General features: G+C 37.6%; 3 protein-coding genes across 4 annotated transcripts in view; 1 reads left to right on the top strand and 2 right to left on the bottom strand.

Moving 5' to 3' along the window:
* LOC118803496 overlaps positions 1–9,632 on the bottom strand; it is a 12,802-nt gene extending 3,170 nt beyond the window's left edge. Inside the window, exons 1-7 of the mRNA XM_036563989.1 lie at positions 9,584–9,632; positions 8,308–8,622; positions 5,273–5,587; positions 2,744–2,827; positions 2,369–2,458; positions 2,225–2,289; positions 1,229–1,332 (exon numbers count right to left, since the gene is read on the bottom strand). Of these exons, the coding sequence (XP_036419882.1) occupies positions 1,229–1,332; positions 2,225–2,289; positions 2,369–2,458; positions 2,744–2,827; positions 5,273–5,587; positions 8,308–8,622; positions 9,584–9,632 (1,022 nt within the window). The remainder of the gene's footprint in view (positions 1–1,228; positions 1,333–2,224; positions 2,290–2,368; positions 2,459–2,743; positions 2,828–5,272; positions 5,588–8,307; positions 8,623–9,583) is intronic.
* Positions 9,633–18,699: 9,067 nt separating this feature from the next.
* Positions 18,700–30,156, top strand: LOC118803491 (G2/M phase-specific E3 ubiquitin-protein ligase-like). 2 transcript variants are annotated; one of them, XM_036563984.1, is made up of 11 exons: positions 18,700–19,129; positions 21,141–21,356; positions 21,484–21,617; positions 21,856–21,931; positions 22,308–22,452; positions 22,820–22,924; positions 26,082–26,395; positions 26,503–26,684; positions 28,261–28,430; positions 28,744–28,958; positions 29,042–30,156. In XM_036563984.1, exons 2-11 carry the CDS (start codon positions 21,347–21,349, stop codon positions 29,275–29,277), a joined length of 1,587 nt encoding a protein of 528 aa, XP_036419877.1. In that variant the 5' UTR covers positions 18,700–19,129; positions 21,141–21,346; the 3' UTR covers positions 29,278–30,156. The 2 variants fall into 2 exon arrangements, with proteins under 2 accessions (XP_036419877.1, XP_036419876.1); XM_036563983.1 differs by having other exon boundaries at positions 22,305–22,452.
* A 24,265-nt stretch (positions 30,157–54,421) lies between these two features.
* LOC118803495 (embigin-like) lies at positions 54,422–62,804 on the bottom strand. The gene is made up of 5 exons (XM_036563988.1): positions 62,756–62,804; positions 61,224–61,538; positions 59,970–60,251; positions 54,570–54,668; positions 54,422–54,480 (listed from the first exon to the last, which is right to left on the bottom strand). Exons 1-5 carry the CDS (start codon positions 62,802–62,804, stop codon positions 54,422–54,424), a joined length of 804 nt encoding a protein of 267 aa, XP_036419881.1.
* Between the last annotated feature and the right edge of the window lie 9,285 nt (positions 62,805–72,089).

The following is a 72,089-nucleotide window of genomic DNA, read 5'->3' as shown; positions in this document are numbered from 1 at the left end:
TAATAAAGGATCAGAGCAGAGACATTATAAAGGAGCAGTGGAGAGTTAAAAGCTGAAAAAATGAACAGAAAAGCTTGTAATGCTCAACATGGCATTTCTTGATGGAGAAAGTCCCATCATTTAGTAAAAAGAGCCACTCAGCTTGCTGGTAAAGCTGCAAGCAGGAAAAGCCCTCACTGTGGAATTTCTGCTTGATATCACAAGGTCTTATAGACGTGCAGAAGAGGTGAGGGGGCTGTAAAGAGTGGCACAGTGGGTAACACAATTACCCTCCATGTAAAAGATTAGAAAGATTTGATTCTCATTCTTGGAACACTGACATGCAGTAATAAAAGTCTGGGTCACACTGCATTCATGTACAACTGAAAGTTCACCACTCAATAAGTTGCTTAACCAGTACAGAGAATAACTTCCTTAGTTCACCAACCAGTTTTACTCTAGTTTCAGAGAACTAAGCTATAAAACTTAATAAGTCTATGTTTTGCTTTTACATCACCAGGTTTAACTGAACGATGTACTGAACCAGGCCAGGCTAGAGATGGACATTAGGAAACAAGTTCTGAGACAGATTACAGGAGGGCAACAGAGGCTAGGCTAGGATATGCTGTGCTAAGATATGGCTATAATAAGTACTTACAATAAGTAGGGCTACTGGTTGATGCTAAAGACTGGGCTCAAAATTCCTTAAGATACAACGACCAATCAGAACAGAGGATTTCGTTTATAGCTGTGTGACCAACTTGGCTGAAAAAAAAAGGTGTGAGATAAAAAGCATTTGTTTAATAATTTATTAAGCTGCATTTTGCATGTAATCATATTATGCCACAGTAGATAAGCACATTAGATCAATAAAAATAAAATTAATTAAAGGCTTTATTTGAAAAGTTCATTTACCACAAACAATAAACGGCATCCTTAAAAAAATGAGCTGATAGTTATGAGTTATTCTTAACACACAGCACACTCTGAAACCTAATACTGCATTCATATACATATAAATTATTTTTAATAAAACAAAACAACCCAACTGCAAATATTACCTGAAATGCACAAATTAAAAGAACATTATTTAGGATTTCATTTAAAAATATATATTTGTTTTTGCAAATGAACTCTTCATTTATTGACAAACATATGCAGTTACAAATATGAAAAAGAAAAGATAGCAAAGTAAAACGCATAAAATAAAACAGAATACATTTATAATAGAGGGGAGAGGTGTTAATACTTCACTCTGATGGTGGCGTATTCTGCATTTTCTTCAATATCAGTAACTGTGGTTGTTGTTCTGGGTGTTTTACTGTGGACTACAGTAGAGTACGTCACTTCATCCTGTAGAGGATCACAAATGATAATTAACACACAGCACTGACCCTTTAAAACCACTTCAGAGTTTAACTTCTTCAGTAGGAATAGGATATACAGATATGCACTGAGTGCCAGTTTATCAGGTGAACTCACTCACATTCACTCACACTGTACATTCCAGTTAAAAATGGACAACATGAGTCACTTTTGTGACTATTTTAAGAGATTTCTAGATTTCTGTCTAATGAAACAAATCCAGTATTCCTTTTGTGTCATGCCATGCAGCGTAGCAATGCATTTTGTCCAAAGACGTTTTGTCATGAAAGCATTCCAGAAACATGTCAGTGATTTTTCCAGCATCTTTTAGAATCCATCCCCACAATGCAAAACACAACACTAGACCTAATTTATTAGTGCCTAATAAATTGGCAGCACAATAGTACAATACAAGTAAAATATCTGCTTTTGAGTATGTATCATCCTACCTGATAGTAATGATCATCTGCTGAAAGGGATATGTATTCAGATCATGTAAATATAATATTGTAGATGTAGTATGAAGACAGAGTGTGTCAGTGAGATATGATAGGATGTGAGGGACATGATGGCATATGATGGGATGAGATGGAATATGATGGGTTATATAATGTGATGTGCTAGAATATGATGAGATGATGATGGCATAAGAAAGGCTACCTTAGGATAATATGGGATGTGATAGGCTGTGTATGTAGGATATAATAGGAATATGTGACATTTAGATTGAATAAAATAGGAAACAATGGAAAAATGTGAAAAATATGATGAGTTATGAGTCATGTGATATATGATGTTATGAGATGTGATGGATTATGATGATGGAATGTGATGGGATAGGAAGAGACATGATGAGATATGTTTTGATGTATGAACTCACCTGTGTTTTCTGTTCTCTCTTCATCCTTCTTTTCTCTCGGCTCTCTGTCTGTCCTCGTCTCTGTCCTGCAGAATGAAATGATACAAAGTGATGCACAGATACTGCACATACCTCAACAGTGTGTGTGTGTGTGTGTGTGTGTACCTCTGCATCTCCAGTACATGACTCCTCCGAGTCCCAGCAGGAGAAGAAGAACAGGAATAATGATGAAGAAATAAATTGAATAATCTGTGTCTGGAAAGAAATGAGAGAGTTTGCATATTCTACGTACGTTTATGTGAGAGAGAAAGAAATTTAAAGAAGAAAACATGCTTGAATACAGCAATATAATAAATCACACTTTTTTTAACTTTACAGTGTTTCTCCTGTTCGTCTGTGTGCAACAGAACCGCATATTTGGAAAGCGTGATGAAATGTGATTATTTTGATTACTTGTGATTATTTGTAATTATTCTTACAGAGATCATACACAAAACTGTGACATTCTGCTTTCAGCAGGAATCAGCATGCTTTATTTACCATCCAGCGTTTGAGGGGATTGTGTGGTTAGTCTGGTGTGTACATTGACCACTGCAGTAGATGTTGTAGTTGTAGGTGGACCCTCTGTGGAGAGAGAAGAGTTTGACAGTCAGTGCAGAAACAGAACAGATAATGTAAATGTAACCTCAAATATACAACAATAGTTTTAAGGTCGAACTACGTATACAAGGAAATTCACTCGAAAGAGGCCCTAAATATTCTGTAAACTCTTGCTAGGACAAAACAATCTGAAGGAAACGACGTGCAATGTGGTCCTTGGTATATGGAGCTTCAAACAAGCCGGGATGCCCCTGCGTCGGAGCGATGAGGTTGGTGTCAGACAGCCATCATAATGTTTAACCTCCTCTTGCAACTTCGGGGTGCATATCCCCGCACCCTTTCATGTGTCTGGCAGAAAATGGAGATCACTTCCAGCATCGCATGTAATGCAATTGATTACGCATACGTCAACAGCACCTAGGCATGCAGAGTGCTTCTACAAACATTAGTGAAAGAATGGGTCACTCTCAGGAGCTCAGTGAATTCCAGCATGGTACCATGATAGGATGCCACCTGTGCAACAAGTCCAGTCGTGAAATTTCCTCACTACTAAATATTCCACAGTCAACTGTCAGTGGTATTATAACAAAGTGGAAGCAATTGGGAACGACAGCAACTCAGCCATGAAGTGGTCGGCCACGTAAAATGACAGAGTGGGGTCAGCGGATGCTGAGGCACATAGTGCGCAACTTTCTGCAGAGTCAATCGCTACAGACCTCCAAACTTCATGTGGCCTTCAGATTAGCTCAAGAACAGCGTAGAGAGCTTCATGGAATGGGTTTCCATGGCTGAGCAGCTGCATCCAAGCCTTACATCACCAAGCACACTGCAAAGTATCGAATGCAGTGATGTGACACTGAGGAAGCCTGTGTTTGCCTCCACCCCCTCATCGCTGGTGGTATCATGTGATTGGGAGAGACCTAACTAGTAGGTGGAACTGTACAGGACAAAATTTAGGAGAAAATTTGAAAATGTATCATTTGTTTTGCAGGGACCATTTTTTTAAACATTGATTTTTGTGATGTGTTTACCTCAGTAAAGTTATATAAGCCCAGAGGAGTTAAAAAAGGAAGCGTGTTTATTTCATTTCCCTTTCATGATTTTTTTTCCACTACCAACATGCACCATAAAGAGCATATGAAAAAACACTTTAATGTTACACCAGCTTTTTATCCTTCGGGGACCAGGTGAAAAAAACATATTGTGGAGCTAACTGGCTAAAAATTAGCATGCTAATGCTAAGTATTTTTTGTGTTGTCCCCAAAGGGTAAGGGGGAAAAAACAGCCACTCTTTCTGGCCAAAGCGGGTGAAACAGTATTTATTTATTTATTTATTGAAATCATTTTGAATACAGTAATTGAAAAAGTGAGAGAAAACATGTCTTTGAGGTTCATCTATCAGCTGAAATTTTATATGTAATGTTAGAAATATTTCTGATGTTGGAAGGCTGTTTTTGGTGTGACATATAGGCAGAGAAAATAAATAAAGTGGAACACAGAGTAAGGAAGGCTCTATCAATGTTTTTTTTCTCATATAACTCTGAGGCTTTGGTAGTAAATAAACAGTGTTGTGTGTTTATTATTGATTCAAATATGCAGAAACATGTTCTCTGTACAAGATGTGTTAATTTAACATAGAAAATCAACAAAACGTCATTTGACTAGGATGCCCAAACTTTTGCTTGCACTGTAGATGACCATTAATGAAATGCACTGACAGAGTATATCTGTGTGATTGTCTGTGTTTTGTCTGTGAAATTTGAAACAAGTACAATGTAGGCTTAAATACAGCAACATCACACAATGAATCACATTTTCACCCTTAGAAGTGTTTCATCAGTCCCCCTGTGTGTAGTGTTGTAAATGTAAAAAGGAAAAAAAAAATATAGACTGTAGTCCATCTGTTTCTCTGCATACTTTCTTAGCCCCCTTTTACCCTGTTCTTCAGTGGTCAGGACCCCCATGGACCCTCACAGAGCAGGTACTATTTGAGTGGTGGACCATGCTCAGCACTGCAGTAACACTGATCTGGTGGTGGTGTGTTAGTGTGTGTTGCGCTGGTCTGAGTGGACTGTGACCACTGATGAAGGACTAGAGGATGACCAACACAAACTGTGCAGCAGCAGATGATCTATCATCTCTTACTTTACATCTACAAAGTGGACTGACTAGGTAGGAGTGTCTAATAGAGTGGACAGTGAGTGGACACAGTGTTTAAAAACTCTAGAAGCACTGCTGTGTCTGATCCATTCATACCAGCAATGACCTCTGAAGAACAGGGTGAAAGGGGGCTAAGAAAGTCTTAACTGTAGAACTACAAAGTATATATATATATATATATATATATATATATATATATTTAAATATATATAACAAAGCAGTTCAGCTGAATGTTTAAAAAGTCATGCAGATACATTTAATTATAAGATTTAAAATTCTTTATGAATGAAAACTGAAACAGTGTTTTACCTTTTACAGTCAGTCTGATGGCTTTATATAAATCTTTAACAACACACCAGTAAACTCCTCCATCCTCCTCAGTCAGGTGTGATATGAGTAGAGAGAGATTTCCTGGAGAGTGACCATTAACCAGCTGAACTCTGTTTCTGTACTGACCACTCTCACTGGATATCTCTTCCCATGTTTGTGTCTCTGTGTTCTCTTTCTTCCAGCTGAATCTCTCAGGTGTGGTGTGTAGGTCAGTGCAGTAGCAGGGCAGCAGTACTGACCCTCCTCTATAAGCTGTGATACTCATTACTTGTTCTATGTTCTCCAGAGTGCAGCCTGTAAAAACACACATCAGATTAATTATATACTCTTTGTATGACATCATAATTATCACCCACAGCTTAGGATGATTATCGCAAAAATGTCTTTATAAAAAAGGGAGAAAACCCTAAACAGAATATTTATATCAGACGCACATTGTTGCTGTCCAAAAAACCCTCCATGTATCATGATTTCCTTTCTCAGTTTCATTATTTGCTCACAGTAGCTGTTCTTTATATTTACTCATAATTTCATAACAAGTGAACCAATAGAAAACTGTCCAAAATGTCATTAAGGAAAAAAAATAAATAATTACTTACATTAGAAGTAAAAGTAAAGAATGTTTTTATTTCTCTTGTAAAGTTTCCATTTTGGAGATGCTGTTTTTGACATTAAAGATATGAATATTTAAAGCTGTGTTTGAGTATTTTACATGTTCAGTGTCAAAACTTGAACTCGTACTAATTGCCATTTTTTTTGACTGGCATGTAAATTTAGATTTGTATGATTTGTATGACATCAGTAACAGAATTGAATACATTTGTATTTTTGTAGCATTTTTCCAGAGAAAAGCTACAAAGTTATTTATACAATTAAAGAAAATAAACAAAATAAAAGAAAAAAATATTTATAATAAAGAACAATAATGCAAGTAATAAGAGCAAAAAAATCAAACATAAATTCACACATATACACATAAAAAAAATTAAAAATAGAAAAAAAAGATGATTCATAAGTGAAAACCAAAGAAGGTAAGAGAATAAAAATCCGTGTTTAGTTGAGTCTTAATAACATGCAGTGAACAGACAGTCTAATGTCCAGAAGAGAGAGTTCAGAGTTTAGACAGTAAAAGTCTGGTCTCTTCTTTATTTGAACTTTGTTTTGGAGGCCAGATGATCTAGATAAGTAGATGATCAGGACTCTGTAGTGCATCCTGTTCATCAATGTATTTTCCTGTATTTATTAATATTAATGACACGATTGATGATGTTGATAGTCACTGCAAATCAAGCACTTGTGAATACTGTAAGTGTATTATCAGTATCTATAACAGGAAGTTTTCTTGATGTTCATTTTCTTCCCTGTTGTTTCTGATTTTCACCAACAGTTGAGCTACATACACTCTGACTAACACTCAGGGCTGTTTGCTGGACATGTAAAGATCCAGGACTCAGTTCTTTACAGAACAGTTTTGGATTTCATCCTCCTGCAGTATTTTTAAATGAACCTGTAAAATGTGCAGCTGCTACTTTATTTAATATGAGGATTCACACATCAACAACATGGACATGGACTCAGAAATGTTGACTGACGTGTCTCAGAAACAAAATCATAAAATAACCCAGAGTGACAAAAAATAAATAAATAAATATTCAAGAGTGACAAAACTGTTTGTAACAGAAAAACAAATGTAGCAAAAAAGAGATGCTGTTCTTATAAACCTCCATACGTTTCCTCTCTCTGTCCACATCAGTCTGTTCTACACGCTCCTCTCTGCTAACAGAGGAACGTTTATCTACAGTTTTATATATTTAAAAAGATAAACAGTCATTCAGTAAAACTCATCTTGCCCAATCTATAAAACAATGTGTTAAATATGAAAGATTGCGCTAAAACCCAGCATCCCATCAGGGTGATGTTGTGTCCTGATAAACACTGTTAGAGACCTGCAGTCCAAACTGAGCCTGACTTTTTTAAGTAAACTGTAAAACCTGGACTGGACTTGCGTAAATACGTCAGTAACCTGGCTGCCTTGAAATTTTAATGTTGTGCTTCAAACACTGAGTTAACAGCATTTCACACTCATGATCTCTGTTCTGTTAACTCAGTGTTTGATGTCAAATTAAAATGAAATTTCAAAATAGCCAGTTGACTAACTGTAGTAGAGAATTCCCTTAGTATTCCCATATTTTTCTCTTGCATTATTATCACACGCTGACACTATTTCTCCCTGTGGAACGTTATAAGGTTCAGGGCTGGTTTAAAAATATTTGGGACTAAAGCCCTAGAAGCCCAGATCAGGTGACACCCCTGCTGATATGAATGCATTGTTCAGAAAAGAATGTGTTTATTATGTATTTACTGTGGTTATTCACAGTGTTATATTGCACTTATAGAACTGGGGGGTCACACCTATATTTTTTGAAAAGCGCATCACCACAGCAGTAAGTTAGTAAGTAAGAAAGTAAGTAAATAAATGTTTAACACTAAGTGAAGATTAAACATTTTGATCAGAGGTGTTGAAACTTTTCCCTATGACTGTTTTATTAGCTCTGTTTATCATCTTGTGTCTCTGATTTAGTTTCACAGTAAACAGAGTGAAGCTCATGCAGAGAAACAAGATAATAAATAGAGCTAATAAGACAAACAGACATATGAAAATGTTTCAACATCTCTGGTCAAATGACATCATTTGTTGATTTTCATAATGAAAATGAGTGAACACACCTTTAACACAGAACAAACCTAGATATCTTTTTTTTATTTATTTCTCCGAAAAAAGTGACTTTAAATTTAGTCTCTGTTTTCTCCACAGAGAAGTTCAACCTCATTTTCACTAAGAAAATCTACAAAACATGTTATTAAAATGAAGGTACACATTTTGTACATGACTGTAGGTGAAGAGTGATGAGGGGTGGAATGTTTAAAAAGTCATAGAGTCGATTTTCTATACAGATACATTTAATTATAAGACTTAAAATTCTTTATGAATGAAAACTGAAACAGTGTTTTACCTTTTACAGTCAGTTTGATGGCTTTATATAAATCTTTAACAGCACACCAGTAATTTCCTCCATCCTCTTCAGTCAGGTGTGATATGAGTAGAGAGAGATTTCCTGGAGAGTGACCATTAAACAGCTGAACACTGTTTCTGTACTGACCATTCTCACTGGATATCTCTTCCCATGTTCGTGTTTTTGTGTTCTCTTTCTTCCAGCTGAATCTCTCAGGTGTGGTGTGTAGGTCAGTGCAGTAGCAGGGCAGCAGTACTGACCCTCCTGTATAAGCTGTCATTCTCATTACTGGTTCTATGTTCTCCAGAGTGCAGCCTGTAAAAACACATATCAGTAAAATCAGATTAATTATCTACTCTTTGTATGACATCATAATTACAGTTTTTTACATTTAAAATATTTAATGTCAACCTACAGCTTAGGATGATTATCACTTTTTGATATGAATCATATATATATATACTGTATTTGAGTGTGTTATGTGTCGTGTTTCGGGTTTTCGCTCTATTCTCCACTCAACTTGTGCTCTCTCTCTCTCTCTCTCTCTCTCTCTCTCTCTCTCTCTCTCTCTGTCTCTCTGTCTCTCTATAGGTGGAGTGAGCTGCCAATCATCAGCAACAGCGTTGCCAATCGGCCAATTACACACGGACTTGCTGCCAAAAGGGGCGGAGCCTCCCATTTAAAAACTACGCGGACTACCTGCGTGTCGGCCTACCAGCTCACTCGGTTTCCACGCGGTCACGTGTTTGTTTGATGATTGGCTCAAACCGAAGGTGCTGATCTGTCTAATTTGGTTTTATTTGGAGTGTTGTGTGTTAGTTCTCTCTCTTTTCTCCCCTCCGCTTGTGTGTTTGGTAGTTAGGCTAGACTTCAAATACAGTTCAGAGTAGTTTTTATTTATTAATATATATTTTTTGTACTGTCCATGTTCTTTCTCTGAGTTAGGATTAGCTCAGTCTAAATACTGGGCTGTTGTGCTGCTTGTTTGTCTGTTTGTTCTTGTAAGTATTACACCCTCGTCAGAAATAGACTCTGGAATAAATTCTGTTTTGCCCAAATCCTTTTTCTCCTGCCGGTCACTCCACACTCACCAGTAGTCCCACCCTTCCTCCAATTACATCAGTCTATCAATTTAATCTGGACTATTGCCATTTAGTCAGTATGCAATGGAGTACATGACATGTTTAACATCAAAAATTGAGCTTGTGCTGATTGTAATTTTTGACTGGCATATAAATTTCAGTAACTCAGTAACAAGAGAAAAAAGGTCACTCACCTTCAACGACATGAAGTCCAATGAAGAGAAGATAGAAAGTCAGCAACATTCTCACTAGTAAAACGACACTGAGTTCACAGCACACTGACAGCTCCACACCCAGCACTACACTAGCCCTGTATACCACACTGAGTACACAGCTCTCTCAGCAGCTCTTCACTGGAGTCTAACCCACTCTAATGTCCGTGCAGCTCAGCTAGACTGCAACTCTTCTGTCTTTTAGAGATTTTATCAGCAGCTTCTTCAGAATCACAAACCACACACAGTGACGTGGTGGACTCTGAGAACACCTACTGTTTCCTTTTTTGTAGTACATCATTTCGCAGAACACACAAGTGGACACAAAAAACAGCCAAATAAAGAATCATATACATGTAGTCTTTCTCACATCCTTGCAGGAAAAAAGAGGTCTAAGCTGATCTAAATTGGGAACACTTACTGTTTCCTCTTTTGCAGTGCATCATTTCACAGTACACACAAATATTTTATGTCTTAGCTTACTTGCTTTCATTTTTTATTTCTTTTTTCTTTAAATTCTCCAGTCCTGCAGGTATTCCAGGATAGCCACTCTGGGTATGTTTCACTGGTTGTTCTTCTGCTTTCTTGTAGTCCTTCATACTGCCTGGAACTCAATGATGCAGTTTATATACTCAAATTTACATCCTATCTGGTTTCAATTTTAAGTGTGAGTGTGTTTGTTTGTGCATGTGTGTGTATGGGGGGGTGGGGGTGGTTGTACATAATTTATTTTGAAGTGCATTAGGGATTGTATTCTGGGAAACCCTTTATATATGACCATGTAGCCCTTTCTCTGCAGTGTTATGCTTATTTAATGTTGTAGTCCACAATCTTGTCTTTCAAAACCATGTTAAGGCAACACTCACACTTGAGGACTAATCTAATAATCAACTAATCTCCTGTAGCTCTGACCACATGTACTCTTCTGTATCTTGTGTTCTTTTCTGTTCTTTATTTAACTATGGGCTCACCTTTCTGTGGTTTCACTTGTTGTTGTCTCTGGTGTTGCTATGGTAAAGAGATGTGATCTCATGGTTGTGAAACATCTATGTGGTCTACGCCTCTATTTTCAGGTAGCTATAATAGTTTCAAGTGTGGCCGTGGTCCAGGGAGAGGGGTCAAGACACGCTGACTTTAAACCTGACGAGGTGTCAGAGACACAAACACCAGCATGAATAACCCCAGCATGAGTGGTGTATTTACACATCTGTGACATACTAAACAAATGTGTATTTAAAGTCTTACATATTTCAGTCCTTATGGAGTCTTTCTTGCTCTTTCATCCTCCTCCTCTGTTACCATGCTAGAATGATTTAGTCTAATGCTGCCTGTGCTCTTCCCTAAAACAAGCACCACCTGTCCATGATTAGGGAAGAGCCCTAACCAAACACAAGCAGGAAATACTGCTACTCTGCCTCTCCTCCACCACACAAGATTATCAAATCTGCAATAAGCCACCTGCACTGAATTAAATAAATGTGGATTTTATAAAGATACATGTGTGGTATCTGGAGCAGTAAACAACATGCTTATTTTACCCCGACACACAGTGAGGAGGCCGAGTAAAGACACATCAGTTTCTCCAAGGATCACAGCTGCAGTAGAACTTTGGAGTCTCCAAATCTACACGATGCTGCCTCCATATCAACACACTATTTGGAAGGCATGCAAGAAGAAGTCCTTTTCTTTTGTCTTACCATAAAGGGATGTGCCTGGTTTGCTTCGATTACTGTGATTTTCAGTGGAACTGGGTTCAAGACTTAGACAAGATAAAAACATGCACGGGATGTAAAAAGAAGCATGAATTTGAAAATGCCTGCTGTTAATTATGGTGGAGAATCTGTGATGTTTTGGGTCTGATTTTCCTCAGAAGGCCATGGGAACCAAAAAATATATGAATATGTTTGCTGACTTTTGTTGTTTCAAATGTGTAAATGGGTTCAAAGTGAATAAAATGTCAAATATAAGTAAATTGATGTTTTTTTGTTTGTTTGTTTGTTTTTTTATAGTTTATACATGTGGAAAGGTTCTCAAATAAAGTTTGGATTCTAGGATTATTTTCAGTATACTAAATACTAAATAGCCTTTTTGGTTCATTTTTTTCTTCTTTTTGTTAGATTGAATTTAGCTAAATTTTGATTTCCTTTGTACACTATATTGCCAAAAGAATTCACTTACACATCCAAATCAGGTGTTCCAACCACTTCCAAAGCCACAGGTGTATAAAACCAAGCACCTAGGCATGCAGACTGCTTCTACAAACATTTGTGAAAGAATGGGTCGCTCTCAGGAGCTCAGTGAATTCCAGCGTGGTACCGTGATTGGATGCCACTTGTGCAACAAGTCCAGTCGTGAAATTTCCTCGTTACTAAACATTCCACAGTCAACTGTCAGTAGTATTATAACAAAGTGGAAGTGATTGGGAACGACAGCAACTCAGCCACGAAGTGGTCGGCCACATAAAGTGACAGAGCGGGGTCAGCGGATGCTGAGGCGCATAGTGCGCAGAGGTCACCAACTTTCTGCAGAGTCAATCGCTACAGACCTCCAAACTTCATGTGGCCTTCAGATTAGCTCAAGAACAGCATAGAGAGCTGGACTCTAGAGCAGTGGAGACGTGTTCTCTGGAGTGACGAATCACGCTTCTTCGTCTGGCAATCCGATGGACGAGTCTGGGTTTGGCGGTTGCCATGAGAACGGTAATTGTCTGACTGCATTGTGCCAAGCGTACAGTTTGGTGGAGGGAGGATTATGGTGAGGGGTTGTTTTTCGGGAGTTGGGCTCGGCCCCTTGGTTCCAGTGAAAGGAACTTTGTGGGAACAGTTTGGGGACGGCCCCTTCCTGTTCCAACATGACCGCGCACCAGTGCACAAAGCAAGGTCCATAAAGACATGGATGAGCGAGTTTGGTGTGGAGGAACTTGACTGAGTCCTGACCTCAACCCGATAGAACAGTTTTGGGATGAATTAGAGCGGAGTCTGTGAGCCAGGCCTTCTCGTCCAACATCAGTGTCTGACCTCACAAATGCGCTTCTGGAAGAACGGTCAAAAATTCCCATAAACACACTCCTAAGCCTTGTGGAAAGCTTTCCCAGAAGAGTTGAAGCTGTTATAGCTGTAAAGGGTGGGCCAACATCATATTAAACCCTATGGATTAAGAATGGGATGTCACTCAAGTTCATATGCATGTGAAGGCAGACGAGCGAATATCTTTGGCAATATGATGTATTTTTAGTGTAACTATGAACAGATTAAGCACAAAAACACTTTTATAAACTTTGTCCAGGCTTTACTAAGAGTTTCCATAATTATAGAGACCACTGCTTACAAAATAACACAGATCAACTTATATGAAGAAATTTTAAATGAGAAATTAATTAAGTTTTTCTGAATTAGATACTAACAGTGTAGAAGTGCAAAGATGAGCCACTGATTTATGGCACACTGGGACACTTTTTTTTTAAAGAGGAAGTTATGATGAACATAACAGATGAGGCACAACAAGCGAACTTCAGTAGACTGATTTCATCTTTCTAAACATTGTGGCTTCATTCTTCTGTCACCTAAATGTACTTTTCTTCATATTCCACAGTGTGTGCAGCTTGTATCGGGCAGTGTGAGACTCTCAGGTCACTGAAGAGAATAAAAACACATGGACTCAGAACACCAGCTGAAAAGTCTGTCTGTTTAATCTCTCAGGTGTTAGTCGGCTGGTGAGTGGCTTCACGTGCTGATCATTTTCAACTACTAAGCATCTGTAAACTCTGAATGATCTGCATGTTGGACGTTGAGGGTGTAGGACAGGTTTTCAGCACCATAGTCAGTGACCTACAGCTCTGCCTCTAACTCCTGTAGCCCAGTGTCATGCCATGACCTGTCTGAACTGTTTATCTTACAAGTGTTTTGGAATGTCGTGAAGGATGAACCACAAAAGCATGAGACAAATCACAAGATTCCCAAATACATACATACATACATACATCATCTAAACCGCTTATCCTTCTGGGTCGCGGTGGGGTGCTGGAGCCTATCCCAGCTGTCATTGGGCGGAAGGCAGGATACACCCTGGACAGGTCGCCAGTCCATCGCAGGGCAGACAGACAGACATACACAGTCACTCACACTAAGGGGCAATTTTAGCATGTCCAACTGGCCTGACTGCATGTCTTTGGACTGTGGGAGGAAACCCATGCAGAACATGCAAACTCCACACAGAAATGACCCTGGTCACCCGGCCGGGAATCGAACCCAGGCCATTCTTGCTGTGAGGCAACAGCGCTACCCACTGCGCCACCGTGCCGCCCTGATTCCCAAATAATGTCCTTTAATTTATTAGTCATTAAAATGTTGAGTGATTAGTATTTTTTGTGTTTTTTACATGACATTTACAAAAAAAGCAGAAAAGCAGTGAAAGTGCAACAGATCGTTTTCAAAATGTAAATGTATGTTTGCCTGTTTATGAGCAGCATCTGAGGAGGAATTCTTAAACATTTCCACTCATGAGTTTAGGATAGTTTAGCTGCCAAATGGTGACTTCATGTCAGTGTTGCAGGACTGCACTACTACTGACTGACCACTCCATCTCCACCAGCAGTGCTGTGGTGAACTCTGGCTGGATCTGACAGTGATACAAAATACTTGATAAATGAACAAAAACAATAACATTTCTTTGATAATAACAGTTTGATTGTGCAGATTGAACCTTTAGTTCTCTTGGTCTGATAAACCACAGCAACACTAATGTGGAGAACGATCACTTTGATCATGGCGAAGGGAACGAAGGGCAGAGACTTCGGACATTCTGCAATGACAAGTGGATCATCTTATTCATTTTATTATTAAGTCTTTAATTAACCACTGTGTGAACATTTTATATGCTGTTAAAAAAATTGATTTATGATTTCTCTTCAGAACAAAGTTTAGATGTCAGTCATTATCTTCATCACTACAGACATCCTAAATGAAATGATTGTGTGTTATTGACCGTTTTATTGCATGATCTGTGTTTACCATTAATCTCTTGAGAAGCTGCTGTGGTTGGTGTGGTAAGACTGTTTAAGGTGTTGACCACTGCAATAGATGTTATAGTTTTAGGTGAGGCATCAGTAGAAACAGAAAGGAAGTCAGTGCAGGAATAGAACAGCAATAATCACCTGACTGTAGATACGTAGTTACATTAAAGCAAATCATTAAAATATATATATATATATATATATATATATATATAAAGGAAGTGAATTCCTGAGTCAAAGTTCCACTTCCCCCTCACGATGTTTTTCCCCTACTGAAATGCGCCATTAAAATTAAATAAATAAATAAATAAATTACACCATCTCATTCTACACATTCTCCACTCAGTTGACAATAAACTCTCGGCAATAGATGCTAGAATCTCACTGGCAGAAGTACTGAGTGCTGCACAAAGAATTCCAGACTATAAGTGAAAGCTTGGAGTTCAGCCAAGAGCAAATTGTGTCACTGACCAAAGAAACACTAATATGATCAGTCAGCGAACTCACTACACAACTCTCATCTGTTGTTAAAGAAAATGAGGAAATGAAAGAAACTATTCTGGATTCATTAAAACACAGCATGAGGAACAATATGGTTTTCTCTGGTATTCACCTATTCACTCACCCTTACACCTCCACAACAGAACCACTTTACTGAAATCTTCAGCAAAATCTAACTTACTGATATGTTATCACTGAACTTTATTATTTGGAATGTCCATGGAATTGGCATATATAAGATTCTGCATAGATCTTAAATTAAAAGCAGATTTCAGTTTAATACAAGTTACTGTGTATTACCAAAGAGGTCCAGAAGGATGATTTATTATAATAAACATTAACATCAACAACACTCCTATAACCAAATAGTTATAGCCTGAACACTGATGATCCATGATTCTTTCACACATTTTTAAACACCTCTCCAGCCTTCCTGACTACCCAATCATTGTTGTTTGTGACGTTCATACCGTCCTTCACCCACATTTAGACAGAACATCTTACTCACGCAACACAAGGTGTGGTCAATGTGCTGTACTTACCTTGAGTTTGAGATGAATGTGTGGTTGAAGTGGCTGGACTGGTGTGTACATTGAGTAGATGTTGTAGTTTTGTTGTAGTTTTAGGTGGACCCTCTGTAGAGAGAGAAGAGTTTGATAGTCAGTGCAGGAACAGAACAGCAGTAAACAGCTCACTGTAGATACACAACAACATGAAAACATTTTCTTGTAAATGACCAGAACAGCTTATATCAAAATGTACAAATGTTCAAATCAGTTCAGTGTGAGTAAAGATGGAGAATAAAGCTAAACAGCAGATACATGCTGAATCAGGTTAAATACAGGTTTCTTTAATTTAGAGATGACAGTATAAATACATATTTAAATAATGTTTAACCTTCAACAGTGAGTCTGATGTCTGTGTGGTCACTTTTCTGTAAGATCATTCTCACCACAATTTACCCTCATAAACACATCATTTACATTATTCATGGAATGGAACAGAATGACTTCTTTTTATTTTAGATGGTAGAATGATGTGATTATGTAGTTTGACTAATTTTCATAAATCACTGACCGCTTGGGCAAAAGTATTGCAGTGTGAATGAAAACACCGTTTTACCTTGTAAAGTGAGTCTGATAATTAAATGTAAATCTTTAACAGCACAGATATAATCTCCTCCATCCTCTTCAGTCAGGTGTGATATGAGTAGAGAGAGATTTCCAGAAAAGTGACCATTAACCAGCTGAGCTCTGTTTCTGTACTGACCACTTTCACTGCATATCTCTTCCCATGTTTCTCTGTTTGTGTTGTCTTTCTTCCAGCTGAATCCTTCAGGTATGGTGTGTAGGTCAGTGCAGTAGCAGGGCAGCAGTACTGACCCTCCTGTATGTACAGTGATAGGAACTGGTGTTCTTCTGTTTCCCACCAGAGTGCAGCCTGCAGACAAACACATCAGTAAGATCAGATTAATTATATAGTCTTTTTATGACTTTGTGATTATAGTCTTGTATGTAATGTCAACCCACAGCTTTGGATGATTGACACTCTTTAATGGAAAACAAACAAATGAAGAGAAAAAGATACAGGAACAGTTACATGTGATGCATATCATTGCTGTCCTTTATATCATAAAACAATTTCATGATGAATGGACCAGCAGAAGTGGTCCGAGATGACATGAACATTACTTTGATTTACATGAAAAGTATGCACCCCCCCCCCACCCCCCAGAGGAACAAATATGTACATATAATGCTGTGTTTCAGTATATTACATTTTTAATATTAAAAATGCAATTTGTGCTAATTGCAGTTTTGACTGGCACATAAATTTAGGTTTGTAAGACATCAGTAACTCAGTAACAAGATAAAAAAAAAATACACTCACCTTCAGAGACATGAAGCCCAATGAAGAGAAGATAAAAAATCAGCAACATTCTCACTAGTAAAACAACACTGAGTTCACAGCACACTGACAGCTCCACACCCAGCACTACACTAGCCCTGTATACCACACTGAGTACATAGCTTTCTCAGCAGCTCTTCAGTGGAGTCTAACCCACTCTAATGTCCGTGCAGCTCACAGGAGCTGTGTTTAAATCAGCTAGACCGGAACTCTTCTGACTTTTAGAGACTTTATCAGCAGCTTCTTCAGAATCGGAAACTGCACACAGTGACATGGTCTGAGGTCATTAGAACACTTACTGTTTCCTCTTTTGCAGTGTGTCATTTTGCAATACAAACAAGTAAACATGAGAAATAAAGTCATAGGTCTTGCATGCATATTTTGGGGAGATCAATCCATTAAGAAATGTATTGAAAAACATTTTAAATATGAATATGTAGCCATTTCTCTCTGATTTCTCTGACCTCATTTACTTTTCTCATCGAGAACCCTCTGGATTTAGCGACACTGATTTATGAGCTGAAGAGATCCTTACAAGAGCTATATGTGGATGTAAAGGTGTTACGTAAGGACATGGACTCTTTTCAGCAGAGAGTGGTTGGAGTGGAGACAGCTTTCTGCAGTCAGCTCTTTGGTCACTTTGCTTGGTAGCCACACTGACGTAGTCCAGGCCAATCAGTGGCAAGACAGAGAGGAGGTCGCCAAAATCATTTACGTCTGGTAAATTTACCTGAAAATGCAGAGGGTGATGATTTGATCTCCTTTCTCCAGCCTCAGTTGCCAATTTAGACCCCTTCACTGGCACAGAGAGGGGGCATCAACATTGAAAGAGCTCGCCGAGTCTGAACGCTCATCTTCAAACTCTTGCAGTACAACCATCAGCTGGTGATCCTAAAGGCCTACAGACAACCAGGCACCAAGATTCTTCATAGCCATATCAATGTTCATTCACTATATATCAAAGTTCATTCCATATATATCAATGTTCATTCCATATATATCAATGTTCATTCAATATATATCACAGTTCATTCCATATATATCAATGTTCATTGTATATATATCAAAGTTCATTCCATATATATATATCAATGTTCATTCCATATATATCAATGTTCATTGTATATATATCAAAGTTCATTCCATATATATCAAAGTTCATTGTATATATATCAAAGTTCATTCCATATATATCAATGTTCATTCAATATATATCAAAGTTCATTCCATATATATATCAATGTTCATTCCATATATATCAATGTTCATTGTATATATATCAAAGTTCATTCCATATATATATCAATGTTCATTCCATATATATCAATGTTCATTGTATATATATCAAAGTTCATTCCATATATATCAATGTTCATTGTATATATATCAAAGTTCATTCCATATATATCAAAGTTCATTGTATATATATCAAAGTTCATTGTATATATATCAATGTTCATTCCATATATATCAATGTTCATTCCATATATATCAATGTTCGTGAACACTGATATATATATATATATATATATATATATATATATATATATATATATATATATATATATACATATTGAATGAACATTAACCTAATGAAATGTTGTGCATGTGCAATTGAAATTTATTCGTGCATTCACATACTTATAGACTAAGTACTTAGTTAATAGTTACTGGAAATAAATGGAACTTTAATTTGCCACTAGGCACTGCTTTGGTCAACATAGTTGGGTCCTCTGCTAAAAGCCGCGAATTTGCTCGCGGGGTAGGGTGAGGGAGGGTCCTTAATCAATCATGGCAGAAAGAGCTCGGGAGTTGGTTGCATCGCTTCTCAACGACAGGAGTTTTATGGACTCTATTGCGAATGCGTGTAGTAGTAGTGCTCCTAGTGCACAGCCGTCATTTGGGCATGTAGAAGATGAAGTTCGTTCACTTTTCAATAGAGGGCCACAAATAAGAGCACCCGATGCAAATGCATGTAACGTTATTCACACCAACAGCGATTTCAGCCTGCACTTGAGTGGCATGTCCTGCCCACCGCCACCGCCTTTGCCTGCCCAGTCGTATAATTTAAGGCGTCTGCCGAGGGTAAACGTCGGAAGACAAACAAGGTATCTATGTTACAAGACATGACATTGACTTTTGTTTTATGCCCCTATTAAAGGAAAAAAGGTCCCATTCTGCCAAATTTGCTGCTCGGCTATCTTGCTTCTTGGTAATCCTTGCTAATACTAACTTCAGGTTGTAACTTGCAATGACATGAAATTGTGTTCTGCGTTGTTATCTCTACACATAGAGTCACACGTCTGTAGAAGTTGCATGTACATGCTTCAGCAAACACACTAACTAGTTATGCTAGCTAGCTAGCACACTTGCTATTCAGCTTGCTTCATCTCAACAAACTTTTAACGAAACTGTAATTGTACAAATAGCAATCGACATGCCAACATAACTATTTTGGTCTGAACGTTGTGGTCATACAGTGCTTGATAACTGTATTAACCTGCGCTGCCCTCAAGGCGTTTTATAGCCTTAACGTTATAGTGAATTGGTAAGCGTTTTATAGCATCCGGGGTTTGTGAACTTACAGTGTCGAAAGCATTTTTTAAGGAATAGTTAATTAGAAATGAGTGAGTCAAGAAGTAGGAACATATGAATGCAATAAATTAACTAATTAATTAAGAGTAAGAGTAAATTATTCAGGATTAATTAATGCGTCTTCCAGCATAAGAAGGTAATGGTAACGAAGGCCTTTGTAGGACTACTACTAAAGCTGATCCATTGATTTTATTCTGTTCATGCAGTACATACAATTACTTGTGTAGCCTGTATGCTAATGCCAATGTACGTTGTTTGTAAGAAAACTGGGGTATTTCACAAAGAAGAATTTCTCAGTTTACTAAGCCCAAATATTAGGATTGTCCAACAGTAATGTTCCTTGGCTCTTTTCCTATTGGACATGCTTGATGTTGGGCTTAAATTGTCTGGGTAAACTGAGAAATCCTGCTTTGTGAAATACACCCTATTACTCTATTACAAATCATCGTTATTCAGAAAAGTACAGCTATTTTTTCTCACCAGTAGGTGGCAGAATTCACGACAGCATATATCAAATAGCCACAGTCTCCCATGATTCTATTAATGTGAATATCGCTGTGAAACTATGCCAGAAAAATGATTTGTAAAGGTATTTTTTTACAAACTAAAATCATTTTCATACTTTTTCAACTGAGCTGCTAAATTAATACATACAGATATTAAAAAAGTTATGTACTATTTGAATCGCAAATATAGTGCTTACACCTATTATTGTCTGGTTCGATAGTTACTTAATCAGCTTTGGGTGAATGTAAAGGTTTTTCGTGTATTAATTTTATAGATATTGTTAGGTCAGTTTGGTGTATGTTTGGAGTGGTACATACACAAGTAAACTTTGTAAGGACCATTGTGTGATTCTGTCAATGTGAATATGTCTGTGACAAAGCATCTATGAGTTAACAGGTACATTACTCTTTGGGGAACAAACACAGTTTATCATAAAGAATCTGTATTTAATCAGTAACAAAATCTTAACAGGTAACCATTCACTTTGTTAGGGCACAGACATTATAAATGATTCTAGGGATGTCACAATTATATTATTAAAAACTATGGTCTTGATGAATCAGCTTACTAATGAATTTATAGGTTGAATACTGAATGGGACATCCATTGGTCTTAATAAATTAAGTTGTTCCTGCTTATTGTCTCATTACTTTCTGTAAGAGTAATAATTGTTGATGTACCTTCACTATGAAGTGTAATTTTTTTTGCTGTTTCCGTAAGACCCATGTTATCTCTTGGTGAGCAATTTTTGCCTCTCCTTTTGTTCATTTTATCTGCTTAATCCAAGTTCGTAAGCTAATTGGCTTTTTTCCAAATGTCATTCTAGTTCGATTACCATAGGCTGATGTTACACTCAGTAAAATACTATGAAATTGTGAGGGTAAAAACTTGTAATCATTTTGCTTTCTCATGAAATACAGCAATCAATTTTCTGTGCCAGTGTATTGAAGTGTTGCACTGCGCTAACAGGTCATTTTTTCCTCTGGATTTTTTTTTTCTGCTTTTTTTGGAAAATAGACGTGTTCAAGGACCTCCTCAGCTTGAGACTTTTACAAAGGAGGTTGTGCTTCTTCCAGACAACACGACTACCCTTGTGCCACGACGAGCAGATAAAGCCTGGTTGTTTGATAATGGCCATGTGAAATCTGCAGTAGAATTTAACATTCAATGGGGCGAGTCAGAGGTGATGTCCACAATTCGGAGGGCTTTTATGCCACAGGTTGATGGTTGTAGGTGAGTGTGTAAAATGTTAACCTACTTGGACCATGAAGAAAAACTCACTGCTTGCTGTATGTTTATGTCACAAACTTTAATATCTGGTTGTGTTATTGCACATTTTCTAATTAATCTGAGTGTGTAGTTTGCAGTTGCCACAGCAAACTTGTGAAACCATCTCTAGCACCCCATCAAGAAATGAGTGGGCGTATGTTAAAGAAGGTTTTCCACCAACGCTCAGTATATGTGCTGCCTGACAAAGTACTGCTTGACCAATCTGTAAGTTGGCCATTATTTCAGTATGTTTATTTATCAATGCTGCCTTGTGTGTTTAAATAAACTATCCATTTATTCATTTCATTCATTATTCTTTTCAGTAGATGTTAACTTGCAATGTCTCTCTGCATTCTGAATGTAAAAACTAGCTACCTCATTGAGGAGCAATATAGCACTTTCATGCTTTAAGAATTTCCAATTTTTAAAAACATTTTTAGTTAGTATGCCATGTTTTGTGCAGTCAAGTGAAAGTGGGGAAGAAAGTCCTGGATCTGAGATTGGAAGTTCAGTTGCTTCCTCAAAGAGTGAGACTGTTGGTGAGTGCAATATATACTGTACATGATATAGTGTCAGCTGTTATTTGATAAAAATGATTGGACTGTGGTTTTAACATGTGCTAAACTTATGCATGGCTACTAGCCTAACAATAAGTCATTCATTAGATTTGATTAGTTTGTATTAAACCACTACTGTATTAAGCCGGTATATTAGCATTATTTATGATGTTTTGCCTCAGTCTTAAAAAATGTGACTTGTGCTTTTTGTGGTGATATGATATCTTGCGTAAGATTAACCCTGTTATAACAGGCTTTCAGGATATAAATGAACTTGAAACTATATGCATTATCATGTTACTACCTCAAATAATACAATAATGATGCATGTTGTGTATGTCTTTGTTTGAAAAAGTAGTTCAGCAAGATGTACCACATGTTGTGATGGATCAGCAGCAAGACAGACACAGAATAATGTCTGATCTCCCAGAGGAGGAAAGCAATGTGATATTGATCTCGCAAACAGGTCCACGTGAGACGGTCAGAACAAGCACATTATATGGGTATGTATTATCATAGTATTAGTCGTAGAGGGAATACAGTTTTCATCAGCACATCTTACCTCTTACTTAGTTATTTACACTTTCATACCCTTATTAAAAAAATAGGTGATATGTGTACTTCATCATATTGACAGACCCTTTTAGGTTAGATATATACTGCTAAGTGTAGTAAAAACTTGTGACTGGTATAGTATTTGTTTCTAGCATTAGTGTTAGACAAGAGAGGCTGTATCCCCACAGAACATAAGAATGAAACTAGGAAATGCAATGTGATGCTCTTTAGCTTTATTTACTGGAGGGTTGCAAGATTGATAAATGTATATCTGGTGATTGAGAACTATTTACCAGTATTTGTTACACATTTTAGTGAGTATGTGAATTTGCTGGAGATAGAGGAGTATGAACCAGAAGATGCAAGCCTTCAGGAAGCAATTGCGAACTCCCTGTCTGAGACGAGTTTCAGAACTGTGAAGTAAGACTGTTCATTTGTCAATGCATTTATTATTTTTCTAATGAAAAGTGAATGTAGAGAAATCATGTCAGAACTTTTTCCACCTTTAATGAGACATTGCAATCTATAAAACCTGAAAAACAGTCAAGCATTAAACTTGAAGTAACCTGGTTGCACGCCCTAAACTAATACTCTGTTGAAGCACCTTTTGTATTAATTACAGCATTTGGTCTTTTTTGGGTCTGTCAGCTTGGCACATCAAATCTTAGCAATATTTTCCCATTCTTTTTTGTAAAAATGGTCTGGATTCATCAAATTTCAATGGCATCTTCTGTGCACATCCCTCTTCAGGTCGCCTCAGATTTTTTTTTTTATGTCCAGGTTCTGACTGGGCCATTCCAAAACATTGTGCCAAAATCAGCTGGTATTTAGAGCTATTCATGATTTCCCCCACTTTGATAAAAGTTATAGTTACAGATGAAGAACAGCAGCCCCAAAGCATGATGCTGCCACTGCCATGCTTCATCATGGGTATGGTGTTCTGTTGGTAATGGACATTGTTATTTTTACACCAGACAAACTTTTTGGAATTATGGCCAGAAAGTTCAGTCATGATTGTCAGACTATAACACATTTTTCCATATGGGTTTGGGAGACTGGATATATCTTGCAAAATTCCATCTCTGTTAATTCCACCCCTCCCCCTTATGTATTGCCACCCTACCCCATAGCCCAGACATATACTCTGTGGAGAAAAGTATTCGGACACCTACACATCACACCTACAGGAGCTTTTATGAATCCCATTCTAAATCTATAGGCATTAATATGGAGTTGGTCCCCCTTTGCAGCTCTAACAGCCTCCACTGTTCTAGGAAGACAAGATTTTAGAGAGTGTTTGTAGGAATTTTTACCCATTTATTCAGAAGAGCATTTGTGAGGTCAGGCACTGATGTTGGACGAGAGGGCCTGGCTCACAATCTCCATTCTAGTTCATCCCAAAGGTGTTGGATGGGGTTGAGGTCAGGGCTCTGTGAGGGCCAGTCAAGTTCTTTCACCTCAAACTCACCCAGCCATGTCTTTATGGAGCTGCTTTGTGCACTGGGGCTCAGTCATGCTGGAACAGAAAAGGTTCTTCCCCAAACTGTTCCCAGAAACACATCCCCAATTAAACACTTAACCCACCAGGTTATTATCATTTTTTTCTCTTTTTTTAACCCTAAATTTGTTTATTTTTTCATTTAATTTATAGGTTTTATATTTCACATTAAAGCTGATTCTGACATGATTTTTTTTTTTTACATAGCAAAAACTGCTGTTTTACAGGGGTGTGTAGACTTCTTAAATTTTCTGTTTACCACTGCATGTTCATTGCTACTAGGCAGGTTACAAAATCTCTTGGTTATAAAATGGTTATAAAATCTCTAATCTATAATGTGTTTGTAACCCACTTAAAGTGAAGGTTTATTTTCATTTCATGTTTGTGCTGCACTTAAGGTATAGATGTTGCAGTTCTTGAAATTTCCTGTAGAGGGCGCTTTAAGATAGTCTGAGCCACCTGGGAGAACTGGTCCAAACCAGTTTTAGAAAAGAAAAAAAACAACGAACGAAACCACTTGCAGCTTAGCTTTGAATTTACTACTCTTCACAGCATTGAATTTATTGACCTAGAGTACGGATTTACAGATATTAAGACTAGAACTGAGCCATATTTTACTTCTTTCACTCTGTAAAGGTGAAATTATCCATCAATGTCTTTTGCTGTCGATTATTTCCCCTTTTAATGAGCAACTCTGGTGAGTTAAACTCATTTTTTCTCATGCTAGTCAGTGTGAGTTAGCATGTTATGCTGCTGACTATAAAAGAGTAGGATGAAAACTGTTCAAACGGTTTATTATTAGAAAGCAAGAAAGAAAAAAAAAAAGCCAGTTGGAGTTGTGATTGTACTATGTTTTGGTTTTGTAAATGATTTCAGATTAATGTTTTATAAGTATTCTTTGGAAAGCCGAATGCTAGCGTTCAGATTTGTTAAGAGCAAACTATGTAGTTAAATTTGTCTGTACTGTAATTCGACGCCTAACGTACAAATTTACTACAGGAATTGAAGATTTTCAGCTGTAAGGTCTTTAGAATTGATATTGAAGGAATTCGTAAGATGTCAATAGTAGAATGTTCAATAAGTAAAGCATTTTTTCACTGTATAGAAGCAAATTGTTGCGTATTCACAGAAGTCTTCTGTATTGAATCTACATAAGAATTACTTGTTGAGAAGTTGAGTAGTAATGGTTGTATTTTTTTTATGTAGATTGGTTTTTTTTCTTGCATTGAGTTTGGATCTTTCAAGCACGCACGCGCGTCAGACTGTGAGTGAGACCAGAACGGCGAGCCAGGACCACGTGTTGAAAGCCGTCTGCCCTGCGTGTTGTTCCTTCACGGACAGGGACAGAACAGGAGAAACAGATAAGCTTTTCTTTACGAACTGATTGAGATTCATCCCCAAGAAAAGAAAAGAAGCGGCATACACGCATATTCACATAAAAGCTGCATAGCAGTCTTGAGCTTCAGATTTTAATTCAGAGACAGTGACCCTGAAGAGCTCTTAAGTGGGCCCATTTTCTTATTTTTTTTGTTTGTGTAACTATTTGTTTCCTTGTTTTGTATATGCCTGTTGAGCTAACAATATATTCATTTTTGTTATTTTCTTCCAAGCCTTTGTCGCATCTCATTCTTTCCATTCTCCTCGTTTCGAACCTAGCAAACATGACCCAAGTGGATTTCTCCATACCAGTGAGAGGGTTACATGTTGTAGAGTGGAATTTTAATAGATTGTTAAATCTATTTATCTAGGTTAAATTTATCAGAATTATTCAGCTAAAATGAATACTTGAAGATTTTGCTTTGATGCATTTTAAAGATGATTGATTGCAAGCAATGTGTGGCATTTCAGTCAGTTTGGTAATTGCTGATTTTAGTTGGTAGAAAGCAGAGCAATCTGATGATTTATTAGTGTGCTACACTCTAAAGTAAAGGTCGAGTTTTTTTTTAATACTGAAATTTCTTGATCGAAATAGTGATTACAAAGAGATGATAAGTCTTAGAGGATAAAAAAAATAAAAACCAAATGATTGACTGCATACATATAATTATTTTTATTTGTCTGTTTATTTCTCTGTTGTAGCAGTGATTGTCCAACGATTGAAGACATTATCAGAGAGCTTAATCAACAACTCAACCCTAATGAAGTGGTTCGATTTAATATAATCAGAAGGAACGTGTGGGATGGGGCCACAAGAGCAATGGCAAGACCTAACTTTTCCCCTGCCAAGACAGTGGATGTTAAGTTCACAGATGACCATGGTATTTCTGAGGGAGCCGTAGATAATGGTGGACCCACTAGAGAATTTTTCAGATTATGTCTTCAAGAAGTAAAAGACTCTTGTGGAATGTTTGAGGGACCACCAAACATGAAGTTATTGTCATGCAATTCCAAAGGTAAATTAATTCAACGTTTAAATGAAAATTTCTAAATATTGCATGTTCTTATCTATTGTATTGCTGTAGACCAATTTTCATTTTTTTTTTATGTTCTTATATTATAGCTACAAGATCCAATTGGTACTTTCTGGCAGGTCAGCTGATGGCCATGTCAATTGTACATGGAGGTCAAAGTCCTGCTTTCCTATCTCCTGTACTTTTTAATGCACTGGTCATGGGTCCTGATAAGGTCAAGGTTACCATCTCGGACGTGCCTGATGTTGAAACGAGTCAGAAGTTGCAATTGGTATGTCTTTTTATGTACATTCTTTGCAAATACCTTTTGTATTAAGTACAGTACTGCACAAAAATTAGAGACCTTCTTTATTTTTTTATTTATTTATTTTTTTTATTATTTATTTATTTTTTTTTAACTGTAAAAATGACCATTAAGTAATGGCTATTAATTGTTCAGTGTCATGGGAAAAACCAGGAATACCTCAAGTTCAGTCCTAGAAATTGTTTACATCTTCTGCTTCTCATGAACCAAGTAATCCCAAACACATTGAATTATGTTGAGGTCTGGACTCGAGGTCGGTCCAGTGTTTTGAGAACACTAGCAGCTTTGTTTGATAAGTACGTCTTGATCTTAGCAGTGGCCTTTGGGACGTCATTTTGCAGCTCCAGATAAATGTTGCATGTTCCTGAACATGCACTTATTCTCCACCATGCTTGACTGATATTTGTAGGGATGATTCCAAGAATCTTTCATTGCTTTGATGGCATGCATGCTGCCTTCTTTTACCTTCTTATTAAAGATCTCCAATTTAGACTCATCAGTCCATAAAACCTTCCTCCGCGTCTCAGATTTCTGTCTAAATACTCTTCTTTTTATCTATTTCCGTTTTCTCAATGAGGCTTCTTGACAGCTACACATCCTTTCAGACCCATAGCACTGAGACGTCTTCTCACAGTGGAAGGATGGACAGAAACACCTGTGGATGTTTTCAGATCTGAAGCAGCTTGATTTTCTCCCTTCTCTCAAAGATGAAAGCTTTAAGTGATGGGGGCAGTTTTGGCTTTGGTCTACACCAAAGATGGTTCTTCAAGGGTTCTTTAGTAAAATAAATTGTTTTGTATAGAACCATGAAGACCCAGTGAATCCTTTGCATCGTTAAAGGGTTCTTTGTATCATGAAAGTGTTCTTCAGATTGAGGGAGAATATGTGGGTATGGTTCTATAGAGCAAAAAGGGTTCTATTGTTTAACAAATTGATGGAGAAAGTGCTGTTGATGTTTCTGTGTAGAACCTTTTTGAAAAGGATTCTATAACGCACCAAAAAGGATTATTCTGTTGTTACGATGTCAAGCTTGTAACAATAGAAGAACTCTTTTTGGTGCTATATAGAACCATATACAACACATTTCACGATGCAGAGAACCCTTTAAAATGATTCAAAGGATTCTCTATGTTCATGGTTCTATTTAGAACCATTTTATTTACTGAAGAACCATCTTTTTAAAGTGTGTCCTAGGTCTTGGAAGTGGTTGGTAGGAGTCCCATTTTCTTTGGAGCTTTTAATAATTTTTGAATTCCAGTTTTAGAGGCTCCTGCTTTTTCACTTATTTTGCTTTGACTTTCTGGAAGAGTTAAAGTGGTAGAAGATTGAACAAATTAAATACTGCTGAAATGTTTAGTTGTTAAGGCTTCTGTGTATTTTTCTATTAAATTTATATCATGCTTTTTTCCTGACACTGAAAAATGGAAGAATGAATAATTTGTACTTAACGGCCATTTTGACTGAAAATTAAATTAATGAAAGAGTGGCGCTGTACTGTATGGGGTACATGTAACTACAATAACTACTGTTATTGGGGTTTTAGATCAAAGATGCAAAGACAGACAAGGAGTTGCAGGAAGCTGTGTTTGCAGCATCATGTCTAATAAGTCTTGCAGGATGCAGCCGCAAGATAACGCTGACAAACAAAGAAGAGGTGTGCACAGAACTGGCAGAATGGTATGTGCTACAGAGAACAAGGGCACCATTTGAAAGGTATGGATTTTTTCAATTTAACTGACAGTTAAGGATACAGACATTATTTACAACATGCTTTCCTAGACATGATATCATGATCAGTGAAAAAACAATGGTATGTTTCTATAAGAAAAAATCAATTGATTTTGCAATATAATCCTGTTTATTACTGCGTACAAGATCAAGTTAAATATTTTATTTATGTTATTAGTGTGTTATTTTTCTTATGAAACGGTGGGTTGGTAATGCAATTGATAGTTCAGGCCTACATTTTTTAAAAAGTAATCCTATGAAAATATAGTCTTTTGTTTCGTTTTGGCATTAATTTTAGGTTCCGTGATGGTCTTCAAAGCTTGGGTGTCTTGGATGCACTTCAGAAATACCCAGAAAGGTTTCAAGAAGTATTCATGAAAACAGCCATTCCACTGACAGCTACAGCTGTTGAGGTTCTCTTCAAGTGCAAGATGGCTGAGCGAGGCAGCAACAGGTTTGATGCGCAGTGTCGTACCTTGGGTTATTGGCGAGACTACCTCCAAGATGCAGAGGGTAAGAGCTTCTCTAAATATTGTTGACCTCTGTGAGCAACAACTGTATTTTCTGTGACTTAAAACATTTTATGTATATTTTAGTTGACCTAGAGGCAGTCACCTTGGAAGAAATCCTCATCTTCTCAACTGGTTGTGACTCCATTCCTCCTCTGGGCTTTTCCCCTCTACCTTCTCTGGAGTTTGAGGAATGCTCTGCATATCCAACAGCCAATACATGTGACAACATCCTCAGGGTACCCATTAAAACTACATATGAAGATTTTAAATTAGCCATGGATTTTGGCATTCGCAATGCGGCAGGGTTTGGAAAAGCATAAATAAGATTTGTGGAAAAGCATAAATAAGATTTGTGACCTCCAGCACAAGAGGTCTAGATTTTCAGTTATGTATTCTGTTGAATTGGACCTTCTATTTTAGTTTTTCTTAAATTGAAAAGGCTTTGAAGAACTTAAAATTGTTTAGTGATTTCTATGTTCAGAGCAAACTTATAAAAACAAGCAAAACAAAAAGCAAATGTTGGACTGTACTATCATAAGAATTTACAAGTAAATGCGTCTGAAGCATTTTTCATTTTACACTGGATTATTCATATGCTGTATGTTTTAGTTTTTGAGGATTGTTTGATTTATTTCTGGTTTTATTAGTACATATAGATACATTCTGAATTTCTAAATTAATGTTAACAGTTGTTTCTCTTTTATTTAATGTAATTTTGAGGCACTGTTTGGTATTATGTCCTGTTTTAGGGTCAATGTCAAGTTGTGGGAAAATGTAGTTTAAGAATTGCTAAAAGCAATTAAAGTACTGTTGAATGTGTTAATGGCATGTTCAAATAAAAATGTTTCATAGTATTGACATTTTGCTGTTCTTTAACTCATCGTTATGTCTAATTGTTAATATTTGAAGATTGACCTCATTTATTTGATTAGTTATTTGTGTAAATGTGTTATTGGTGAAGAATCAGTGGCCTTAACTGGGAAATCTGGCAAGGCTTGTCACAATTTATGAAAAATTAAGCAATAATTAATTGCCACAAACGGAATTGAGGCTCACGATTTCTTTAACATCAAATAAACATTACTCACTGCCACCCTCTTAAGGAGTTATTAACAAATATCAAAAACAAATGTTACTAGTGCTGCCCTTTAAAGGCTTTATTAACAAACAACAAATAAACAAATATTACTTTTGCCACCCTTTAAAGGAGTTAACATCAAATAAACAAACATTACTCAGTGCTGCTAAAGGCTGTTTTCTTTTATGTACATTAATTTGCCTGGTTGTAATGAAAAGCATTACTGTGAAAACTAATGTGGAAAATAATTTTAATAATTAAAATAATTGAGCTCAAGTAATTCTGATCAGACAAATTGGGCTGATTGGCCTTAATTTATCCTGTTGTTCAAATTACAAAGCATGCTGTACAGAAAGAGACAAATAATGCTTTTTAACATGTACTTTGGCATTATGGCTCAAGGCTCTCCAGAAAGTTAGACGCTGCCAGAAAATGTTCAATCCCGTGATTTCCGTCGTCTGTCAAGGGATTGATGTGCATTTGTCTGATTGGCTGTGCAGGGTTGGGGGGAGGTAGAGGCCTTGGAATCTGTCCCATGCCTGTGGCCCACAGCTGTAGTGGTGTCAGTCCTGCTGCAGTTCGTAGATTATGATTGTTCCACTGCAGAACAAATTCATCTAGCGCCCTGTTTATCCTTGGCAGAAAGATGTATTGCAGAGCTCTTATATGGATGTGATTATTCTCATCTAAAATTCCCATGCTCTCCATAAAGAGGAAAATGTCTTTGAAATAAGATGAGACCACCCTATTCACTTCCGCCCAGAGCCTTTCAATGCGTTGGTTATGAACACTAGGTCCGACCATGAAGCTTCCTCTATTCAACCCACGGTTTGTGATCATAAAGTGTGCAATTTCCATGTTCTCGCTTCCAGCATCTCCTCGGACTCTGCTGGGAAGTCCAAACTGTAGTGTAGCATCTCTGAAAAGTCCAAGGGCTGTGGACGCTCTGTTGTTGGTGCAGCATTTTAGGTAAGTTATGCACCTGCTGAAGCCATCTATACAGCCGTGAAACACGAAGCCCCATGCATTTAATTTATGGTTGGTGTCAACATGCCTGCAATTAAAGAGCTGCCGTTAGGTAACAGTTTGCCTTTATAGTGACAGTCTTCAAGTAGAATTGATTATTTTATAGCTGAAGTAACCCATTACTGTTTATACTGGAATTTTTACTTTTTCTTTACAGCAGTTCTTGGAGCTTCACTGAGCAAAAATCTGAAAACAATAAGAACTGGTTAATCAGTTAATCGCCTAATTTTCTTAGTGTTATGAGGCCATTTTGATAATTTCTAAACATTTATATACAGAAATACAAAAGAAACGTCTACTTTGTACCTTGACTTACTGGCCACTTTATAAGGCACGTCTATTTTACAGGCCCACTAAATAGGTGTACAGTTTATATTTGGGTGGCAGATCATTCTCACCAGAGCATGGAAGTAGCTGCTTGTTAGAGTGTTTGGTGCTGGTATGACTGTATCAAGCATAGCAGTGTTGCAAGATCATTTGGCTTAGGGCTTAGAGTGCTTTACCACACAAAATATCCGGTGACTTTATGGTCAGAAACTGACTACTAATGAAGGTCTATGGGATGGCTAACAAGGGGGCTGCTAAACTGTGCAGCAACAGATGGACTACAGTCTGTAACTGTACATCTACAGAGTTAGAGCTATAAGGTGTTCAGAAAGTTGCCATTTAGAGAAAGTATAATAGAGTGGCCAGTGTGTGTAAGTACAAGATAGGTGTTTCTAATAAAGTGGCCAGTTGGTGGTAGGGTGTTTTTAATAAAGTGGCCAGTTAAAGGACATACAGGATAGGTGTTTCTAATAAAGTGGCCAGTCAGTGGAAAGTACAAGGTAGACTTTTTGTATTTCTGTAGATAAATATTTATAAATATTTAAAAGTGCCTCATATGACACCAAACTGCCATTCATTGAGAAAGGGGGAAGTGTGTGTATATTGTGTTTGTGTGCATTGGGAATGTATGAAATAAACAAAGAATAAAGTATATAAACAATGCCCAGATTGAGTATTTAAGCTTGTGTGTGTGTATGTGTGTGAGGATCTAAGTGAAAGAAACAGATAAGGGAAACGCTCAATTGTTCAAATACAGAGTGGCGTCCCTTTGAAAAATATAGAATTATCCTATACAGCACACACTATTTGTGTGTTGTGTTTGCGTGTGTGTAAAGTAGTCATTAAAATGTTGATGGTGACTTGTTGAGATATTGGTCTATTTTATGAATTTATGAACCATTTTGGTTCAAAACCTAAAGAAGTACAATAGGAAAATGTCTCTACAAAAACATGAAATAAAAAAAATTCTTCCGGTCAGAGAGCATGTCAAATTACAATAATATGAGTAATTTGTGGATATGTTATTGTAAATATATAATCTTATATATGACATATTATTATAAATTGTGGAGATATTATTTTCTGAGGTTACATTTGAATTTTTTTTATGTTTTCCAAAATTCGAACTGATCAATATTATATAGATATCTAATATTATGAAAATTATGGACTGTTTTTTTTTAAAAAATGCAAATATTGGTTGGATAGGCAAAGGGCACAAAGGTGCCTGACACCAAATTTGAGATAAATTTGTTGAATAATTTCCTCATTGTACTTTTTGTTAACACCTGTAAGAAAATATTATTGTAAATATATATGATGTTTGTAATTCTGAATAAAATGCAAGGTCCAGAATGCTTTGCATTTTTTCTCATTTCTGCCTCTTACATGGAAAGTAAGATAAAAGAAACTGCATGACTAGACCATTTTTATACACAATCCAGAATATACATACACTAGAATTTACTTACCATAGTTGATTGGGAAGGTGAACGTTGTAGACTCTCCTTCTGATTGCTCGTCTCCTCCTTATTGCTCTCCCCACAGGATCTAAAATTCGTAATCGTTCCCGAATTCTCCACCTTTGTATTCTAATACCTCTACTTCTTAAACTGCCTGTAATATATGTTTCTCCAGCATTTGGTGTCAAGGAAAGCACTTGAAAAATAAGACTGTCCAGATCAGTGTTAGACAGAGTGCTGTGACTGCCATAGTGTAGTAGACCCAGCTGTCTTCTGTGATTAAACAAAGTGCGGACATTCACACAAAGCATCCGTGATATAGCCGTCCAGCTGAATCCTAAATCCCGCAGATTTATAAGTTGAAAACCTGGTATGTGAAAAAAAGAAGAAATAAATAATAGATGTATAAAAATATATATATATATATGTATATATATATATATATGTATCCATTCATTGTATCATTATTAATAATGTATAATTTATTTGAAGGTAGACCTTTCAAAAACAGTATCTACAATAAAACTGAAAACCTTTGGTAGGGTATTTACAAAAGTCAGTTTTGTGAGTAGAGAGAGAGAGAGAGAAAGAATAAGGTAGAGAAGTACTGCTTAGTATACATCTGATATGTGTGTGAATGTGTTGGCGTTGGGGATTAGTAATTTAAATGTTGATATGGATTTGTATACACATTGGTCTATTTTAAGAGATATTATTAGAATGCAGTTAATACAAAATGAACACATTTCAATAAAAATGTAAATTACAAATTACACAACTCTTTTGGACTAAAAACTGAAAACATTGTTTTTTTCTTATTTTTACTAAATCCAAACTTTAGTGGTACAAAGTGTCATAATATCAAATTTAAGCATTTTTTGTCAAACAAAAAAAAAGAAAAAGTCTCTTGGCAGACATGGGTTAGTATGATGCCTACCTTGGTCTTCCAGGGTAAATGGATCCTTGCACACCAACTGCCAGATTGCTTTGTTGAAGTTGATTATTCCTCTCAAAGAATTCAAGTTGGTTGGTCACGTCATTTAGCATGTCTTTAAGAAGTTCACATACATTGCTCAAGAGATACATCACATAAACACAGCTTGCATTTGCAGGAGCAAATTGGTTCAAGGCTATCAAGAACGCCATGATCATCATGACATGATCTTCAAGATATCTTGATCTTTGTTCCAAAATATTCACATCCATAGACTGTTGTCCAGCTCTGATCAGAAAATTATGCAGTTCTGTGAAATACTGCTGAATATCAACAGATGCCATTATGGTAAAAGAGAAGTATAAGCCTAGTTTTAGCAGCAACAGCTACTTTGGAAAGAAAAAGAACAGGAACAGGAAATATGTTTAGCAGGAAAAGGAAATGAGAAAGGTAAACAGTGCCAATTTCATATACACTGAGTTGATAGTTTATTATATACACTTACCTGGTACATACACTCAAGTTACAATAAATACCCAGCAAAGGTCACTTTTCATCACATATCAATACTGATTCCATTTTTCTCAATGTTCATTCCATATATATCAAAGTTCATTGTATATATATCAAAGTTCATTCCATATATATCAATCTTTGTTCTACTGAGATATATTGAATGAATATTGGTATATATGGAATGAACATTGATATATATTGAATGAAAATTTATATATATTGAATGAACATTGATATGTATGGAACGAACATTTTGTGTCCAGCTCAGAGTTAGTGAGAGTGTGTTTGTGTTTGGTGACCATCAGAAGAAAGAGCAGGGCTAGGAGTGACCTACCTCAATTTTCAGTTGCTTTTCAAGTGGCACTGTTTTCCCTTGCTCTCAATAAAAGAGCATTTTTCAAACAGAAGTTATGGCCTCATCTGACTCTTCTTCTGCACCATGTCAAATTATGTATATATTGAAACTCCACCCATCTGTGTCTTCACATCATATATCAGCCACTCTCAGGTCACTCTGTCCACAGGATCAGTGTGTATAGATTGTGGTCACTTTATCAGAATTCCCTTCCTTAAAGCTCCACCTGGAGTTTGTTAATGCCCATTTATTGATGTACAGTTTCTCTTGGCCATCCTCAACCCTTCAACAGTGACTTTCATTCAATATATATCAATGTTCATTCCATATATATCAATGTTCATTGTATATATATCAATGTTCATTCCATATATATCAATGTTCATTCCATATATATCAAAGTTCATTCCATATATATCAATGTTCATTATATATATATATATCAATGTTCATTCCATATATATCAATGTTCAATCAATGTATATATCAAATTTCATTCCATATATATCTCAGTAGAACAAAGATTGATATATATGGAACGAACATTGATATATATTGAATGAACTTTGATATATATACAATGAACATTGATATATATACAATGAACATTGATATATATGGAATAAACATTGATATATATGGAATGAAAATGTATATATATTGAATGAACATTGATATATATGGAATGAACATTGATATATATACAATGAACTTTGATATATATGGAATGAACATTGATATATATGGAATGAACATTGATATATATGGAATGAAAATTTATATATATTGAATGAACATTGATATATATGGAATGAACATTGATATATATACAATAAACTTTGATATATATGGAATGAACATTGATATATATGGAATGAACATTGATATATATACAATGAACTTTGATATATATGGAATGAACATTGATATATATGGAATGAACATTGATATATATTGAATGAACATTGATATATATGGAATGAACATTGATATATATACAATAAACTTTGATATATATGGAATGAACATTGATATATATGGAATGAACATTGATATATATACAATGAACTTTGATATATATGGAATGAACATTGATATATATATACAATAAACTTTGATATATATGGAATGAACATTGATATATATACAATGAACATTGATATATATGGAATGAACTTTGATATATATGGAATGAACATTGATATATATGGAATGAAAATGTATATATATTGAATGAACATGGATCGAACATTGAGATGAAAAAATGATATATATATATATATATATATATATATATATATATATATATATATATATATATATATATAAATAATATAATTCATAAAATGTTTTGTTTAGACAGAGAGGGACTTTTGGGGTTGTGTGTGTTGTAGCCTGTTTACATTGTTATTTAATGTTGCTATGTTGTTGTTCTTCAGTGTGTGTTTGTGTTTACTCTGTTATTTTGTGTCCAGCTCAGAGTTAATGAGAGTGCGTTTGTGTTTGGTGACCATCAGAAGAAAGAGCAGGGCTAGGAGTGACCTACCTCAATTTTCAGTTGCTTTTCAAGTGGCACTGTTTTCCCTTGCTCTCAATAAAAGAGCATTTTTCAAACAGAAGTTATGGCCTCATCTGACTCTTCTTCTGCACCATGTCAAATTATGTATATATTGAAACTCCACCCATCTGTGTCTTCACATCATATCATATCATATCATCACATCAGCCTCTCTCAGGTCACTCTGTCCACGGGATCAATGTGTATAGATACTGGTCACTTTAACAGAATTCCCTTCCTTTAAGCTCCACCTGGAGTTTGTTAATGCCCATTTATTAATGTACAGTTTTTCTTGGCCATCCTCAACCCTTCAACAGCGACTTTCATTCCATATATATCAAAGTTCATTCCATATATATCAAAGTTCATTGTATATATATCAATGTTCATTGTATATATATCAATGTTCATTGTATATATATCAAAGTTCATGGTATAAATATCAATGTTCATTGTATATATATCAAAGTTCATTGTATATATATCAATGTTCATTGTATATATATCAATGTTCATTCCATATATATCAAAGTTCATTGCATATATATATCAATGTTCATTGTATATATATCAAAGTTCATGGTATAAATATCAATGTTCATTGTATATATATCAATGTTCATTCCATATATATCAATGTTCATTAAATATTTCCTGTTTGGCTTGCCATAATATATATACACATATATATGTATGTATGTATGTATATATATATATATATATATATATATATATGTGTTACGTCTTTTCTCCCATCCGCTTGTGTGCTCTCTCTCTCTCTCTCTCTCTCTCTCTCTCTCTCTCTCTCTCTCTCTCTCTCTGTCTCGCTCTCTTTCTATAGGTGGAGTGAGCTGTCAATCAAGCACGGCCTTGCTGCCAAAAGGGGCGGAGCCTCCCATTTAATAACTGCGCGTACCACCAGCGTGTCAGCCTGCCGGCTCACATGGTTTCCATGTGTTCACATATTTGTTTGATGATTGGCTCAAACTGAAGTTGCTGATCTGTCTAGTTTGGTTCTTCTCTCGTCTGTCTGATGCTAGTTCTATACTGTTGTTAGTTCTGTGGAGTGTTTTGTTAGTTAGTGCTCTCTCTCTCTCTCTCTCTCTCTCTCTCTCTCTCTCTCTCTGTCTCTCTCTCTCTCTCTCTCTCTCTCTCTCTCTCTCTCTCCCTCTCACCGTTCGTCCAGTTCTACATCAGTCTATCAATTAAAACTGCTCACTGCCCTGAACTACAGCTATTTAGTTGGTATGTAATGGAGTATATGACATGTTTAATGTCAAAAATTGAGCTTGTGCTAATTACAATTTGTGACTGGCATATAAATTTAGATTTGCATGTCATCAGTAACTCAGTAACAAGATAATTATATATATATATATATATATATATATATATATATATATATATAACAAAAGGTCACTCACCTTCAGAGACATCAAGCCCAATGAAGAGAAGATAAAAAGTCAGCAACATCCTCACTAGTAAAACAACACTGAGTTCACAGCACACTGACAGCTCCACACCCAGCACTACACTAGCCCTGTATACCACACTGAGTACACAGCTCTCTCAGCAGCTCTTCACTGGAGTCTAACCCACTCTAATGTCCGTGCAGCTCACAGGAGCTGTGTTTAAATCAGCTAGACCGGAACTCTTCTGTCTTTAGAGATTTTAATAGCAGCTTCTTCAGAATCTGAGACCACACACAGTGACATGGTGGTCTCTGAGTTCTGAGAACACCTACTGTTTCCTTTTCTGCAGTTTACCCAATTGGACACAAGCAATTGCCAAATAAAGACACCTCTCTGGTGTCTCACATCCTTGCAGAAATGAAGATGGACAGACTAATATGAATTCCATGCTGGTCTAAGCTGGTTCATACTGACCTGTTGCTGGATGATGTTGTGTTAGCTAATCACCCACTTTGGTCATGCTCGTTGATTAGCATACCAACATGCAAAAGAGAACATATGCTGGTTTTGCTGGTGACCAGCATTTTATTCTGTTATTTCTTGTCAGCAGAGCAGCATCTAAAACACAACATGTGCTGGTTTCTTTAGCTGAGATGATCTTCCTAATTCATAGCCATCTGTATTTAACTTTTCATTTTATGTCTTAATTTGCCTGCTTTCATGTTTGGTTACCTTTAATTGTCATTTACCACTACTTTTACCGTTATAGGTTTTAGTTCTGCATGATCTTTATATGTGTATGTGTGGCCATTTCTCAGCAGTGTTATGCTGATTTGTTGTTGTAGTCCAGAATCTTTTCTCTCAGTACAATGTTAAAGTAGACTAATACCATGTCTGGCAGCTCTGAGCTCATGTAGTTCACTGCATTTTGTGTTTATTTTAATCTATCAGCTCTCCTTTCTGTGGTCTCATTAGTTGTTCTCTCTGGCCCTTTTTATGGTACTGAGATGTGAACTCCTGCTGGTGGAACATCTATGTGGTCTACGTCTCTATTTTCCGGTTGCTATAATAGTATCAAATGACGCTATGATTTGGTGGGTGAAGCCACACTGACAGGAAATCTGATGAGGCCTCAGCTTGAGTGACCCAGAGTGCTTTATTTACACATGCATAATAATATCTCACTTCCTGTAAGAGAACTTTGAGAGTGTTTGGCTGCCACTTCTCACTGGAGGTCTTTTTCCACCTTTGCTTCTTGACTACTTTGAATTGGACTGTTTTGAACTAATCTTTTGAACTTTGTAGTTTCTATTTTGTCATTTGTCCTCAGACGTACATAATCCGGAGGCTTTGATGCTGGAGGAGGCTGCCACTGCCCTCCACTGCCACTTTCTCCCCTACCTGCTGCACATCTGGCCTACCCTGATGAGACATACACCTTATCAGCATAGTTGGTGAGTGAGTCTCCACCCTCTCGACTACCTGTGTGATGCCCTTAAGGCATTTAGTTAATCTCTTCATTTTTCCTTTTTCTTTCTTGTATTTAAAGATTTGTTGTTGCTTATTTTTTGTCTTAAGTAAGAAAAAAGGTACCTTCATAATTAATGTTGCATGTTCTGAAGGTAGTCTCTTAGTCTCGTGAAGCATCAAAGAGGCAATGTCGTAAGTTCATCTAGCTTTAAACATATTACAGTTCATATATTAGCAATGGTGATATTAAAAACGTTGTTTGTTAAGTTAGTTAAGAGAAAAAACTTAGTTTATAGTTGTGTATAAGCCAATAGATATATTAGCATCCATGGTAACTTCTACCTACTGTTCAGAACAGCATTGTTTTTGACTATGCACAATGTATAATTAAGGACACAGACGCTGAACAAGTTTTGTATTGTTGATTTACAGTTTTCACCTGCATGCTAATGAGAAAGAGTGACAGTAAATGGCCAACCTTACTACGACTCTGTCTTCATTGGATATGGTTTAGCTTGGTGTTTAGTCAGAGTTTTGACACACTGCAGCAAATCATCTGCATCCAGTGCTAGGAGTAGCAGGGCTTTGTCATCATCAAGTGTGGCACGCACCAGGGCTAAAGCAGATGCTGCTAAGGTGAGAGCATCATATGCTAGCTAAGAGGCTAAACTGAAAATGGAAAAAGCAGCCAGAGAAGCAGAAAAAATCACAAGAGATGCTCAAAATCAGTTGGACACAGTAAGAATAGACACAGAGTTGGAAGTGCTGGCATTGCAACGAGAAGCTGATATGACTGTGGTGGAGGCATAAGCGCTAGAGGAAGCTGAAGCAGTACACATTGTAGACGAAGAGTCGAAGTCGGAATCAGAAAAGGTTAAAGTTGAACGCACCAGTGAATATGTTCAATCACAAAATAATCTTCAGAAGCCCTCTCCCTCCCCACTCTTACCTACAGCATCCACTTTCCATGCAGAATCACATGACAGCTTTGTAACACGGCATCCGTCTGAGAGATATATTCCAAAAATCACAGCCTATTATCAATAAGCCAAAGGGAGAAAAGGCTGAGCACTTACCTGCTTCAAACTTACCTGACTCATCTAAAATTGAGACAAAGTCTGAAGTCAGAGGAACAAACCCCACCATGAACATGCATAACCAGTTATACACTCCCCAGTATATTCCTACAGCCAGCATGACACCCTTAGCAGAGCCTGTGTCACAGTATTTAGCACAACGTGATCTGGTCATTTCTGGACTGTACCAATTTGATGATAAGCCTGAGAATTATCGAGCATGGTATTCCTCATTCACCAATGCAATTAACGAAGTCCAGCTCACAGCAACTCAAAAATTAGACCTCATGACTAAATGGCTGGGAAAAGAATCTGGTGAACAGGTAAAATGCATATGCTCAGTGTATGTCAACAAACCTGATATTGCTTTATGTAAACCACTGGAGAGACTGCATGAGTGCTATGCTGCCCCTGAAATCATTGAAAAGTCACTGTTTCAGCAGCTGGACAATTTTCCAAAGATTCCAGCCAAGGATTATTATAAATTACGTGATCTGGGAGATTTGCTTGTGGAGATACAAGGCGCCAAAGAAGATGGTTACCTCACCGGCCTGTCATATCTGGACACATCACATGGAATTGGATCGATTGTAGACAAGCTTCCATTTTGGCTTCAGGAGAAATGGGTGTCCTCTGGGTCAGGGTACAAAGAAATGAACCATGGTCGCTTCCCTCCCTTTGAGTATTTTTGCAAATTTGTGTGCTACGAGGCAAAGAAGCGTAATGATCCTAGCTTCATGCATGAAGGCAGCACCACAACACCTACCAAACCAGCCAAACCCATTGTGAAGAATTTTAATACAAACAAACCAGTCTCAGTGCACAAAACTGATGTTTCTACAACTAATGACGACCCAAATAAAAACTGTCCATTACACAATAAACCACATCCTCTCAAAAAATGCAGGACATTCAGAAACAAACCCCTCGACGTCAGAAAGGCCTTCCATAAGGAGAAAGGAATATGTTTCAAATGCTGTTCTTCAGTCTCCCACCTAGCCAAAGACTGCAGGTCCACAGTGAAGCGGTCTGAATGTGACAGCACTTATCATGATGCAGCCATGCATCCTGGGCCATCACTGCAAGCCGTCAAGGCTCCCTTACCGCCACAAGAGGACGGCGGGGAGGGAGAACATCCTAACACAGCTGTTGTTAAGACAAACTGCACACAAGTTTGTGGTCTAAATCAGTGGAACCGCTCATGTTTAAAGGTATGTCTTGCAAGATTATACCCTAAGGGTTCTAAGCATATAGCCATTAAAGCCTATGTAATTCTGGATGACCAGAGCAATCGCTCATTAGCTAGGCCAAAGTTCTTTGAACTGTTCAATGTGGAGAGCAAACCATTCTTATACAACCTCAGAACTTGCTCCGGCATGGTCGAGGCATGTGGCAGAAAGGCAGAAGGATTCATGATCGAGTCATTGGACGGCAAAGTTCTCTGTCCCACCTCTCATTGAGTGCCATGAGATCCTGAACAATAGGTCTGAAATTCCGACACCAAACGCAGTTCTACACCAGCCTCATCTCTGTCACCTTGCCAAGCACATCCCAGAGCAGAAATACTCCTGCTACTTGGAAGAGATGTGCTTAGAGTTCACAAGGTTAGGCACCAGGTCAATGGACCACACAACGCCCCTTTTTCCCAACGCCTGGACTTGGGCTGGGTAGTGATAGGAGAGGTGTGTTTGGGCAATGTACATAAGCCAACAGTCAATGTGTTCAAGACCAGCGTGCTGGGCAGTGGTCAGCATTCAATTTTTCAACGCTGCACCAGCTTCATGCATGTCAGGGAGATGCAGCAGAGCTTTAACAGGCCTAACAAAGTACCTGAGAGGATGCTGGGACAGACGGTGTTCAACTAAACAGAGCACGACAATAAAACTGCTCCATCATTGGAAGATGCTATCTTCTTAAAGACAATGGACACAAACATTTATAGAGACAGCACTAACAGTTGCGTAGTGCCACTACCATTCAAGGTGCCACGGCAGGTATTGCCAAACAATAAAGAGCAGGTAGTCACGCGATTTACATCCCTCCAACGAACCCTTAAGAGAAAACCCGAGATGCAGGCACAGTATGTGGCATTCATGGAGAAGATCTTTACCAATGGACATGCTGAGGTAGCACCACCACTCAGAGAAGGTAAGGAATGCTGGTACCTCCCAATGTTTGGGGTCTACCACCCACAAAAACCTAATCAGATAAGGGTGGTCTTCGATTCTATACCTATGGGCTGCAAAGAGCCATCAAAGAAGGTGCACAGAAGCATGGTGCTGATACTGTCAGGTTTGTCGAAAGGCATTTCTACGTTGATGATGGCTTGGTGTCTGTACCATCAGAAGCTGAGGCAGTAGACCTGCTGCAACGAACACAGGCCTCACTTGCAGAATCGAACCTCCGCTTACACAAGTTCACATCAAACTGTCAGGCAGTCATGGAGGCCTTCCTGCCTGAAGATTGTGCCCCAGTACTCAAGGTTTTGGATCTGGATGGAGAAGTTGCACCTGCACAACAGAGCTTAGGTCTGCTTTGGGAGGTCACAACTGATACATTCACCTACTCTGTGTCAACAACCAACAAGCCATTCACCCGCCATGGAGTTCTCTCCACTGTCAACAGTGTTTTCGATCCCCTGGGTCTACTAGCGCCTGTCACAATCCAGGAAAGAGCCCTTCTCAGGGAATTTACTTCTGAGCTGTCCGACTGGGACTCACCTCTCCCAGAAGACAAACTAAGCAGATGGGAAGCTTGGACAGATTCACTCCAAGATCTATAACAGCTTCATGTTACACATATGTACACAACAATCTCACTCACTCAAGTAGTGTACACGGAATTGTGTGTATTCTCAGATGCATCAGCTAAGGCCATTGGTGCTGTGGCATACCTGAAAGTGGCTGAGGAAAATGGGCGAACTGAGGTAGGATTTGTTATGGGCAAAGCAAAGCTAGCACCCCAGTGTGGGCCTACAATCCCAAGGCTTGAGCTGTGTGCTGCTGTCTTGGCAGTAGAATTGGCAGAACTCATTCAAGATGAGCTAGACCTGAAGTTTGATGCCACCAAGTTCTACACAGACAGTAAAGTAGTGCTGGGCTATATTTGTAATGAGTCCAAACAATTCTATGTGTACGTCCACAATAGAGTTCGACGCATCGGGCAGTCCTCAAAGCCTGAGCACTGGCACTATGTACGTTCTGAGGAAAACCCTGCCGACCATGCATCTAGATCCTTACCTGCATCCTGCCTGGCGCAGTCCTCTTGGTTCACTGGACATTCCTTCTTATGTCAGCCACCTGCAGAAAAAACACAAACAAGCCAGATATTTGGGCTAATCCAACCTGAGAAAGACCCAGAAATCCGTCCACAAATACAAACCTGTGCTACCAACCTGGAAGAACCACTCATCTCTGACCGCTTCCATCGCTTCTCCACCTTTACCTCCCTAGTAAGAGCAGTTGCATTCCTTGTCCACGTGGCAAGATCCTACAAACACTCAAATGCAAGATCAAAACAACAAATGCAAAGGGTGGCACGGATGTAACTTACCTCGTGCACCAGATGAGATGGCCCAAGCAAGGAATGTTATCCTTAAGGCAACACAAAGGCTAGTCTTCACAAAAGAGCTGTCAGCACTCCAAACCAACAAAGCAATACCCAAAAGCAGCCCCTTGCAGAAACTCAGCCCAATCTTGGAGGACGATCTCATTTGCATAGGAGGCAGGCTGAAGCACTCTAACCTTGCAACTGTAGAGAAGAACCCAGTAATTCTGCCCAAAGACAACCACATCTCCCTACTGCTCACACGACATTACCATGAGCAGGTGAGACATCAGGGCCGTCACCTGACAGAAGGAGCGATTAGGGCAGCAGGACTATGGATCTTGGGAGACAAGACATTAATTAATTCGGTACTCCACAAATGTGTAACTTGCCGCAAGTTGCGTGGAAAGCTGAAAGAACAGCGCATGGCGGATCTGCCTCCCGAACGCCTCTTAACCTGCCCTCCTTTTACATATGTGGGGCTTGATGTATTTGGGCCCTGGTCCATCACAACTCGACGCACCAGAGGAGGACAGGCAGAGAGCAAGCAGTGGGCCATTATGTTCAGCTGTATGAGTTCAAGAGCTGTACATATTGAGATTATTGAATCTTTGGACACTTAAATGCTCTCAGACACTTCTTTGCACTCAGAGGCCCTGCAAAATAGCTCCGTTCTGATTGTGGCACCAAATTTATTGGAGCGTGCAAGGAGTTAGGAATGCACAAAACGGTGCAGACGTACCTCAGTGAGCAGGGATGCAGCTGGGAATTCAACCCACCACATGCCTCTCATATGGGAGGTTCCTGGGAGCGCATGATCGGCATTGCTATAAGAATCCTTGATTCAATGTTTCTTCAACAGAACACTCGCCTAACCCACGATGTGCTTTGCACACTAATGGCCGAGGTCACAGCAATCATGAATGCATGACCACTACTGCCTGTGTCAGTGGACCCAGAAAAGCCCTTCATACTCTCACCAACCAGGGGTTCTGCTGCAAAACAAAACGAGGCATACATGAGTGCATGTTCTGAAGGTAGTCTCTTAGTCTCGTGAAGCATCAAAGAGGCAATGTCGTAAGTTCATCTTGCTTTAAACATATTACAGTTCATATATTAGCAATGGTGATATTAAAAACATTGTTTGTTAAGATAGTTAAGAAAAGGGAAAAAACTTAGTTTATAGTTGTGTATAAGCCAATAGATATATTAGCAGCAATGGTAACTTCTACCTACTGTTCAGAACAGCAATGTTTTTGACTATGCACAATGTATAATTAAGGACACAGATGCTGAACAAGTTTTGTATTGTTTATTTACAGTTTTCACCTGCATGCTAATGAGAAAGAGTGACAGTAAATGGTCAACCTTACTACGAATCTGTCTTCATTGGATATGGTTTAGCTTGGTGTTTAGTCAGAGTTTCGACACACTGCACGAGAACACTACAACCTGTGTCTAACAGTCTTTTGAATGGTGGGTTATCTCTCCCCTCTCAGTCTTCTGCTTGGTGTTGGCCTGTCAGGGCTTTGATCTGTGGTAGCTACACTGCCTTGCAGTTCAGTAAAGTGCAGCTCATGCTTTGCTGATTGCTGTTGAACTTAATCTCATGAATAACCATGTATGTGTGAGTACTAGTGAGTGTTTGTACTAGTGATATTTGCTAGCTTTATCTTGAATATGGTGTTGAGGTATAAACCATCACAGCTTCATGGCTTCAATTCTAGGCCTCATCTTGATTCTGTCATATGTGATTATTGCAAAACACTTGGAATTGTTTGTTGCCCAAGACAGATTCACTGCTCTTCTAGACATGACCTGAGCTATTATTGTTTGACATCTGCTCTTCCATCCATTCAGTCCAACTGGTTTGAACATTATTTGAATTTACCAGTTGCTGAAAAATCTCACCAGAGACAGAGTTCACAAAATATGAATTCACTGTTGTTGTTTGCTTTGTTAAATTGTTTTTCCTGAACAAATATCATAACATAATCCAAACATGGTACTTCTAATGGAAACATGGCAAACACCCACTTTATTTACAGCTGAACCTCCTTACTCCTCCTGGTTATAGTCATCTTTTATAGTCTCATTTTATGTATCAGGTACTGTATGTGTCAGCTGTCCCAGCAGCCCAAATAGTCAAAACAAAGTCCCTGGGGTGCGCAGAGTCACATCCAGAAGTGCCGCAGGGTGTCTGTTCCAGTGGTTCTAGCACTACTAAAGGTTGTGGATTTTGAAGATATTTAGAGATAGTAAACACTGAAAGGGGCCAAACTGAACCCAAAGATAATAAAAAAGACACATTTAGAATTTCCCATTCTAAATTTGCCTGCCATTTTCTTCTCTTTTTTCTTACTTTTTGTTTTTACCTGATCTTATTCATGACCATAAAAATGTGTTCAGTTACCCTACTTTTCTCCATGACTCCTACACTCCACTCTGGATCTTCAGTAAAGATGAAGGACAAATCAAAATCTGGCCAGAACTCCAGTGATAGTTTCCTTTCTTTTCATTTGGTACAGTTTGGCAGATACTCTTCATTACACATTTATTAACAGTGTGGCCTCATTAAATCATTAATAAATATTAATGAGAGGAGAGAAGTCTGTTTTCAGTCCGGTTTTAAATTTTGACAAACAATTTCAGGACATTGTGATCAGGAAACAACTTTAATAAACAAAATTAGCTTCTATTATTGCTGTACTTACAGCAGAAGCAGAAAAAAATGTCAATATAATATCTGTATTTTTATGGCAATGATATATAAGTAGCAGTACAACTTAAAAAATGACAATAATAATACTGATGAATATTACTGAACATCTACCACTTTTAGTGAATTTAAAGGAAGCTGCTTAGAATAAAACAAATAGGCAAACTTTAGTACACTTCTATTCAAAAAACCAAAGAAACTATTTAGTTTTAATTTGGTGATACTTCAAATAAATAACAGGTAACAAGAGAGAAGCTGCTGTGGTTGATATGCTCGCAGTAATTAAGGGGTTGGTCCCTTTGTAGAAAAAGAAGGTTTGATAGTCAGTGCAGGAACAGAATAACAGCAAACAGCTCATTGTAGATACACAATAACATTATTTATTGTAACTATTGTAGTTGTTTATTGTAACAGAAGAGAAATATTATGATGTCTTTAATTCAATACAGTCACACCACAACATGTATCTAGCAAAACCAAGTAGACTTAGCTCAGACCAAATTTAGTATTGAGATGCAGGCAGATGATGGTATTACACCCCCTGAGAATTAGGGTGGAAAAATGGAAGGAAAAGGGCAGAGAAAAGAGTCTCTTTTCTGTTTTTTCTTGGTTTTCTATTATTTAGAGTAAGACACTCTAGTTACCATACTGCTCACCCCTTTACAATGGTGTGAAGCCAAACTGCTGTTTGCCATGGGCTTAAATGTGGCATCGGACAGATGTGTCTGGTTAGCACTAATCAGCCTGTGGGCTTCTGGGAACTGGAGTTGGCACTTACAGCTGTCACCCTCTGTTGGTCACAGTGAGGTGCTTTTTCCAGTGAGATAGAGAGCAGCTAGCTTGTTTTAGCCTGACATGAATGGGAGCATCATGCAAAGTGGGCGGAGTTTCCAAAATGAGGAGGGTTTGGTTTTCTGCTTAATGTATTAAAGTCTGAGCAACCAGTGGCTGGTTCCAGTGTTCCACAGCCCAAAGCTAGGAGGCTTTATACCATAAAAGCTGATGCTTTCAAAGGGGGCCATCAGTAGTACATTCTGAGAGAGAATGCAGATTGAGTAGAAACACTTTCATTAATGATATTCATTATCATTTGTTTTTATTGGTCTTAGTCAGCCTATTTAAATTAGCATTTTCTTGGCATAAGATGTAAGGAAAAATATGTCCATAACAGCATCACCACCACATTGAATTAAATGATATGTCCTCTGACTAATGTGATGAAGAGTGAGTTTATTACCGAACGGAACAAATGAACATTCAGAAATGATGTATTTTGATTGTTTTGAAGAACGTTTATCAAACATAAACGGTTGCCACAAAAATATGACAAGGCTGTAACAAAAACAAAACATAAAGCATAAAACAAATATCTTTAAAATAGTAACTTTACAGTAGAGGGCAAAAGCTTTCTTTCCTTTTAGTCTAAGTCAATAAAGAGATTTTACTCCAAGCAATTTTGGGGCATTTCTATTGATCCGTACATGATTTTCATACAATGTAAAGGACAGTTACTATGCTCAAATGGTGAAGACGAATAAACATCAAAAAAATGGACATACATTTTTTATTTTTTTTTTAACAGCAACAACATTCATTCACAATATGGCCTCTCTTTCAAAACATTTCAGGAGATTGTGAACAGGAAACAACTTTAATGCACAAAACTAGCTTCCGCCATTGCTGTTCTTACAGCCAAACAAATGAATCATGAAGAGCTTCTGTATGGAGATGGAAGTTTCACTGATTTCTCATTCTGCATAGTTATTTTGGATTTGATTAGTAGTAAAGGGACAGTCTGTGGATCACTGATGAAAGAACAGGAGAGAGTGGAACATTACAGAAGAAATTATATACAGAAGAATATGTAATACAGAATAATATATAAATGTAGTGAACACCACCATCTGGTTGAGCCAAAGTCACTTCTGTTTAGAAGAACTCCCCACATGACCCGAACTAAAAGCTTTGGCTCCACACTCCACAAAGTCTGAGGTAGAAGCCATAAAACAGGATTAAGTTGCCAACAAATTTTACAGCTTCAAAGGACGTTACCTTGGGAATCTGGACACTGTGGGAGGTTAGCAACCCCCCTTTGTTCCATATGGCATACCAGGCATCCATCTATCTATATATATATATATATATATATATATATATATATATTTTGTTTGGACAGCTCATGTACAACATGATATCAGTTTATATACACAAAACATTTTACTTTTTCAACAACGTTCCCACTTTCTGGTACAGGAGACTATTCAATATATTCGTATCGAAAACTATTGAAAAGACAAATTGTGTTAAAACTATGTTAAAGCAGGTAACACAGGTAGAGTGATGTCATTTAACACATCTCTCTTTAGCATGATCCCATCCTCCTAGGCACTAGGCAGACAATCATACATCAGGGCAATACACTCTTTATTCAGCTGTCAGTGTTGCCCAAACTCAATAATACTCTATTACATTAACTTACTGGAAAAAATTACTAATTGAATGTACTATAAAATATGATGTGTTAAATTAATTTCATTAAATCTTCTTTTTCCAATAAGATAAAGAGCAATTGGCTTGTTTCTACCTGCCATGTGCAGATCACTGTCCACAACACTGGTGCTAAAGCTGAGCTGGAGGATGCAGTTTCAGCACCATGAACAATCACTGACTGGATTGGAGCATCAAGAAAAAAAACAAAAAAACAAAAAAAAACACAGCTTTGCAGAACGGGACCATTACGCAGAGTGGATGGAGTTTCCAAAATGAGGCAGATTTGGTATTCAGTTTATTTATTTATTAATTTTTTTTTTTGGTGTATTGACCCTACTTGACCTACTTAAAGTAGGTCCATGACATAAGAAAGGTGAAAAAGCTGTTGTCATGTTGTGTCCCCTGGTCCCCTCAGTCAGATTTCCAAACCAGCATCACCACTGGATATATATGATGGGTTTATGACAAAATGCAACAACTGAACATTCAGAAATGGTGATGAACTGTAGTTATGTTGAAGAATGTTTATAGAACATAAACCATTACCACGAAAATATGACAGAGCTGTAACATTTTACTCTCAGCTGCAGTCAGTGCGCTGTATTGACCATCAGACATTTCAGAGGACCGTGTGGTTGAAGTGGTTGGACTGCTGTGCAAATTGACCACTGCAGTAGGTGTTGTAGTTTTAGGTGGATCCTCTGTAGACAGAGAAGAGTTTGATAGGCAGTGCAGGAACAGAACAGCAGCAAACGGCTCACTATACAAATTAACATTAAAGGTATTTACTGTATCATTATTAACATAAACATATATAAACATTGATACATGTTTATTGTATCAGAACAGACATAAACAACTGAACACAATAGTAACAAGGTGAAGCTAATACAGAATATAGAGAGTTGAATGCAAGAGTTTGATGACAGTAGGTCATATTGTATGTTTTATTAATTTTTTGCAAAACTTATTTCTTTGTCGACGTCCACATAATAGAATAAAACGTAACTTTTGCACAGGTAATATTTTATGTATTTTTCCCCCCAGTATGTTAAATTCAGTATTTAATTAAGCATGAAAATGTGCAGTATTCTGATCTCTAGAGGGTGTGTTAACTTATTTTCAGCAACTTATTATCAATAACTCATAATTTGATCATGGGCACACAAACTGTAGCTGAACAGTGATGAGGGGTAGAATGCTTTAAAAATTCATAGAGTTGGTTCTCTATACTGCTACATTTATTATTTACGTGACATACTAAACAAAAGTCTATTTGAAGTCTTACTTATTTCAGTCCTTTTTAGAGACCTTCTTTCTTTCTTTGTCCTTCTTCCTCTACCACTCCAGAAAGATCCAGTCCAGTCTTAAGCAGCTGAAAGCCTGAGAGAACCCAGAGGGGAGAAATACCCACTGAATTCAAGTGTGAAACAGCTCAGTTTCAGGTCCTGACCTGTGTGAACTATTCCTCGTAGAGGTCATTTGGAATGTGTTCTCTACTTTTGAGACCAGACAACCTCACTGAGTTCTGGTTTAACCTCTGATGTAATGCTTTTTGTGCTGGTCCATGACTTATGTAACAGTTCTGACCCATGAAAGGTGGTGGAGGTAGTCAAAGGTTGAGGACAAAAGAATCAAAGACAAATCACAAGTGCTCACAAATGCTGTCCCTTCACCAATTTACTTATATTGAAGCAGATTAGCGATTAAACTCATTTATTTATTTATTTGTTTATTTTCATGGTATCATTAAAAATAAAATCAGCCTGTTTTAGACGATCAAATTCACAGGACAAAGTGGTACAGTAGAATAGGACAAAATTATTTTAATGGGACAACACAGGAGGAGGAAGACAACAGAGAAGGCAAATACTAAATCAGTCAGCACTACATATTACATATTCAATCCCACCAAAACATGCTTGAACCGCTGCACTCTAAGGCCGGACCTACACTACACAGGTTTTATCCAGATTTCAACCCTAATTTGCCCAGTTTGGCAAATATTCACAATCTGAAACAATTTTCCAGGTCAGAAGCTCAATTGGAAGCGATTGTTGGTGTGGATGATCCAGCAGTATGTGAGGAGAAACCTTCAGCCTTCTGATCGAGCTCTGAGGTGATCGGATATTCTCTGATATTATCAAACATGTTTGATATTCATGACTCTGCTTAAGCAGACTGTCCACCTTGTTGCTCCTGTCCACCCACAATGCACCATCTGTCACAGGTAATGAGGATCCCCAGATCTGCATCAACTGCAGTTTAATAAAATACATGCCCACCCAAGAAGCACTGGTCAGTTTATTATGATAATTTTATAAAAAATAATAAGTAAATAAAATTACCAAACAAATTTAATTGTTTTACACATTCGTCTTGACTTTTTTTTAAATGTACCAAATTTCATTCAGAACTTTCAAGATCAAAATCTGGTCAGAAGTCCAGTGAAAGTTTCCTGATCTCTTTCCTTTTTGTACAGTTTGGCGGTTACTGTTCAATACACATTCATTCACAGTGTGGCCTCATTAAATCATTAGCAGATGTTAATGAGACAGTGATACACATCTGATTTCAGTTTTTCAAAAATAATTTGTGGACATTGTGATCAGAAAACAACTTTAATGAAAAAAATTAACTTCCATATTTGCTGTATTTACAGCCAAACAAAAGCATCGTGAAGATCTTGGTAAAGTGATAATTTGACAGTCCGTGGAACTTTACATAACAAACAGTATGAATATATTAAGCAGAAAATTTAGAATATCAGTGTAATTTATTGATTTTATGGCAATTATAGCATCAGCAGCACAACTTATAATTAAAAAAAAAAACATCAATACTAATCATAATATAATTAATATTGCTTATACTATATTATACTGTATAATAACATCTATCATTTTTGGTGATGCTAAAGCAAGTTGGTAACAATGAAGCAAACTGGCAAATTTTAGTTCACAGTGTCAGATAAAGCAAATAAACCACCTAGCTTTTACTGAACAATATTTCAAACTAGAAAAGTGCATTTCCTAAAGGAAACGCGGAATGGCTGCGCAGCGGTTACTATGGAAGTCATAAGGAGGAATGAGGGATAAAAAAAACTACACATAGAGGAGTGTGGGTCAGTAAGGCGGTGGATAAGAGCTTGGAGACCTGATCTGAATGAGTACATGTACTTTGGTGGCTGTTGAGAAAAAGACAGATTAGGGCTTTGTTGCGAAAGAAAATGAATGGGACGCTATGAAAAAAATGACATATAGAGGAGTGCGGGTCAGTGTGACTGTGGATTAGAGCTTGGCAATGTGCCCATGCATTTCAGTGTCTGTTGCACAATGGAAAAAACAGGGCTACGTTTGGCCGAAAATAAATGGAACTCTAAGGGAGGAACGAGGGATGAAAAAATCAAACAAAGAAACAGAGGAGTGTGGGTCAGCATGGCTATGGATTAGAGCTTGGGGATGTGCCCTGAGTGAGTACATGCATTTCAGTGGCTGTCAGGCAAAGAAGTAATAGAGTTTGAGTGGTGGTGAAAAATGAATGAGACTCAGTGAGAGGACCGAGGGATGATAAAATGACAGAAAGAGGAGTGCAGGTCAGAATGACTTTGGATTGGAGCTTGGGGACCTTCTCTGAGTGAGTACATGTAGTTTGTTTCCCATCGGGTAAAGATCAATAGAGTTTGAATGGTGGCGAAAATGAATGAGACTCAATGGGAGGAACGAGGGATGAAAAACAACAGAAAGAGGAGTGCAGGTCAGAATGACTTTGGATTGGAGCTTGGGGACCTGCCCTGTGTGAGTACATGTAGTTTGTTTGCCATTGGGTAAAGAAGCAATAGAGTCTGAGTGGTGGCAAAAATGAATGGGACTCTAAGGGTGGAACGAGAGATGAAAAAACAACACATAGAGGAGTGCAGGTCAGTATGGCTGTGGATTAGAGCTTGGGGATGTGCTCTGAGTGAGTACATGTATTTTGGTGGCTGTCGGGCAAAGAAGTAATACAGTTTGAGTGGTGACGAAAATGAATGAGACTCAGTGAGAGGAACGAGGGATGAAAAACAACAAATACAGGAGTGCAGGTCAGAATGACTTTGGATTGGAGCTTGGGGACCTGCCCTGAGCGAGTACATGCATTTCGGCAGCTGTCGGGCAAAGAAGTAATACAGTTTAAGTGGTGGCAAAAATGAATGACACTCTATGGGAGGAATGAGGGATGAAAAAATCAGAAACAGAGGAGTGCAGGTCAGTATGGCTATGGATTAGAGCTTGGGGATGTGCCCTGAGTGAGTACATGCATTTCAGTGGCTGTCAGGCAAAGAAGTAATAGAGTTTGAGTGGTGGCAAAAATGAATGAGACTCAATGGGAGGACCAAGGGATGATAAAATAACAGAAAGAGGAGTGCAGGTCAGAATGACTTTGGATTGGAGCTTGGGGACCTGCCCTGAGTGAGTACATGTAGTTTGTTTCCCGTCGGGTAAAGATCAATAGAGTTTAAATGGTGGTGAAAATAAATAGGACTCTAAGGGCGGAACGAGGGATGAAAAAACAACAAATAGAGGAGTGTGGGTCAGTGCAGCTGTGGGTTAGTGCTTGGGGACCTGCCCTGAATGAGTACATGCATTTTGGTGACTGTCAGGCAAAGAAGTAATAGAGTTTGAGTAGTGGCGAAAATGAATGGGACTCAATTAGAGGAACGAGGGAGGAAAAAGTGACTCAAAGAGGAGTGCGGGTCAGTATGGCAGTGGATTAGTTCTTGTGCTAGCTAAGTGCAATTCCACCTTAAAAGCAGTTCCACCTTAAAAAATTAATGATGTGTGCTGATACTGCTGAGCATTAGGCTGTGAGCATGTGAGACATTGGGCTCCGTGTGTGAGTTTGGATGGGTGTGTGAGTTAACGGCCCATTGTGACATCACGTGTGGCATGCTGCCAACATTTCGGTGAATGTAAGTCTATGGGAGAAACAAAGGATGGAATAAAACGACAAACGGATGAGTGCGGGTCAGAACAACAGTGGATTCATGCTTGGGGGCCTGCCCTGAGATAGTGTATAAAAAACAGTGTCGTTCGGGCAAGCAGAAGTACCTTAGATTGGCATGCAAATGTTCACCCCATTCATTCTCTATGGGAAAAAATTCCGTAAAATTCCATTGCTGCACGGAATCCGTGCATCCGATCAAAAAGCTGTATACAAGCACACATCACACAATCAGTCCGGACAATCTTAAAAATTGGAATGGTGTTGATATCTCGAAAACTGCGGGACGAGTTACAGGATTGAGTTACGAGAATAATATATATATATATATATATATATATATATATATATATATATAACAATGCGCAATCATAATAAATAACGGTGAAAAATGGTAAAAGAGCAAAAGATGGTTTTCACAATGTAGATTATGCCCCTATATTAAACAATGTGGAGAAATTCTTAAATATTTGGCTGCCAAATGGTGAATTCATGCTGGTGTTGTTGGACTGCACTACTCCAGACTGACCACTCCATCTCCATCAGCTGTGCTGTAGTGAACTCTGGCAGGATCTGATAGAGATGAACAAATACATAAATGAAGACACAAAAGAAAATAGAAAATCAGTATGAATATAACGGCTTGATTGTGTAGTTTGTACCTTTGTTTCTCTTGGTGTGATAAACCACAGCTACTATAATGTGGAGAAAGATCACAGTTACCAAGGCAAAGGGGACGAAGGGCAGAGACTGTGGAGGTTCTGCAACAAATAATGGATCATATTATTCATTTTATCTCACAGCACTAAGTCTTTAGTAACAATCATGTATGTTCATTCACAGATGTTGATCAAAAAACAACTGCAGTCAGTGTGCTGTACTTACTATCAGGCATTTGAGATGAATGTGTGGTTGAAGTGGTTGTACTGGTCTGTACACTGACCACTGCAGAAGGTGGACCCTCTGTAGAGAGAGAAGAGACTGACAGTCAGTGCAGGAACAGAACAGCAGTAAACAGCTCACTTTAGATACACAGTAATATTAACAGTTTATTTTTTATTATAAGGTATCAGAACAGAAATGCATTCTGATCTTTGTAATTCAATACAATCGCACCACAATGAGATGCGCAGTGTATATCTAACAAAACAATGTAGAGGCCAAATTTAGTTTGGAGATGAGAACAAATGATAAAGATGTTTAAGACCATTAAATTGGTCTAAATTTAAATTGTAAATTACTTAGTAAGAGTTTCAATAGGCTGTTCAGGTTTGTAGTCAATAATTAAAAGGGCCATAAGAGAAACACTCAGTGTAGCATACTTGAATTAAATAAAGGTTTGATTTGGGTGATGTATTTATTAATGATATGATTGAAGATATTTATAATGATTTTGTTGATTAACCACAACATAAGGTTCATAAGGATCGTATCTTTGTGGCACAGGCTATTTTCTTGATGTTTATTTTCTGAATTAGGGTCAGTCATGCATTAAGCTGAGGACTTTACACCAAAACATTAAAGACCACCTGCCCAATATGCTGTTGTTCTTCCATGTGCCGCCTGTGTCCAGTGTGGTAAAGCGCATTATCCTGATGAAAGAGGCAATCAAGGAACACCGCTGCCATGAAGCACCTGGTCCGCACCAATGATTAGGCAGGTACTGAGTGTCTAATTTACGTACACAAGAATGCTCAGATCCAGACTTTCCGAGCAGAACATTGCCCAGAACATCACACCCTCTCCACCAGCTTGTCTTCTTCCCACAGTGCATCCTAATAAATGGCTGTCCACGCGATATAAGCTCTACCACTCTTTTTAGGCCTTTTCAACAGTGGACAGGGATTAGCATGAGTGATCTGACTGGTCTGCAGCTACTTCTGACCACTGTCAGTTAATGTACTTACCACTATCTGACTCTCTGATTCTGTCATCTGGCTTTAACGATTTAGCATTGTAAAAGTTGCTCTAATCTTCACGCCTGCCTGTTTCTCCCACATCCAACACGTCGACTATGAAAACAAACTGTTCACTTGTCTTCTAACTAATCCCAGACCTTCACATGCATCATTTTTATGAGATAATCAGTGTCCTTCACTCTGTGAGTAGTCATAAATTTTTGACTCATTGATGTATAATTTAAATTGTTAGTTCCTCACCATTCTCATGTGTAACATAATCAATACTTCATGTGCAATAAATTCATGATTCATGAAGCAATTTGTCTAAAATATCATTACAATGTAAATATTTTCTGCTTTTGTATTTATAATTGTTTATATTGTTAATGTTTGTGAAGGATAGAGTTTATATTTTTTTATCTTATTTTTATATATATTGTATTATATATATTGTCTATAGTAACAAACTGTAACCTTTTTAAGTAATTAACATAGTTAATTATTAATTTGTTAATTCTCTTCTTGTTACTTATTTTTTGAGTGCCTTGATGTCCCTTTGCTGCTGTAGCACTGTGAATATCCCTGTTGTGGGACTAATAAAGGAATATCTTATCTTATTTGTTTATTATGCGTTTGTTGTTTTGCTCATGGTGCTTTTGCATATTCAGAAATGGGACACAGTTGAAGTTTTCCAGAATTCACATGAACCTGCACACAAAGTACACAAAACCAGAAGACTGAACTTTGGGACAGGCTGTAGGGACAAAGGGTAATAAACAGAACTAAAACCAGTAATATGTGAAATTTTAAACACCGCTGCAAATCATGTGCTTTCTTGTTTTAAAGGTGATACTAAGTGAGCACGTCTTCTACACAAAACAAACCTAAAGATGGATATATTTGCAAACTTAAGTTTAACATATTGAAAGAAAAAAACATGAAATATAAAATGTGCCATAACTTTTGAATTTTTTTTTTAATATTTCTTTTTGTGAAATGTTTGAATCATTAAATGTATAGAACCCCAGAAAGATAAGATAAAAAAATAAAAATTGAAGTGCCTTCATGGGTCTAAGTTCTACTTCTCCATCATGATTTTTTCCACTACAACAAATTCAAATCAGGAAGGGTGATAATTTGTTATTGTCAAGGATGTATAGTGAACATTATAAACAACTCCAGTAAAAAACAAGAAGGCAGTAACATCTTCAGTTCAGCTGCAGTCAGTGTGCTGTACTTACTATCAGGCGTTTGAGATGAACGTGTGGTTGAAGTGGTTGGACTGGTGTGTACACTGATCACTGCAGTAGGTGTTTCAGTTCTAGGTGGACCCTCTGTAGAGAGAGAAGAGACTAACAGTCAGTGCAAGAACAGAACATCAGTAAACAGCTCACTGTAGATAAACAGTAACATTAACAGTTCATTGTAAGTGACCAGAACAGCCTTCATTAAAATGTACAGATGTTAATCTTTATACATCAGTTCATTGTGACTATAGAAGGAGAATAAAGCTAAACAGCAGAGTGTAATAAATGCCTAATAAAACCGTGTCCAGCTGGATCAGATAAAATTTAGTTTTATTTAGTGTTGAGGTATTCAAATAATCTTTAACCTTCAACAGTGAGTCTGATGTCTGTGTGGTCACTTTCTGTAAGGTCATTTTGTAACCTCGCCACAATTTACCCTCATACACACATCATTTACATTAAACATGAATAGAACAGGGGGCTCCCGAGTGGCGTTGGCCCTATCATCAGGAGATCGCGAGTTCGATCCCTGATGATGCTACAGCCATCCGTAACCGGGAGTCCAAGAGAGCACAACTGGCCTCGCTCTCTCTGGGTGGGTGGCATGGTTCCCCTCTCCCCCCATCACTCACTCAGCGCGATGCTAGTCAGCGCAGGCGTCTGTTAGCTGACGTAACAGACCTGGCGGTTGGCGCCTTCCTCCGAGCGCGTTCAGCTGTCCAGTGACGTTGCGTGAGGGGCAGCTCGAAAAGAAGCGGTGGCTGGTTTCACAGGTCTCGGAGGAAGCCTGTGTTAGCCTTCACCCATGCTATCGTGTGATTGGGGGAGTCCTAACTAGCGGGTGGAATTGGAGACGACTAAATTGGGGAGATAATTGGGTTAAAATCCAAAACATGAATAGAACAGAATGTCTTCTTTTATTTTGGGAAAAGAATGTGATTGAATTTTCATAAATCACTGACCGTTTCTGCAAAATTATTACAGTATGTGAAATGACTTTACCGCAATACATGATTGTATTGTTATTATTTTCATTGTAAAAAGTACTATAAAAGAGAAGCTTGGAATAGTTTGTTTTTAGAGAGGATGATAACAGTCACAGAGTCTGTTACTCTTAATTTAGACGTCAAAAATAAGATGCCCTCAACACCAAACACACACACACACACACACACATGCACACACACACACACACACACACACACACACACACGCGCGCACACACACACACACGCACACGCCCACACACACACATGCACACACACACACACACACGCATACACGCACACACACACACACATACAGACACACACAGAGACACACACACACACACACACTCCTCAAGTGTTTGTAAATTTAAGGTTATTTATCAACTGAAAGGAGTGATGAGCTAATTAATATCCAAGTCTGGTAAATGCATTATATTCAACATTTAACAACTCAAACTGAATGATCTACTATTTTAGTGAAGTAAATCAGTGAGTACGTTTTAATTTTTGTAGACATTTTTTCCGGAAAAAAGCTACAAAGTTATTCAAAACATTGAATAAAATTAATAAAAGATAGTAATAAAATTAATAGGAGCAAAAAAGCACGCATGTAAAATGAGACATAAGATGCCCATATACACACATATAATAATAATAATAATAATAATAATAATAATAATAATATGTTGTAAATATAGAAAATACAAATTACTATTTATGTACGAAAATCAAAAAAGGCAAAAGAATAAAAACCTGAGTCTTAATAACATGCAACAAACCAGACAGACTAATGTCCAGAAGAAGAGTGTCCAGATTTTAGAGAGTAAAAGGCTTCTTTTTGATTCCTTTTTATTAGTGTGGTTTTCTATATGTATTATTATTAATGACATGATTGATGTTGATAGTGACTGCAAATCAAGCACTTATTAATACTGTAAGTGTATTTGTACAGTAAGTTTGTGTAACAGGACGTTTTCTTGATGTTAATTTTCTTCCCTGATGTTTCTGATTTTCTCTAACACACTGAGCTGATGGACACATACTCTGATTAATAATACTGCAATGCATTATTCAGAAAAGCAGGTGTTTATTATGTATGTATCGTGGTTATCCACAGTGTGATACTCCACATTTATAGAAACAGGGGTCAAAATTATATTTTTCATAAAGCACATGAACATGAACACAAACCACAAGTGTGAACATTTGGAAAGGCCGTTCATCACAGCAGTGAAAAAACAAACAAATAAACAAATAAATAAATAAATAAATAAATAATGGACTAAATGTCTTACAGTAAGTTTAGATTAAATACTTTAAACAGAGGAGTTGAGACTTTTACATACGACTGTATGTTTATTAGCTGTTTATTATCTTGTGTCTCTGATTTAGTTTTACAGTAAACAGAGTGAAGCTCATGCAGAGACACAAGATAATAAACAGAGCTAAAAAAACACTCAGTCATATGGAAAGGTTTCAACACGTTTGGTCAAATGACCTGATTTTTTGAATTCCGAAATGGAAATAAGTGAAAATCATCCCCACAAAAAATAAATACGGCATTTATTTCTACTAATTTTCATTTATAACATATGGAAAAGAACTAAAATATTAAATATAAAATGTGCCTTTTTACCCAGGCCACCTTTTATGTTTTTTTTCCTCCTAATATGTTAAAATTAAGTGTGTTCTGGGTGGAGGATTATTATAATAAGTTTTACTTAGAAATCAAGAAAGCATATCATTTGAATAGGGTGTACAAATTTTTGAACAAGACTGTAGGTGAGGATTGATGAGGGGCGAAATGTATAAAAACTCAGAGCTGTTTTGCAGATACATTTAATTATAAGATTCAATATTCTTTATGAATGAAAACTGATACAGTGTTTTACCTTGTACAGTCAGTCTGATGATTAAATATGCACCTATAACTTCACACCAGTAAACTCCTCCGTCCTCTTCAGTCAGGTGTGATATGAGTAGAGAGAGATTTCCTGGAGAGTGACCATTAACCAGCTGAACTCTGTTTCTGTACTGATCACTCTCACTGGATATCTCTTCCCATGTGTTTCTGTATCTGTTGTCTTTCTTCCAGCTGAATTCTTCAGGTGTGGTGTGAAGGTCAGTGCAGTAGCAGGGCAGCAGTACTGACCCTCCTGTATGAGCTGAAATAATCAGTAGTTGTCCTCTGTTCTCCAGAGTGCAGCCTGCAGAAACACACATTAGTGAGATCAGATTAATTATCTACTCTTTGTATGACATCATGATTACAGTTTTTATTTTAAATATTTGATGTCAACCCACAGCTTAGGATGATTATGAATGGATGAATACTTACAAGTATTCCCATATTTTATCTCTTGCATTATTATCACACACTGACACTATTTCTCCCTGTGTAACGTTATAAGGTTCAGGGATGGTTTAAAAATATTCAGGACTAAAGACCTAGAAGCTCAGATCAGGCGACACCCCTGCTGATACGAATGCATTATTCAGAAAAGAATGTGTTTAGTATGTATTTATTGTGCTTATTCACAGTGTTATATTGCACTTATAGAACTGGGGGTCACACCTATTTTGAAAAGCACATCACCACAGCAGTAAGTTAGTAAGTAAGAAAGTAGGTAAATAAATGTTTAACAGTAAGTGAAGATTGAACATTTTGAATAGAGGTGTTGAAACTTTTCCCTATGACTGTTTTATTAGCTCTGTTTATTATATTGTGTCTCTGATTTAGTTTCACAGTAAACAGAGTGAAGCTCATGCAGAGAAACAAGATAAGTAGTACGAACAAGACAGTGATATGAAAATGTTTCAACATCTCTGGTCAAATGACGTCATTTGTTGATTTTCATAATGAAAATGAGTGAACACACCTTCTACACACAACAAATTTAGATATCTTTTTTTTTATTTATTTCTCCCAAAATGTTAAATTCAGAAAAAAAGTGAATTTAAATTTAGTCTCTGTTCTCTGTAGAGAAGTTAAACCTTACTTTCACTAAGAAAATCTACAAAACATGTTATTAAAATGAAGGTACACATGACTGTACATGACTGTAGGTGAAGAGTTATGAGGGGTGGAATGTTTAAACTCAGAGTCGGTTTTCTATACAGATACATTTAATTATAAGACTTAAAATTCTTTGTGAATGAAAACTGAAACAGTGTTTTACCTTTTACAGTCAGTCTGATGGCTTTATATAAATCTTTAACTTCACACCAGTAAACTCCTCCATCCTCTTCAGTCAGGTGTGATATGAGTAGAGAGAGATTTCCTGGAGAGTGACCATTAACCAGCTGAACTCTGTTTCTGTACTGACCACTCTCACTGGATATCACTCTATATGTTCGTGTTTTTGTGTTCCCTTTCTTCCAGCTGAATCTCTCGGGTTTAGTGTGTAGGTCAGTGCAGTAACAGGGCAGCAGTACTGACCCTCCTGGATAAGCTGTGATACTTATGACTGGTTCTCTTTTGTCCAGAGTGCAGCCTGTAAAAACACACATCAGTAAGATCAGATTAATTATATACTCTTTGTATGACATCATAATTACAGGCTTTTTATATTTAAAATATTTAACATCAACCTACAGCTTAGGATGATTATCATTTTTGGATATAAATCAAAATATTAAATCTTCTTTACAAAAAAAGAAAAACTAATGTAATTATGTATATGTGTGTGTGTGTGTGTGTGTGTGTGTGTGTGGTGTTTTCTCCCCTCCGCTTGTGCTCTCTCTCTCTCTCTCTCTCGCTCTCTCTCTCTGTCTTTCTATAGGTGGAGTGAGATGTCAATCGTCAGCAACAGCGTTGCTGTCAATCGGCCAATCAAGCACGGCCATGCTGCTAAAAGGTGCGGAGCCTCCCATTTAAAAACCACGCGGACTACCAGCGTGTCAGCCTACCGGCTCGCTCGGTTTCCACACGATCACGTGTTTGTTTGATGATTGGCTCAAACCGAAGGTGCTGATCTGTCTAGTTCGGTTTTATTTGGAGTGTTTTGTTAGTTAGTTCTCTCTCTTTTCTCCCCTCCGCTTGTGCTCTCTCTCTCTCTCTCTCTCTCTCTCTCTCTCTCTCTCTCTCTCTCTCTCTCTCTCTCTCTCGCTCGCTCGCTCTTTTCCCCCTTTTCTCGTGTTAATCCCTTCGGATTGAGAACAGGTCAGATTGTGCGCACCTATGTTCCACCACGTAGGTAAACTCTGCTGTCTAGACACACTCGGCTTTTTTGATAAGTTAGTAGTTAGTTAGTTTTGCTTTCTGTGTTTGTTAGTCAGGCTAGACCTCAAATACAGTTCAGGGTTTTTTTTTATTTATTTATTTATTTTTTTGTGCCGTCCCTGTTCTCTCTCTGAGGTAAGATTAGCCCAGCCTAAATATTGGGCTGCGGTGCTGCTTGTTTGTCTGTTTGTGCTTGTAAGTATTACAGCCTCGTCAGTAATAGACTCTGGAATGAATTCTGTTTTGCCCAAATCCTTTTTCTCCTGCCGGTCACTCCACACTCACCAGTTCTCCCACTGTTCTTCCAGTTCTACATCAGTCTGTAAATTTAATCTGAACTATAGCCATTTAGTCAATATGTAATGAAGTATATGACATGTTTAACATCAAAAATTGAGCTTGTGCTAATCGCAATTTTTGACTGGCATATAAATTTAGATTCGCATGACATCAGTAACTCAGTAACAAGATAAAAAAAAAGTCACTCACCTTCAGAGACATGAAGCCCAATGAAGAGAAGATAAAAAGTCAGCAACATTCTCAGTAGTAAAACAACACTGAGTTCACAGCACACTGACAGCTCCACACCCAGCACTACACTAGCCCTGTATACCACACTGAGTACACAGCTCTCTCAGCAGCTCTTCACTGGAGTCTAACCCACTCTAATGTCCGTGCAGCTCACAGGAGCTGTGTTTAAATCAGCTAGACCGGAGCTCTTCTGTGTTTTAGAGACTTTAATAGCAGCTTCTTCAGAATCACAAACCACACACAGCGACGTGGTGGACTCTGAGTCGTGAGAACACCTACCGTTTCCTGTTTTGCACTTCACACAATTAGACAAAAAGCCAAATAAAGACACCTCTCTGGTGTCTCACATCCTTGCAGAAAAAAAAATGTGCACATACCAGCATGAATTCCATGCTGGTCTAAGCTGGTTTATACTGACCTGTTGCTTAGTGTTGCTGTTTTAGCTAGTCACCCACTTTGGTCATGCTGGTTGACCCACATACCAGCATCCAAAACAGAACACATGCTGGTTTCTCTAGCAGAGACAATTTTCCCAGTTTACAGCCATCTTATTTAACTCTTCATTCTCATGAAAAGCTATTCCAGGTATGTTCCACCGGTGGTTCCTCTGCTCTCTTGATGTCCTCCAATATTCACACTTTAATACACATACACTTTGATGGAATAATACCATGTATGACAGCTCTGAGCTCATGTAGTTAACTGCATTTTGTGTTTATTTGAATCTATCAGCTCTCCTTTCTGTGGTCTCACTAGTTGCTCTCTCTGGCCCATTTTTATGGTACTGAGATGTGAACTCATGCAGGTGAAACATCTATGTGGTCTACGTCTCTATTTTCCAGTAGCTATAATAGTATTAATTGACGCTATGATTCAGTGGGTTTAGCCACACTGACAGGAAACCTGATGAGGCCTCAGAGGCACAAACACCAGTCTGAGTGACACAGAGTGCTTAATCTCACTTCCTGTGGATTCCTGCCACTTCTCACTGGAGGTCTTTTTCCACCTTTGCCTCTTGACTACTTTGAATTGGACAGGACAGTGTTGAACTAACCTTTTGAACTTGGGAGTTTCTATTTTGTCATTTGTCCTCAGACGTACATAATCCAGAGCCTCAGACGCTGCAGGAGGCCACTATTGCTGCACTCCTCTGCCACTTTCTCCCCTGCCAGCTGCACATCTGGCCTACCCTGATGAGGTTTACACCTTATCAGCATAGTTGGTGAGTAACTGTCCACCCTCTCAACTACCTATGTACCTATCTTCCCTCTCAGTCTTCTGCTAGGTGTTGGCCTGTCAGGGCTTTGGGTAAGTAAGTGCACCCAAGCACAGAGAGGGTAATCTGTGAGTACCAGGTTTTAACTGAATCATGCAGATGAGGTTTGCTGAATTACTGGCAATATTATGATCAGAGTGGAGTGTAATAGTTTTGATGTATGTATTTTGACATTCGGTCACCTCAGGCCAGGATCAAATCCCTGATGAATAGCTTTACAGCCCAAAGCTTTACTACTGTGTCACCAGTAGGTGCAGGCCATTGATGGTATTACACTCCTAGAATTAGCGTGGAAAAATGGCAGAAAAAGGGCAGACAAAGGAGACTTTGGGCAGACAAAGGAAAGGAATCTTTTTCTTCTCTGTTATTTGGAGTAAGCCTTGTTTGAAAAGTTGTTTGTCTTTTTTTCTTTTCCTGTTTTTTTTTTCATTATTATTATTATTATTTAGAGTAAGACACTCTAGTTACCATACTGTTTACCCCTTTACAACGGTGTGAAGCCAAACTGCTGTTTGCCATGGGCTTAAATGTAGCATTGCACAGGTGTGTCTGGTTAGCACTAATCAGCCTGTGGGCTTCTGGGAACTGGAGTTGGCACTTAAAGCTGTCGCCCTCTGTTGGTGGGCAGCGGCACAGGCTGATCCACTACAGTATCATGTTCCAGTCACCTCATATAGTGAGATTGAGAGCAGCTAGCTTGTTTTAGCCTGACATACAGATCACTGTCCACAACACTGGTGCTGAAGCTGAGCTGGAGGATGCAAATTCAGCACCATGGACAGTGACTGACTGGATTGGAGCGTCATGCAAAGTGGGTGGAATTTCCAAAATGAGGAGGTTTTGGTAGCTGCTCAATGTATTAAAGTTTGAGCAACCAGTGTCTAGTTCCAGTGTTCCACTGCCCAAAGCTGGGAGGCTTTATACCACAAAAGCAGAAGTACATTCTGAGAGAGAATGCAGATTGAGTAGAAACACTTTCCTTAATGATGTTTATTATCACTTGTTTTTATTGGTCTTAGTCAGCCTATTTAAATTAGCATTTTCATGACGTAAGAAGTAAGAAAAAAAATACACCCAACTTTACTGACATAACAGTGAAAACAACATGAAGATCACACATTAAAAACCCAGCTGTTACCATATTGTGCCCCACTGGCTCCCCTCAGTCAGATATTTCCAAACCAGCATCACCACCACATTGAATTAAATGATATGTCCTCTGATTAATGTGATGAAAGGTGAGTTTATTACTGAATGGAACAAACGATGATGTATTTTGATTATTTTGAAGAATGTTTATAAAACATGAGCAATTGCCACAAAAACATGACAAGGCTGTAACAAAAACAACAGATAAGAAAAACAATGCCTTCCAAATAGTAACTTTACAGTAGAGGGCAAAAACTTTCTTTACTTTCAATGTAAGTCAATATAAAAGATTTTACTCCAAGCAGTTTTGGAGCATTTCTACTGGTCTATTCATGATTTTCATGCAATGTAAAGGACAACTGTTGTGGTCAAATGATGAACAGTAAACACAGAAATAAATGGATGTTTTTCTTTAAACAGCAATTCACAATGTGGCTTCACTAAATCATCAGTAAATATTAATGAGATATTGAAACAGATCTGTGTTCAGTCCCGTTTTAAGATTTCCAAAACAATTTCAGGAGGTTGTGAACTAGACACAACAGAAAAGCAGTGAAAGTGCAAAATATGTTTAAGATGTGTATTTTGTCCCTTCATGAACAGCATCTGAGGAGCAATTGTTCAGCATTTTCACTCGATGATTTCAAGATGTTTTAGCTGCCAAATAGTGAAATCATGCCAGTGCTGCAGAATTGTACTACCCCAGACTGACCACTCCATCTCCATCAGCAGTGTTGTAGTGAACTCTGGCAGGATCTGAAAGAGATGGACAAAATAATTGATAAATTAAGATACACAAGAACATTTGTTTGATCATAATGGTTTGATTGTGTAGTTTGTACCTTTGGTTCTGGTGAGATAAACCACAGCTACTATAATGTAGAGAAAGATCACAGTCATCACAGCAAAGGGAACGAAGGGTAGAGACTTTGGAGATTCTGCAACAAGAAGTCTTTAAATAACCATCATGTGTGAACATTTACAAATCAAGTAATGTGGTTCATGATTTCTGAACAAAGCTCAGATGTTGAGTTTTATCAATACCTTAATCTCTACAGACATCTAAAATGTAGTGAGTGTGTGTTTATGTTAGCACCGTATTTATTACATAAGTTAATAAGCCATAAGAGGTGCTAGTCAAGGATGTCAGCTCTCACCCTCTCTATTCTCAGTTTTCATTTCAAATGTTTTAAGTGTATTCTTAACATGTTACAAATGTACTTGAACATACACTGTACTTAAACTCAACACTGAACATAAAATCAGGTTATATGTGCATATCTTATTTTTTCTACAAAGCTCCATCTCTTCTGCAAGAGGCTAAATAAATCATTAAAAAGTATTTTGAAATTTTCTACAAAGTATCAGACACAGCAACTCTGACCCTCCACTCTTAGAAGAGATTTTGTCTTTAAAAATAGGCACATTGATGTGTTCAGTTTAGGGTAATGCAGGTTTGGGTTCATTTTAAAATGTTTTTTAAACATACTACAGTAAGTAACATGGGTAGGTGTGTTGTCATTTCATGCATTACTTTTAAGTGTACCCATCCTCTAAAGTGTACCCCTCCCCCTAGACACAAATCATATAGCCAGCCATGAAAGGCTCTCCAGCTGTCAATGTTGCCTACACTCAATACTCCATTATAGTGACCCACTTGAAAAACTTCAGTCAATCAACCTTTACTTCAACTCAGAAGCACATTGAGGGAGACCCTCATTTACAATGTAGGTGAGTGAGTTTAATAGGGATTGAAAAAAGTAATGGAAAGAAATAGACATAAAATAGCAATAAATATATAAGAAAAGCTAATTAAAAGTAAGTAAAAGGACTAAATAAGATACGTAATAAAAAAATGAAAAGTTAAAATTAAAGTTAAAATTATTTAAGAAAATAGTAAAATAAAAAAGAACAGTAAGAACTTGACATCAGATAAAACAGTTGTAGGCAGACTTACTCACTGACTTCATGGTAAAAAGTGATGTGTTAAATGGCATCACACCTACCTTTGTTACCTTGACTGTGGCAGGAGTAAACACCCTCAGGGTGCAATTGGATCACTCAAACTACATTCAGAGGCGGTCAGAGACAGATCTTGACCGCATTTAACCCTTTAAATGTCAAATACACTGAGAACTGTTCACTATTCTCAGCACTTCACTCAAACGCTTCACTTGCAGAAGCATCAACAATACCAGGCAGGGTCAAAACCATCAGGATATCACAGAAGATCAGACAAACAGTCCAAAACGTGACCCAGTACTCAATAACAGAACAAGGGGTCAAAACCAGAGTAGAAACACAAGAAATATAAGACTCAGAACTGCAGAGTGAACATAACAAGACTTTACACAGAACACAAGCCTGAATGCCCCTTAAATACCCTAGAAAATGGCCTATAATGAGGCACATGTGTCAACTAGAGTCTCAGTACTCAGAGTAAGACCTCTGCTGGTGTGGAGGGGAACTGGCAGCAGATGTGACATTTACACTAAGTTTATTTAATACAAATTAACACTAAAAGGTTTACTGAAAGCTTTTAGTTTATACTACTTCTAATACAACTATTAGTATTTATTATTATTATTATTATTATTATTATTATTATTATTATTATTATATAATAAAAATAATAATAATAATAATAATCAGTAGTGATAGTGGTTTGTATTGACAGAAGACTTGCTAAGCATACAAAGTTTGTTTTTGTACAAAGACCATAAGTTGGCAGAAGTTGGCTTCAATTTTAATCGTGATGCAGAAATATTGATCTTGAATGCTTATTCTACATTTTATTTGTCATAACATTTTTTTATCTTTTTTCTAATTTTTTTGTTGTTCATTTCCAGTTTTAAAGCAATATGTAAGAATTGGGGTTTGGTGGAAATGTGAAATTTCGTGCAACACGTGGAGGAATTTTTTGTATTATCAATTGTGCTTTGGACCCCCATGAGTGGATGAATCTGATGATTGCGAGCACGTTGAGAGAGTGTCATAAGAGAACTTGGAGAAGGACGTGTCTTCTGAAGATCTGCCTGAATTATCTACTATTGTCATCATATCTTCATTGGTATAATGTTGATTTTTCATTTGAGACCTACACATTGAGTCGGGCCTTCATTTTGAGCCTGTTAATATGTAAAGACGTAAACACGGTTAAAAAAATCTTTTTGATACTTCTGACTATTTCAGGCTTTACAGGGTGAGGTTTCAGTTTCAGCACCATGGACAGTGACTGACTGAACTGGGGGGGAAAAAGCTCGTGTACAAAATGGTAGGATTGCGCAAAATTGTGTGGAGATGTCATAAATGAGGCAGATTTTCTATTCTGCTGTATTTACTAAAGTGTCCGGCTGGTTTTGAACTGATTTTCCGCACCTTCTAAAACTAAACATACATTTGAATGGTGCTCCATTAATCACCATAAAATTGCAGTTCCGCTGTTCCACATCCAAAGCTGGGGTGCTTTATACCCCTATAGCTGATGCTTTGCATTGTGAGACATCAGAAGTGCATTCTGATAATGTGATGCACAAAGAGAGAATGCAGACTGAACTAAAGCACCTTAATGATTTTTATTACCATTTGTTTTATTGGTCCTAGTTGACCTGTTTAATATAGTAGGGGGCAGGAACAATATAAACTGATACAGGGATTTACCTATTAAAGTGAGTCTGATGATTAAATATGTATCTTTAACAGCACAGTAGTACAGTCCTCCATCCTCTTCAGTCAGGTGTGATATGAGTAGAGAGAGATTTCCTGGAGAGTGACCATTAACCAGCTGAACTCTGTTTCTGTACTGACCACTCTCACTGGATATCTTGTCCCATATTTGTGTGTATCTGTGGTCTTTCTTCCAGCTGAATGTCTCAGGTGTGATGTGTAGGTCAGTGCAGTAGCAGGGCAGCAGTACTGACCCTCCTGTATGTGCTGTGATACTCAGTAGTTGGTATCCATTCACCAGAGGGCAGCCTACAGAAACACACATCAGTAACATCAGATTAATTAATTGTAAATCATTATATGTAATATATAATTACAGAGTAGCCCTGTCGCCTCACAACAGGAAAGGCCTGACTTTGATTTCCTGGCCATGTGACCAGGGCCTGTCAATGTGTAGTTTGCATGTTCTCCCTGTGTGTTTAATCATGATATGATGTCACGATTACAGTTTTCATTGTAAGTTTGTGACGTCGACCTACAGCTTTGAATGATTTCCACTTTTTAATGAAAACCAAAGTAACAAATCTACTTTTCTTTAAAAACAAAGAAAAAAGAAACAGAACAGTATAGATGATTCTTGTTGTTGCTGTTAAAAAAAGCAAACGTATCTCTTTTTTCTTTTCTTTTTTTCTTTTGAACCCAGCAGTTGTCTTTTATATTTTGTCAATATTTCATGATGGCCAGACCAACAGAGGTGGTCTGAAATAACATGAAAAAAATCTCATTATATTGACTTGCATTAAAATTAAAGAAGGTTTTACAATTTTGGAGATGCTTGAAATAAAACTGAAAAAAATAAATTAATCAATAAATGCACAGCAGAGAAGAAAAAATAAATAATTGCAATAAATATTCCTGTGAAATAAAAAAAAAAAAATAATAAATGTGGTTTAGAAGTTCTTAAATAAAGAAATAAATAAGCATATACCTAGCATAAATATGGAAATACATACATTTATGTATCATTTATTGGCAACATTAACTTCATTCTGACACACTATTAGTCAAGGTTGACTTGCAAGTCAGTCAACTCTACTAAACAGCAAGATGGATGTGAAATCCTGGAAAATTCCAATATGGAGAACTGAAGTCTGTGTCAGGATCTATGAGATCACACACCAACTGTATTCATTATGTTTAATTACAGATAATACAGTTATACAGCATAATAGGGTGATTCAAGTCATTTTAAAATGATCTACAGTCGGCCTGACCGAGCTATCGGTCTCTCTGCAGCACCAACATCTGCAGCTGCCCAGTGGAGATTCTACTAAAATTACAGCTCTGACTCCACCTGGCCGAGCAGCGTTCTGCACACACAGTGGTTGATTATTAACGTCATTCATCTCAGACACAGACACCTGTTAAAGTTGGTGAGCAACATCTTAAAGAGTCTCCATCACTGACACAGCAACATCTACATCACTGCTCAGCTCAGTAAATCCTTCTACCTGAAACAGTCACTGTCCAGCTGTCTAAAGTCCGTTAAGGTCTAAAGGCTGTTATGACTGTCTAAGGCTGTTAAGGTTGTTACACACCGAGCATGATGGTAATTTATCAAAGATGCATCGTTTTCTCACAAACCAAACAGACAAACTCTGACAGGAAGCAAAAGAACAACCGAGAGTTCTCCACTGAGATCTCAGTGGAGTTTTTGCTGGTTTTGGAGATGCAGCTCCACAAACAAAACACAAAACAGCTGAAAGTCTTTAAGTGTAAATAGGTCCTGTAAAAAAGTGAAAGTGGTGTGCGGAGCCTCACTGCTTCATTCAGAGGCTGAAACTCTGAGTGCTGCCTCACATAACTAATAAATGTCTGTTGCCCAGTTTGGCCCATATAATGCTGCTTTTGAATAAATTACAACCCCATTTCCAAAAAAGTTGGGACACTTGATGTGTAAATCATGTAAACCATATTTTTAAAGGAAAATACTACAAAGACAACATATCAAACATTGAAACTGAGAAATTTTATTGTTTTTTTAAAAATATATTCCCATTTTGAATTTGATGCCAAAAAGACGTTCCGAAAAGTTGGGGCATGTTAACTACTGTGTTTCATCACCTCTTCTTTTAACAACATCTTTTAACTCTAAGCATTTGGGAGACAAATTGCTGTAGTTTTGAAAGTGAAATATTTTCCCATTCTTGTTTGATATAAGATTTCAGCTGCTCAACAGTTCAGGGTCTCCTTTGTCTTATTTTTAATTTCATAATGCATGAGATGTTTTCAGTGGTGACAGGTTTGCACTGCAGGCAGGCCAGTTTAGCACCCAAACTCTTTTAATACGGAGCAATTCTGTTGTAATACATGCAGGATGTGGTTTTACATTGTCTCTCTGAAATAATCAAGGCCTTCCTCGAAAAAGACATTGTCTGGATGGCAGCATATGTTGCCAGAACATGTATATATTGTTCAGCATTAATGGAGCCTTCACAGATGTGCATGTCACCCATGCCACGTGCACTAATGCACCCCTGATCCATCATGAATACTGGCAACATTCTCAGTAGTAAAACAACACTGAGTTCACAGCACACTGACAGCTCCACACCCAGCACTACACTAGCCCTGTATACCACACTGAGTACACAGCTCTCTCAGCAGCTCTTCACTGGAGTCTAACCCACTCTAATGTCCGTGCAGCTCACAGGAGCTGTGTTTAAATCAGCTAGACCGCAACTCTTCTGTCTTTTAGAGACTTTATCAGCAGCTTCTTCAGAATCACAAACCACACAGAGCGACATGGTGGACTCTGAGTCATGAGAACACCTACTGTTTCCTCTTTTGTGGTGCAGCATTTCACACCACATGTACAAGTGCAAGTGGACATGAGAAACAGCCTAACAAAAAAAGTCATGCACACTTTTCATCTTTCTTGTGTGCTCTTCCAAAATAAGAGTTGAAATTAGAGCTGTCTGTCTTCAGATTTTTATTTTTTGTCTTAGCCTGTTTGCTTTCATGTTTGGTTACCTTGAACGGTCATTTACCATTTTTCCTTTATGGTCTTCAGTCCTGCAGGTATTCCAGGAGAACTACTGCAGGTTTGTTCCACATGTAGCTCTTCTGCTCTCTTGCACTTCTCCACACTGTTTTGCAGTGTATATTGCAGTTTGTGCAGTTTATGTACAGTGTGTGAGA

The sequence above is a fragment of the Colossoma macropomum genome, unplaced genomic scaffold (genome assembly GCF_904425465.1).
Source record: "Colossoma macropomum unplaced genomic scaffold, Colossoma_macropomum, whole genome shotgun sequence".
NCBI classification, from domain to species: Eukaryota; Metazoa; Chordata; class Actinopteri; order Characiformes; family Serrasalmidae; genus Colossoma; species Colossoma macropomum.
The sequence above is the reverse complement of the archived record's forward strand: the minus strand, read 5'-3'. Positions and strand labels throughout refer to the sequence as shown.

Bases quoted from the DNA above. Each gene is read 5' to 3' on its own strand.
- LOC118803491 (XM_036563983.1), top strand. The intron at 21,618-21,855 runs GTAAGTTGGCCA...TGTTTTGTGCAG, and splicing joins AAGTACTGCTTGACCAATCT to TCAAGTGAAAGTGGGGAAGA. The intron at 22,925-26,081 runs GTAAGACTGTTC...TCTCTGTTGTAG, and splicing joins ACGAGTTTCAGAACTGTGAA to CAGTGATTGTCCAACGATTG.
- LOC118803495 (XM_036563988.1), bottom strand. From the start codon at position 62,804: ATGTTGCTGACTTTTTATCTTCTCTTCATTGGGCTTCATGTCTCTGAA. The intron at 54,669-59,969 runs GTGCATATTTAA...TATTTGTTGCAG, and splicing joins TTACTGGTGTGAAGTTATAG to AACCTCCACAGTCTCTGCCC. The intron at 54,481-54,569 runs GTACAAACTACA...CATCTCTATCAG, and splicing joins TCACACCAAGAGAAACAAAG to ATCCTGCCAGAGTTCACTAC.